The 72,089-nt window shown below is 41.6% G+C and overlaps 3 protein-coding genes and 1 pseudogene across 4 annotated transcripts; 2 read left to right on the forward strand and 2 right to left on the reverse strand.

The window, feature by feature from the left end:
• Window positions 1-8,388: 8,388 nt before the first annotated feature.
• LOC308381098 (cocaine esterase-like) lies at window positions 8,389-16,145 on the forward strand (the record flags this gene model as incomplete). Its single annotated transcript, XM_080858608.1, has 13 exons — window positions 8,389-8,458; window positions 8,782-8,971; window positions 9,532-9,670; window positions 10,246-10,379; window positions 10,613-10,766; window positions 10,980-11,087; window positions 11,174-11,272; window positions 12,753-12,896; window positions 13,740-13,817; window positions 13,943-14,087; window positions 14,639-14,788; window positions 15,710-15,782; window positions 15,965-16,145. 13 exons carry the CDS (start codon window positions 8,389-8,391, stop codon window positions 16,143-16,145), a joined length of 1,665 nt encoding a protein of 554 aa, XP_080714734.1.
• A 3,266-nt stretch (window positions 16,146-19,411) lies between these two features.
• On the forward strand, window positions 19,412-26,069 carry LOC308380916 (fatty acyl-CoA hydrolase precursor, medium chain-like; the record flags this gene model as incomplete). The annotated part of the gene is made up of 13 exons (XM_080858378.1): window positions 19,412-19,502; window positions 19,853-20,042; window positions 20,825-20,963; window positions 21,285-21,418; window positions 21,826-21,979; window positions 22,181-22,285; window positions 22,399-22,497; window positions 22,739-22,882; window positions 23,058-23,135; window positions 23,231-23,378; window positions 24,302-24,451; window positions 24,743-24,815; window positions 25,892-26,069. The coding sequence occupies exons 1-13, from the start codon at window positions 19,433-19,435 to the stop codon at window positions 26,067-26,069; spliced, it is 1,662 nt and encodes a 553-aa protein (XP_080714504.1). The 5' UTR covers window positions 19,412-19,432.
• A 2,592-nt stretch (window positions 26,070-28,661) lies between these two features.
• Window positions 28,662-42,052, reverse strand: LOC308380331 (cocaine esterase-like; annotated as a pseudogene). The gene is made up of 13 exons (XR_013969093.1): window positions 41,977-42,052; window positions 41,467-41,656; window positions 33,188-33,326; window positions 32,385-32,518; window positions 32,006-32,159; window positions 31,711-31,815; window positions 31,039-31,137; window positions 30,674-30,820; window positions 30,360-30,437; window positions 30,075-30,219; window positions 29,199-29,348; window positions 28,980-29,052; window positions 28,662-28,842 (listed from the first exon to the last, which is right to left on the reverse strand). The product of XR_013969093.1 is annotated as a cocaine esterase-like (transcript).
• Window positions 42,053-53,399: 11,347 nt separating this feature from the next.
• ces2b (carboxylesterase 2b) lies at window positions 53,400-71,302 on the reverse strand (the record flags this gene model as incomplete). Its single annotated transcript, XM_080858151.1, has 26 exons — window positions 53,400-53,628; window positions 54,767-54,848; window positions 55,112-55,258; window positions 56,531-56,675; window positions 56,775-56,852; window positions 57,018-57,161; window positions 57,385-57,483; window positions 57,747-57,851; window positions 58,263-58,416; window positions 58,880-59,013; window positions 59,303-59,441; window positions 60,515-60,704; window positions 61,029-61,131; window positions 63,129-63,132; window positions 63,421-63,600; window positions 63,899-63,971; window positions 64,269-64,418; window positions 66,681-66,825; window positions 67,133-67,276; window positions 67,393-67,491; window positions 67,603-67,707; window positions 68,171-68,324; window positions 68,591-68,724; window positions 68,976-69,114; window positions 70,659-70,848; window positions 71,290-71,302. The coding sequence occupies 26 exons, from the start codon at window positions 71,300-71,302 to the stop codon at window positions 53,400-53,402; spliced, it is 3,279 nt and encodes a 1,092-aa protein (XP_080714277.1).
• Window positions 71,303-72,089: the final 787 nt, after the last annotated feature.

Consider the following 72,089-nt stretch of genomic DNA (forward strand, 5'->3'; position numbering starts at 1 on the left):
TGTAGGTTAAAAAAAATAAAGAAAATGGCGGCGATTGTTGTTGTTATCGATTTTCTATCAGTTCTCACCACACAACGACGTCTCATCTTTGCTGCTTGAATGTCGGTATGTAATGGTATGGAGTTATTGAAACTTACTACGTGTAAAAAAGACTAGAAATTGAATGTTTATTTTTAAGCCTCGAAAGTTGCACTGGGTGCCTTTAAGCTACATATAAAAAATGCTGGAGTTGTTGGCTGCTTGCTTCACTGCTTGTGGGTGGTTGCTCATCATCTGAATCTTCCTCCTGGCTATGCGTTAGTCCTTGAACATACACTACTCACAAAAAGTTAGGATATCTGGCTTTCGGGTGAGTAGTGTATTTTAGCATTGACCCTGTGAATATTTTTTAAATAAAAAAAATGTGATTGGAGAAAAGTAACCAACTAACAAATTCTTTCCATTTCCCACCACTTGTTTGTCATGTCATCCATTCATATGGATGTGAATCAATCAATACTAATACAACTTTAACGGTGATGTGTTTTTTGTTTAATTTGGCAATTTATTTACTGCATAATCCACGAAAAATTTGTGAAATTTGCCCCCCCCCCCCGGATCAGAGCCCCCCCACATAGAAAATCCCAATTTAACCCCTGCCCCTCCCCATTATGGTCCAGCTGTCAATGGCCCTGGAATGTCATTGTGGCTATCTCTCCCCAACAACCATCAGTTTTGAAAGTGCATACAAGAAAGTGTAATCAAGCCAGGTGCATTATAGTAGGTGCATTTAATTAGGGTTCATAAAAAAGAATGAGTGCAGAGTATCAAAATGTTGTATGTTGCTATGAAAATGTTGTCTTACTCAAAACGAATATCCTCAGTGTGGTCAAGACGAAGCTCAAAGTGCATGTGTTCATCTTCCGTATCGTCACCACTTTCATCCGAGGACGGGGTTTCCTCCTCGCTGACCAGTTCCTCCTTGATCTGGCACAAAGCTTCCGCAGCAGAGATCGGTTTCTCCATGTTGTATCTCTTCAGGTCGAATGAAATCTATCTCACACGCGGCCTTGTTTATACGGGAAAATGGGGCGTTTTCTCACGTTTTCCTGCTACGTCATTACCCAATAACGATCGGCGATTTACCATGAGCTTCTCATATGAATAGCCCTAATTTGCTAATGGGTGGGCCATCACCGTTTGCCGTCACACTCAGAGAGAGAGAAATGTGCAAGGCATGGCGCTATTCTTTTTCTTACCAAGTGCTCATTTATTTCTTCGTTTCAAACTGCGAATATTTGGAAAGGAGAAGATTCAAGGTTTCTCGTGGTTTTAGTGTTATGTCTTTAGGACCAAAAACTCCCGGAGCTTTTAAATGCAATGACTAATACCACCACTGGTCCTTAATGGAAGTATTAAAGCAGAATGCGGAATGTATCCGCGGAAAAAATTAAGAGGCCACTTCAAAATGATCAGTTTCCCTGGTTTGACTATTTATTGGTATGTGTTAAAGTAAAATGAACATTTTTGTTTGATTTTATAAACTATTGACAACATTCCTACCAAATTTCAAATACAAATATTGTCATTTAGAGCGGTTTTACCCCTGTCAAAATACACTCTTTTACTTAAGGTCACATAACAATGATGCAAGAAGGGTTGTTAACACTTCCAACACTAAGGCATGTTTTTGACCCTGTTGTAGTGAAAAAAGTTTATTATTCAAATTAAATCTGAAGACACTCTTACAAAAACCTAGTTTCAGAGGTGCTCAGACTACAAAAACACATTGTAAATACTTTGGACGTTTTCTTTTTTACTCTGAGCCTTGTAAACATAGGTGTTTGCTCCACATAGGTCAGTTTAGCATTCAGAAAGTGTGTGTGGTTTTTCTTCACCTTAACCACTATGCATATTGATGAGATAGGAGTAAACTGCCCTGTGAGTGCCCCTCCCCATTATGACCACCTGTCAATGGTCCAGCTGTCAATGGCCCTGGAATGTCATTGTGGCTATCTCCACCTCACAACCATCAGTCTTGGAAGTGCATACAAGAAGGTGCAATCAAGCCAGGTGCATAAAAGTAAGTGCATTTAATTAGGGTTCATAAAAAAGATGCATTTAATTAGGTACATAAAAGTAGGTGCATTTAATTAGGTACATTAAAACTAATTAGTGCAGAGTATCAAAATGTTGCCTATGGATGCCAAGCATCATAACAGTTTCTCTCAGGTAGAAGGCAAAGGTGTACATCACATACTTTGCACATCCATGGGGTTTTGACTTGCCTTCCCTGTGTCCTGCAATATGCACAGATCTTGCGATGAGCACGAGACCCACAAAATGGCTTGTGAGTATGGCTGGCATTCTTTACAGGAGCCTTTTCTGTTTTCACTGTCACACCACACAGCTGAGCAGTGAGCTCCTCAAGGAAAGCCTTCTGGGTCATGCTGTCCTTCTGCATGTTCTGCATGAGGTCTTTGTGGCGAAGGTATGCATGTGTTGCAGCAATGTCCAGAAAGTGAATAAAGCGTTTCCTGTACCACTTCAAAGTTCTGTGCTGTGTGGTGTAGTACTGGCTCATAGTATGTCCCTTAGAGGCCACCGTACTCTCGTCCACAGCCCTGTGTGGGTTATAGAGTGCCTTGCATGCATTCTGGATGGTGTACATGAGGGGTTTGAGTCTGAACAGTTTATCATGTGCTGCAGTTCCCCTCTTCGCATCATTCACCCTATCCTCGTTCGGGTCACTCATGTGCACATTCCAGGATATTGTTTGGTATCTGTTTCTTGCCATCACCTCTGCCACGAAAGGGATGGAGAAGATGGTGTTTTTCCTCCAGTAGTCAGATATGTGATCCAGCTTCATCAAGGACATGTATAAAATCAATCCAATGTACTGGTAGAATTCAGTTACTCCAACATCCACCCATCTGTACTTTACACCTCTGGCTATGTTCCTAGCAGCTTGCTTGTTGGTGTTCTGGCAGAGGGTTTCCACAGCATCCTCTGAAAAGAACAACTTGAAGAGGTCCAAAGGAGTGTGGTTGCCTGTATCACTCAGCTGCACACCAGGCTCCCTTGCAGGAAACAAACTCAGTGTTGACGGAGTGGCATCATTGTCATCCTCTGGCTTCCATGCCAACGGATCCGGTTTAGGCTGACACCGCGCTCTTTTCCTTGGAGGTGAAGATGCAATGTTCTCCAAGTTTCTGTAAAATGGTTCATTCAAATAATTAACAGTTGTTCTTTCATTTCATGTTCAGGCATTGGAACACACCATTCTAGCTCTGTAATTACACCAGTTTCAATCACTTACAACTGACTAGTTTTGATTCACACCTACAATAAGTGTCATAATAACACTATTGACTAACCACGATAGTAAGACACGTTTCAGGCGTTTGCATTTTTACATCACTGGCTGCACCAAGTAGTTCTATGTTTTACTAGCCTCATTTTATCACAGACAACTCGCACCGTCGACAACAGTCGTTGATATATGAATATAACGATTTACACTCTGCGAATTATATATGACTTCTACTATGTAATAGTCTTAGCGGCATAAAGTGATTCAATCGCTATGCGAACAGTTGCAGCCTGAAATATTCCATTCAACTCAGAGCATAAAGACATGCGTTTTACTCCCTATAAGTTAATAAACAGCATTCATTACAAGAGCAGGTCAAACGAAAAAACTTACTCAAAACGAATATCCTCAGTGTGGTCAAGACGAAGCTCAAAGTGCATGTGTTCATCTTCCGTATCGTCACCACTTTCATCCGAGGACGGGGTTTCCTCCTCGCTGACCAGTTCCTCCTTGATCTGGCACAAAGCTTCCGCAGCAGAGATCGGTTTCTCCATGTTGTATCTCTTCAGGTCGAATGAAATCTATCTCACATGCGGCCTTGTTTATACGGGAAAATGGGGCGTTTTCTCACGTTTTCCTTCTACGTCATTACCCAATAACGATCGGCGATTTACCATGAATAGCCCTAATTTGCTAATGGGCGGGCCATCACCGTTTGCCGTCACACTCAGAGAGAGAGAAATGTGCAAGGCATGGCGCTATTCTTTTTCTTACCAAGTGCTCATTTATTTCTTCGTTTCAAACTGCGAATATTTGGAAAGGAGAAGATTCAAGGTTTCTCGTGGTTTTAGTGTTATGTCTTTAGGACCAAAAACTCCCGGAGTTTTTAAATGCAATGACTAATACCACCACTGGTCCTTAATGGAAGTATTAAAGCAGAATGCGGAATATATCCGCGGAAAAAATTAAGAGGCCACTTCAAAATGATCAGTTTCCCTGGTTTGACTATTTATTGGTATGTGTTAAAGTAAAATGAACATTTTTGTTTGATTTTATAAACTACTGACAACATTCCTACCAAATTTCAAATACAAATATTGTCATTTAGAGCGGTTTTACCCCTGTCAAAACACACTCTTTTACTTAAGGTCACATAACAATGATGCAAGAAGGGTTGTTAACACTTCCAACACTAAGGCATGTTTTTGACCCTGTTGGGTAGATCATTTTACCTAACTATGAAATACAATGAGGCAAAAGTGGCATTTATGATTATATTCTAGAAGACCTCAGCAATAATACAATGAGTAAACGAATGTAGTGAAAAAAAGTTTATTATTCAAATTAAATCTGAAGACACTCTTACAAAAACCTAGTTTCAGAGGTGCTCAGACGACAAAAACACATTGTAAATACTTTGGACGTTTTGTTTTTTACTCTGAGCCTTGTAAATAGGTGTTTGCTCCACATAGGTCAGTTTAGCATTCAGAAAGTGTGTGTGGTTTTTCTTCACCTAAACCACTATGCATATTGATGAGATAGGAGTAAACTGCCCTGTGAGTGCCCCTCCCCATTATGACCACCTGTCAATGGTCCAGCTGTCAATGGCCCTGGAATGTCATTGTGGCTATCTCCACCTCACAACCATCAGTCTTGGAAGTGCATACAAGAAGGTGCAATCAAGCCAGGTGCATAAAAGTAAGTGCATTTAATTAGGGTTCATAAAAAAGGTGCATTTAATTAGGTACATAAAAGTAGGTGCATTTAATTAGGTACATTAAAAATAATTAGTGCAGAGTATCAAAATGTTACCTATGGATGCCAAGCATCATAGCAGTTTCTCTCAGGTAGAAGGCAAAGGTGTACATCACATACTTTGCACATCCATGGGGTTTTGACTTGCCTTCCCTGTGTCCTGCAATATGCACAGATCTTGCGATAAGCACGAGACCCACAAAATGGCTTGTGAGTATGGCTGGCATTCTTTACAGGAGCCTTTTCTGTTTTCACTGTCACACCACACAGCTGAGCAGTGAGCTCCTCAAGGAAAGCCTTCTGGGTCATGCTGTCCTTCTGCATGTTCTGCATGAGGTCTTTGTGGCGAAGGTATGCATGTGTTGCATTAATGTCCAGAAAGTGAATAAAGCGTTTCCTGTACCACTTCAAAGTTCTGTGCTGTGTTGTGTAGTACTGGCTCATAGTATGTCCCTTAGAGGCCACCGTACTCTCATCCACAGCCCTGTGTGGGTTATAGAGTGCCTTGCATGCATTCTGGATGGTGTACATGAGGGGTTTGAGTCTGAACAGTTTATCATGTTCTGCAGTTCCCCTCTTGGCATCATTCACCCTATCCTCATTCGGGTCACTCATGTGCACATTCCAGGATATTGTTTGGTATCTGTTTCTTGCCATCACCTCTGCCACGAAAGGGATGGAGAAGATGGTGTTTTTCCTCCAGTAGTCAGATATGTGATCCAGCTTCATCAAGGACAAGTATAAAATCAATCCAATGTACTGGTAGAATTCAGTTACTCCAACATCCACCCATCTGTACTTTACACCTCTGGCTATGTTCCTAGCAGCTTGCTTGTTGGTGTTCTGGCAGAGGGTTTCCACAGCATCCTCTGAAAAGAACAACTTGAAGAGGTCCAAAGGAGTTTGGTTGCCTGTATCACTCAGCTGCACACCAGGCTCCCTTGCAGGAAACAAACTCAGTGTTGACGGAGTGGCATCATTGTCATCCTCTAGCTTCCATGCCAACGGATCCGGTTTAGGCTGACACCGAGCTCTTTTCCTTGGCGGTGAAGATGCAATGTTCTCCAAGTTTCTGTAAAATGGTTCATTCAAATAATTAACAGTTGTTCTTTCATTTCATGTTCAGGCATTGGAACACACCATTCTAGCTCTGTAATTACACCAGTTTCGATCACTTACAACTGACTAGTTTTGGTTCACACCTACAATAAGTGTCATAATAACACTATTGACTAACCACGATAGTAAGACACGTTTCAGGCGTTTGCATTTTTACATCACACTGGCTGCACCGAGTAGTTCTATGTTTTACTAGACTAATTTTATCACAGACAACTCGCACCGTCGACAACAGTCGTTGATATATGAATATAACGATTTACACTCTGCGAATTATATATGACTTCTACTATGTAATAGTCTTAGCGGCATAAAGTGATTTAATCGCTATGCAAACAGTTGCAGCCTGAAATATTCCATTCAACTCAGAGCATAAAGACATGCGTTTTACTCCCTATAAGTTAATAAACACCATTCATTACAAGAGCAGGTCAAACGAAAAAACTTACTCAAAACGAATATCCTCAGTGTGGTCAAGACGAAGCTCAAAGTGCATGTGTTCATCTTCCGTATCGTCACCACTTTCATCCGAGGACGGGGTTTCCTCCTCGCTGACCAGTTCCTCCTTGATCTGGCACAAAGCTTCCGCAGCAGAGATCGGTTTCTCCATGTTGTATCTCTTCAGGTCGAATGAACTCTATCTCACATGCGGCCTTGTTTATACGGGAAAATGGGGCGTTTTCTCACGTTTTCCTGCTACGTCATTACCCAATAACCTTCGGCGATTTACCATGAGCTTCTCATATGAATAGCCCTAATTTGCTAATGTGTGGGCCATCACCGTTTGCCGTCACACTCAGAGAGAGAAATGTGCAAGGCATGGCGCTATTCTTTTTCTTACCAAGTGTTCATTTATTTCTTCGTTTCAAACTGCGAATATTTGGAAAGGAGAAGATTCAAGGTTTCTCGTTGTTTTAGTTTTATGTCAGTAGGACAAAAACTCGCGGAGCTTTTAAATCCAATGCCTAAAAATACCTAAAAATACCACCGGTCCTTGATGGAAGTGTTAAAGCAGACTGCGTAATATAGCCACGGGAAAAAATTAGAGACCACTTAAAAATTATCAGTTTCTCTGGTTTTACTATTTATTGGAACATTTAAAGTGTTATTCTATAAACTACTGACAACATTCCTAACAGATTTCAAATCAAAATATTGTCATTTAGAGCATTTATTTGCAGAAAAAGGACAATTGGTCACAATAGCAAAACATATGCAGTGTTTTCAGATCTCGAATAATGCAAAGAAAACAAGACAACACAATACTTATGTTTTAACTTAGGAAGAGTTCAGAAATCAATATTTGTTGGAACTTGGAATACCCTTGATTTACTATCACAGCTTTCATGTGTCTTATCATACTCTCCACCAGCCTTCCTCATTGCCGTTGGGTGACTTTATACTACTCCTGGCGCAAACATTCAAGCAGCTCGTCTTTGCTTGTTGAAGGTGTGGATGAAGGACCACCACATCAGGACCCTGTCCTGGCTAGCCAAATCTCCATACCTGAATCACATTAAAAAAAACCAAGAGGAAGATAGAAGGTCATACGCCACCAAACAAAGTCGAGCTGCTTGAATTTATGCGCCAGGAGTCACAGAACATAGACAACATCGAGCTTCCCGAAGTGTCTGAGCATTGAGAATGAAGTCCCGAATAACAGCCAGAGTCTGATTTCTTTTTCGTGTTGGTTGGGCTCCTAACTAACCCAAACGCTAACCCTAGCCCGGGGTTTGCAATGTAAAGCGTAATTTCTTGCAATTCATTTAGTTTTAATATATTATCTTGAGAGGTACAATATCGAATGTATAAGACAATTTTGCCCAGATTCACTACAAAACTGTGAAAGGTATATTACAATAATAAATATAATATTGAAGTAAAACGATCAAGTATGACCACGAAAAAAATAATAATAATACTAATGATTAAAGTTAATGCTAGCCTACATGCCAAAACTATGATTGGATTTAAAAAGAACCCTCTATGCGGAAAAGGTAAATACATATACTCTTACTAGATATACGGGAGCCCTAATAAGTACACCGTCGCTTTGCCTGGGCTGTGCCCTTTCTCAATCGCAAGAAGCGACCAAGCCACCGACTGCTAAAGGAGGGCGATGCGTTTGGGCGGAGCAGTGTTGCGCAAAGCAAACTGATGTCCTTCAATAAAATGATTAAAACCACTAGGGCATTTCACTCAGACGATTGCTGGTTGCTACGATGGAACGTGTCTTACAGCTTCTTTTCGCAGCAAGTGTGATATATTTGACTTCATCCACCGCGAATGATGGTAGGTGTGTCTTGGCAGGTGGAGAGAAAAAAACGTTAGGATAGTTCTCACCGTCTTGTACGTTTACATGTCAAGCCATGCTCTGTCGAATAGAATAGGACTGCAAGAATAGAAATAATGGTCTTCATTGCAAAGCAGGCCTACTACACTGTACTGATTTATCTTAATCTTATTTAATTTTGCCTGCATAACATGCCAATGATATGCAATAATTCATTTCTGACAATATATTTAACAGAGTTTTTAATCATAATTGAGGTTTGAGTTATTAAAAATACTGTAAGACCTCTGACTGCATGGTGTTGTTGTCTGGATAACTACAGGACCACTGATCCACAGCAAGCTGGGAGCCCTAAGAGGTGAATACTTGCGTGTGAGGGGGAAGACAACAGTGGTCCACTCATACCTGGGCCTGCCCTTCGCTAAACCACCTGTGGGACCCCTCAGGTTGGCCCGTCCCCAACCTGTGCAGGGATGGGAGGGAGTCAGGGATGCCACCAAGCAGCCATATATGTAAGTCAATGAGGTCATACACTCAATATTTATGAGGGGCCAAAGTATCAGAATGATATTTTATGGTGTCACTTATATGCTTTGTGGAGAATAAGTCCCTGAATGATAATTCCAGTATATTTTTTATTGAAGATGTTTTATGATAAGGACACAATCCTGTGTAGATCCCGTAGCCATGGGAACAACTATTGAGATCATTTGGCTTCAATGAGAGTGGAAAGGACGACATACTGAATACAATTTCTAAACCAGTCCAATGACTTGAGAAGATGTGTCAAAATGTGTCCCAGACAGAGAACAATGCTCGTTACTTAACGTTGCAGTTCAGAAGAACAACATGTGCGTACAACATGTGTCTCTGTGTGTTGACTGAGCCCAATTTGATACGGTCTATTCTGACCACTGTGAGGCTATAGAGGCTATAGTACATGAATATGTGCATAAACATGTATATAGAAATACGATACAGTAAAACACTGGGGTCACTGGTGTACTGCTAAACCAATGTCCAAAATGTAACAAACTGAGCAAGTGCAGCCTAATGTCCAGTTTGCTTTTAGGTGTCTACAAGAACAACAGATGCCTCTAGGTTACTGGGCAGTGATTAGCATGGCTGTTGAGATTCCTGAGATGTCCGAGGATTGTCTCTATCTGAATATCTATACTCCTGCCAAACCTGCTGAAGATGCTCAATTACCAGTAAGTTCCGGCACAGAGAGACAGCACTGGCCACAGCTTTAAGTTGTGTTTTTGAGCTTTTGCTTGTATTCTGTTAAACTTCTGTTGTACGTCTGTTCTTTGCCTTAGTTAAATGTAACAGCGGCTTTAACATTCCAAATGCTATGAGTCTGATCATAGTCATCAGAGTGTGCGCTGAGGTCATGTGCTACAGGTTGCTCGGGCTAAAGGTGCCAAGTTACCTGTGAGTTCAACCATAAAATGACGGCACAGGCCATTGCCTTCATCTGCGTTTTAGGAATGATCTCCATTTCCTGTTCCAATTATTTGCTACATTTATGTATGTTTTTAAATTTAATAACAAATGCCATGTGTGTGATCCTGATTGTCAGTGTGTGTCTGAGGTAATGTGATGCTGATTGTCAGTGTCTGTCTGAGGTAATGTGCTGCTGATTGTCAGTGTGTGTCTGAGGTAATGTGCTGCTGATTGTCAGTGTCTGTCTGAGGTAATGTGCTGCTGATTGTCAGTGTGTGTCTGAGGTAATGTGCTGCTGATTGTCAGTGTGTGTCTGAGGTAATGTGCTGCTGTCCTTCAGGTCATGGTGTGGATCCATGGTGGATCATTAGTCAAGGGCTCCGCCTCCTCTCATGATGGATCTGTCCTGGCAGCCTATCAGAACGTGGTTGTGGTCCTGATTCAGTACAGACTTTCACTGCTGGGCTTCTTCAGGTGAGGTTGCAGTTATGAAAATAGACTTTTATATATTTTGAAAAATACAAGTCCTGAATAGCTCCGGTCATTTGGTGCCACAGAGTCTACAAACTGTTCATGTTACTCTACCCAAAATGCAGTGAGCTGTTACAGTTTGCCGTTACTATAGCTACTGTAGTTATTACAATTGGTTTAGTTTAATAGTTTAATTTCACAGCCACAGCATGTTCTCTTCGTCTGTCTCCTACCAGCACTGGGGATGATAACGCCCCGGGAAACATGGGTTTCTTGGACCAGGTGGCTGCACTGCAGTGGGTCCAGGAGAACATCCAGAGCTTTGGAGGGGATCCCTCTTCTGTCACCATATTCGGAGAGTCAGCAGGGGGACAGAGCGTGTCACTGCAGGTGGTTTCCGTGCTTATGTGCTAAGGTGCTTGATGTTTGCCATGAAAACAGGAATCTCATTTTCAGGAGCCTCCAAAAAGAAAGATCAAATGAGAAGACATCTACATAAACTATGTTTAAAATACTGCAACTGGGGCATTAAACAAAACAAAAAAAATTACTTTTATTCAGTTTTTCGTTGAACTTGACATTATTTAGTATCTTCTGATTCAGGTTCTTTCACCACTGAGCACTGGCCTTTTCCACCGCGCCATTGCACAGAGTGGGACTAACTTCAGACTGGAAATCGTCAAACTCCCTAAGCCTATGGACACAGCTATGGTTGGCAGCCTGCACCACCTGCACCTTGTTTGGCATTGTAGTACTGAAGTGTTTGGTGGTTTTCTCATATTCCACTGTTCTCTTAGATTGTGGCAAACGTATCGAACTGTGTTGGCACCAAACCACACCAGATTGTTGACTGTGTGATGCAGATGTCGACTGAGGATATTTTTAAGGTCATCAAGGTGAGTAGGTGTCCGTTTAACAGGGATGTGCACAGGAATTTTGAAGGGAAGTTGCTCTGCCCTGGAAAAAAGGGACAACACATTCATTTTTGCTTCCACACGCCCGTCCCCTGATCAAAAATGTTGCCAATATCATTTTAAAAACTCACTAACCGTTGCTGCCAGGCCCCTGGTCTGGGAATGAAGGGAGTGGGGAAATAATAAGGAGTGAGAGAGAGGTGTGTGGGATCAGGAATCAAGTGCTTGGGCAGGTGGGGCGTCAGTGGTACAGGAGGTAGAGAAGTCGTTGAGTAATCAGAAGGTTGATAGTTCGATTCCCTGTCGAAGCGTCCTTGAGCAAGACACGGACCCCCTAATTGCTCCTGATCTGCAGTGGGCCATTAGCCTGATGATGTCATAGTCATAATTCTAGTCAGGATATGAGTCTGATACTGCTCCACTGGGCTGTGATTATGGGGCGTGTTTCAACGAACCAGGAAAAAAAATGCCTCTTCGCTCAATTGGATACTCAGAGCAACGGAGTATGACCATCTGATACATTCAACTTTTACCGGATCCCGTAGGAAGGAGGGCAAAAATATCTTTTCAATCGACATATGCCTTGATCATGTTTCTCTGTTTCTCTTTCAAAATTAATGCGCTGTCAATATCTGTGAGATATGCATGCTCACGTTATACCTATTAGCAGCGAGGCTAGCTAGCTACTATGTGTTTCAAATTTTTGGTCTAAGCGTTAGCAATAACCTAACAATAATGGTCTAGAGAGCTGCAGTTAAGACCTACAATACTCTGCAACATTCATGTTTCACATACACAACTGAGTCAATGTAGACATAAAAAAGGCTTGTAGATAGCTTAATTCACATTAAATATTTCCCACTAACAGACTCCCGAGACGCTGCCATCTTGGTACGATTTAAAATCTACCGTTAATTCAACTCAAGCGCTGGTTGATTATCTGTCCACCATCGTATAAAGCCCGCCCTGACAATTTGATTGGCTAGATCAGTTTCTGATCTGTGATAATTTCTCCCCAACGGAGCAGTGCCAGACCGAACTTCCAGATCAAAAAATGTTGTGGGTGGGGTTCGGGTCTGGTATCCAGGCTAGTGTGCCATCAGTGTTAATGTAAAATGTGTATACATCCTTGTAAGTCGTTTGGATAAAAGCGTCTGCTAAATGACTAAATGAAAACGTAAAGGTGAGTTCCAGATGTGTGGGATCCGTACTGATTGTGATTGTAGATGAAGTGCAGCAGGGAGTGAGGATCTGCCTGAGCGGGAGCTAGATGTGTCCTCTATTTCTTTGGGTACCTCCAGTCATTTTGAACAAACACGGATGTCCCTATAATCTCCACACACACCTGTAAAACCTTGTCTAAACATTGATCTATTGATTGCTATGACCCAAAACCTCTGCACAGACCAACGCACTTGTGTAATAGGTTGGCTTGTTCCTCACAATGTCCTCTATTTCACAGAGTACGGGCTCAAACTATATGGTTACAGAGGATGGACATTTCATGCCAAAAAATGTAAAGGACATTTTTAAGTCTCGGGAGTTCGACAAAGTACCGTTGATGAATGGTATCAACAATGATGAATGTGGGTGGTTAATGCCTGCGGTGAGTAGGCACATGCACTCTTTGGGCTTCAGGGATTTCAAACACAGGTAACTATGTGCACTACTGGTAGTGAGTTGGTAACTGTGTGCATTACTGGTGAGTTGGTAACTATGTGCATTTCTGGTAGTGAATTGGTAAATGTGTGCATTACTGGTAGTGAGTTGGTAACTATGTGCATTACCGGTAGTGAATTGGTAAATGTGTGCATTACTGGTAGTGAGTTGGTAACTATGTGCATTACTGGTAGTGAGTTGGTAACTATGTGCATTACCGGTAGTGAATTGGTAACTATGTACATTTCTGGTAGTGAGTTGGTAAATGTGTGCATTACTGGTAGTGAGTTGGTAACTGTGTGCATTACTGGTAGTGAGTTGGTAAATGTGTGCATTACTGGTAGTGAGTTGGTAAATGTGTGCATTACTGGTAGTGAGTTGGCAACTTTGTGCATTACTGGTAGTGAGTTGGTAACTATGTGCATTACTGGTAGTGAGTTGGCAACTTTGTGCATTACCGGTAGTGAATTGGTAACTATGTGCATTACCTGTAGTGAGTTGGTAACTATGTGCATTACCTGTAGTGAGTTGGTAACTATGTGCGTTACCTGTAGTGAGTTGGTAACTATGTGCATTACTGTAGTGAGTTGGTAACTATGTGCATTACCTGTAGTGAGTTGGTAACTATGTGCATTACCTGTATTGAGTTGGTAACTATGTGCGTTACCTGTAGTGAGTTGGTAACTATGTGCATTACTGGTAGTGAGTTGGTAACTATGTGCATTACCTGTAGTGAGTTGGTAACTTTGTGCATTACCTGTAGTGAGTTGGTAATCTGGTTGTTTTTCAGTCTACTGTTCCACGTGGTTGGTCAGAGGGAATGGATCGTGAGACAGTAAAAAAAATCATCCTCCCCGTCGTCCAAAACGTAAGCAATGTTACTCATGTTACTCTTTAGCATCTTTTACAACCAGCCTAGTTTGCTGAACGTCATTGTCATGAAGGTTTGTTGCCCCTGATCTGTACTTCATTCATGCACATGTATGTTTAAAGACAGAAGACTGGGCCATTGACTTGATTTTAGATGAGTATTTGGGGAGCGGGGAGGACCGCATCAAAAACAGGGATGGATTCAGAGAGCTCTATGCAGACCTTTTCTTCAATATTCCTGCCATCCAGTTGTCAAATGCTCACAGAGGTAAGAGACAAGTGTTCGGAGGCCAGCAAGTTGTAAACTGTGACAGAGGTCAGTGACGGTAGCATCGATGTCTTGTAGCATCTTTGTTCACACGATCAGCCCGTGCTCAGGGCTACAGATTTGAGTCCAGGGCGATACGGCTGTGTGCGCTTCTTTAGCTCAATGGCTGAAACAAGGTGCTAACATCAAGGTCATGGTTTTGATAGCCCTGTAAATCTGTACCGTACTGTCATTTGCTTCGGATAAAACCTCAGCAATGTATAATTAAATAAATGAATGTGAAACGACACACAGTTAACATATACATTCAGAGTTGATTAAGGAAAACAAGAATGGAAAACTGCATGTTTTCACTGAAACTGAACATATTCTAGTTTGAAGGGAACACATTCTTGATAAATGAAATACTTGGAGCAGAATCGGGGCTTACCAGGCATCGTTCTATCTTACAGACACACAGAAAAATCTTACCTAAATACCTATCTATGAACATTTTTATTTCACCTCCTACATAGAGAGGACTTCCACTTTCACTTTCACTTTCACTACAGGGTCTGGTGCACCAGTTTACCAGTACGAGCTACAGCACCCCCCAAGCATACTCTCGGACAAGCGTCCAAGCTTTGTCAAGGTGGACCATGTTGATGACCTTTTCTATGTCTTTGGAAGCACCTTCATGAGAAGTCATGTCAAGATGAAAGGTAATTTATATTTTGCCAATATCATTTTAAACTCTCACTAACCGCTGCTGCCACACCCCCATCCCCTGGACGCTTATTCAGTGATTATTTCATCTAGGCCCCTCCTGCGCACGTCCCTGCACATCATATTATACAATATTGTCTCTTTACTACACATCATATTATACAATATTGTCTATTTACTATACACATCATATTATACAATAGTGTCTCTTTACTATACACATTATATTATACAATAGTGTCTCTTTGCTACACATTATATTATACAATATTGTCTCTTTACTATACACATCATATTATACAATATTGTCTCTTAACTATACACATTATATTATACAATATTGTCTCTTTACTATACACATTATATTATAGAATAGTGTCTCTTTACTATACACATTATATTATAGAATAGTGTCTCTTTACTACACATCATATTATACAATATTGTCTCTTTACTATACACATTATATTATAGAATAGTGTCTCTTTACTATACACATTATATTATAGAATAGTGTCTCTTTACTACACATCATATTATACAATATTGTCTCTTTACTATACACATTATATTATAGAATAGTGCCTCTTTACTATACACATTATATTATACAATATTGTTTCTTTACTATACACATCATATTATACAATATTGTCTCTTTACTATATACAAATCATATTATACAATATTGTCTATTTACTATACACATTATATTATACAATATTGTCTCTTTACTATACACATTATATTATACAATATTGTCTATTTACTATACACATTATATTAAACAATATTGTCTCTTTACACACCATATAATACAATATTGTGTCTTTACTATATACACATTATATTAAACAATATTGTCTCTTTACTCTAAACATTATATTTAACACTATTGTTTCTTCCCCCTCAAACAGGCATCTTCACAGAGGAGGAAGATGAGCTCTCTAGAACAGTCATGTCCTACTGGGGCAACTTTGCTCGCACCGGGTAATTCAACTCCACCTTTTGAGAAGGACTCACAATTACATCTTTAAAAGCAATAAAGTGCAAGATTTCTTTTTTAAAGACATTTTGGAAATGGAAGCTCATCCTAGTCTGGTGCTGCCACCTTAGCTCAGTTGCAATTTGTAGAATGTGTGTGTGTGTGTGTGTGTGTGTCATTATTTCAGATCTCCCAATGGTGCTGGGTTAACCCACTGGCCTATGTATGGTGCAGGGGAAGAGTACTTGGAGATTGGGCTAAAGCAGCAGGTGGGAAACCATCTAAGGGCCGACCGCTTCACCTTCTTGACAGAGACACTTCCCAAGAAGATCCTGGAGAAGAAGCAGCAGTGCAGTGACAAGCTGTAGACGGCTGATACATAAATTATATAGTGTGATAATGCATCAGCGAAAAAACTGTTATGTTTTGAAGAAGATAAAATGTAACCTCTGTAAAAAGTTAACCAAGTGACACAATTCCAAAAATTGCACTTATTAAAACCCTCAACAATAAGAATAGTAGTATAGATGCATAGTTGTGCAGCTAGTGGGTTCAACTTAGCCCTGCAAAATTGGTGGCATTTATTAATGTATTAAACAAATTGTGAGTATTTCCACGTGTGATATTTTTTTCTGTTTTGAGACGTCACCTCCTCAAGCCAAGTACACAATTTACAAGATGTTGCAGTTTTAAATGGACTAAAAACTAAAGTGAAATAAAAAACCCAACAATAAGAATAGTACTGGCGGCGCATTGGGAACAGAAGGCAGGTGCTTTGGAACAGAGACACTCTATCTGATAGTCCATTTGGAAGACACACACACACACACACACACACACACACACACTCTATCCGATAGTCCATTTGGAAGGCTCTAGTCATTCAGACTCAGTTGCTATCTAGCATTGCAACTCACCATGAGGCCAGCTTGGGGTCAGAGGTCAAGGTAGCTAGCGATATCTGCAATTTGATGGCAACTCTGTAGCAATAAATGACAGGATAAGACACATAAGCACAGTGCACCCTACATTAAAATACAAATGTAATATATCAAAGTACACCAAGTTATTTCCACGAACAGCAAGACATTTATAAGTTACAAACATTTATCAATACATCATTTTGTCCCCAGAAAAACAAAGACATGTGAACATGGTGACCTGTCCTTGCACACACACACGCACACACACACACACACACACACACATACACACTGTCCTTGCAACATCAGAGTGGATGGTTTATTGCATGTGCTGACTGATAGTAATACCCGTCTTAATTATGAAGAAAAATGTTAATAAAGATCTAATTTCATGGATGAAAGAAACCCATTTCCTCACTGTAGGGAAGTTTGTCGGCCCATAAAATCTGTATTTGGGGACCACAAATAACCGATAATCACCCTTAAGACGGCTAACCCTTAATCATTTAATTCAGGTTTTACTGGATAATGGACATAGTTTTGTCCATGCGGTTTTTTGTGTGGATCATTTCATAGCAAAGCTGTTCAAAGAAAGCATTTCATAGACATATGCAGTGTGTGTGAGTGTGCACTCTGATTCCATCTTGGGGTAGATATGAGATATCAATGTAACGACCTGTGTGAAGTTGGCCCCCCGTCTCATTCAAAATATTAAAATAACACTGCTGTTCGTTTGTGCTAGGTTTGTGCTGGTTTGTGCCGTAAAAATTATCGTTTGTGCTGGTAAGGATTTTGAGTAACTCAAAATTGCATTTTCTGGCATGTGACGTCACCCAGCCCCCCGTTCACGCCCAAATCTCATCAAAATAGTCCCAATCGTTAGTGCTACGTTTGTGCTGGTTTGTGCCGTCAAAATAAATTGTTTTGCTATTATGGTTTCATAGACATTCCCGTTTGATTTTAGCACAAACGAACAGCAGTGTTATTTTAATATTTTGAATGAGACGGGGGGCCAACTTCACACAGGTTAACACATGCACTCTGGTTCCATCTGGGGATAGATATGCAATCTGTAAAACTTCACCACTACCCTGTGTCTCAATAAACTCCATTTTCTGCTCGATGTCTGTCTGTCAAACTGCCTGCTTAAACGTCTTGGGATGTTGGCCAGTATTTTGAGAGCATTATTTATTAGTATCAGTAGTTGTAACAATAGCAATGATGAGGATGAAGAGTGTGATGAAGATGATGTTGATGATGACACTTCACCTATCTACAATCTAATTCCCAGTAGATTTGCTGTTGAGTTTTACTGGAAAAAGCCACTGTGCCATTACAGGTCCCCACAAAGTCTCCAGAGATGGTCCATGCAATGCCACAAAGTCAATACCAATGCAATGATGGCACCTAGTGGATATCTAAATTCAGATGTGTTTAAAGGGGCACCTGTGTTTTCTTAATTCAGATGTGTTTAAAGGGGCACCTGTGTTTTCTTAATTCAGATGTGTTTAAAGAGGCTTGATCAAATTCAGGATTAAAGACAGGCACAATGAAGCTCTTTTATTGGCTACCTGAATTAATAAAAAAACACTGATCCACCCCATTTATGAACATCATCATCATATCCACTAGGTGCCCCTTTAAACACATCTGAATTTAGATATCCACTAGGTTCCCCTTTAAACACATCTGAATTTACATATCCATGCTGGATTTAAAGAGCACATTAGTGAAATGGGCTGTCAGTCTAGGAAAGAGGCTTCAATGTTGATGAAGGATTAAGAGGCATATTGTTTATTTGTTATACAACAACTTAACCAGATGAATTATGCTTATACAGGGCCCTTGGTGTTCTTAATCTGGTTTAACCAGATGAATAATCCTTTTACAGGGCCCTTGGTGATCTTAATCCGGTTTAACCAGATGAATCATGTTTATACAGGGCCCTTGGTGATCTTAATCCAGATGAATCATGCTTATACAGGGCCCTTGGTGATCTTAATCCAGTTTAACCAGATGAATAATGTTTATGCAGGGCCCTTGGCGTTCTTAATCCAGTTTAACCAGATGAATAATGTTTATACAGGGCCCTTGGTGTTCTTAATCCAGTTTAACCAGATGAATCATGTTTATACAGGGCCCTTGGTGATCTTAATCCAGATGAATCATGCTTATACAGGGCCCTTGGTGATCTTAATCCAGTTTAACCAGATGAATAATGTTTATGCAGGGCCCTTGGCGTTCTTAATCCAGTTTAACCAGATGAAAAATGTTTATACAGGGCCCTTGGTGTTCTTAATCCAGTTTAACCAGATGAATCATGTTTATACAGGGCCCTTGGTGTTCTTAATCCGGTTTAACCAGATGAATCATGCTTATACAGGGCCCTTGGTGTTCTTAATCCAGTTTAACCAGATGAATCATGTTTATACAGGGCCCTTGGTGTTCTTAATCCAGTTTAACTCACTGGTCATATTTGACTGGCTGGCTGTTGACAACCAATATCCCTTTACGTGGAGTAAGGTGCAGAAACTCCACGAGGCTGTCATGCATGACATTTCACACTGTGCTCGTCCCTCCCCTTTTACAACACGCCTCGGTGTAAATCGCTTTCTAGGGCGAAGGGTATGGGCGTGGAAGGTACCCAGTAATCAACACCACTTCAGAGCAAAGTTTATGAGTTGCAGGTCGTGTTGTATCTCCTTCTCATTTCACAACGGACTCTGGCAACAATGAAACTCTTGATACAGCTCGTTTTCGTAGCAGGTGTTACATATTTAACTTCGTCTACGGCGCATGATGGTAAGTTTAGCTGGACTGTTGTAAAACAACTTTGTTGTAAAACGTCATTGTTCCTTCTTTGCATTAATGGAAAGATTTGTAAATAGTTTAAGAAATACAAGATTTATATTAAAAAGTACGTCCTTATATGGTCTTAACTCCGAAATGTTCAGCAGCATTATTCATAAGCTATTGGCTTACCTAATATGGATGCCGTAAAGATAACAAATTGACGTTATGAAACGTGAAGACCTCTATCAGGCTCAATGAATCAGCATTTTATAGTGAATAACGGATTTTTGTCCATAGTATTACAATTCTGTAGAGTAACCATAATTCACTGCATGGTGTTGTTGTCTGGATAACTATAGGACCACTGATCCACACCAAGTTGGGAGCCCTTAGAGGTGAATACTTGCGTGTGAGGGGAAAGACAACAGTGGTCCACTCATACCTGGGCGTGCCCTTCGCTAAACCACCTGTGGGACCCCTCAGGTTGGCCCGTCCCCAACCTGTGCAGGGATGGGAGGGGGTCAGGGATGCCACCAAGCAGCCATATATGTAAGTCAATGAAGTTATACGCTCAATATTTATGAGAGGCCATTGTTGCCACTACAATCATCTTTTACTACTCCTTTCACACACATCTGTGTCCTTAAATAATCATCTGTGTCCTTTAACACACATCTATGTATTTTCTTTTCAAACCTGAGGAAGAACAGTAAACAGAATCTAGTAGAGATATATGAAGTGCCAAACATTCATTATTTATCTGAAAGGAACCATAGGAGAGCTTTGCTGAAATGTCGGTAGGAACGACTAGAATGAGATGACTGAGATTGACTTTTCCAGTGAAATTATTTGAGACGTCAGAGCTCTCAGTTAGATTCAGTCAGAGATGATTTCAACACCATTTACTGCCAGAATGTTTTGGTGTCGGGTGTTGTCCCTGTGCACATACTATAGGGCCTATATAGGGCAGATATAGGGCAGATATAGGGCACTTATAGGGCACATATAGGGCAGATATAGGGCAGATGTAGGGCACAGATAAAGTCAGCTGAGGCGCCAGTCAAACTAGCACACACGTATCTAAACACCCAAATCAAGTGTTTTAAAGAGAGCACCATTGTTATATCCCTCACATGTATGTATAGTAATTATTGTAGCATGGTGAAGGTCAAATTCTGCAGTTGTGCTTCTAGTAGAAAGCTAAAACATTCAAAACTAAAACATTAGGTATTGTTTGGGTTTCGCACTTCAAACTGAACTGCACAAATTGTATTGTGTGTCCACAATCACCCATTATGAGCAAGGGTGGTCTCTTTTCTGATGTGTTTTAGGTGTGTTCAAAACCGACAGATGTCTTTCAACTTGTCAGAAAGCTTTGGCATGGTGATGGAGATTCCTGAGGTATCTGAGGACTGCCTCTACCTCAATGTCTACACTCCTGCCAGACCGGCTGAAGATGCCAAGTTACCTGTGAGTTCAACCATAACATGACAGCACAGGCCATAGCTCTGATCTGCGTTTTTGAAATGATGCACAGATCCCCTTTCAATGAATTGCTAAATGTATATACAGTAGGTTCTTAAATGTAATAACAAATGCTATGTGTCTGATCCTTATTGTCAGTGTCTGTCTGAGGTAATGCTGCTGATTGTCAGTGTGTGTCTGAGGTAATGTGCTGCTGATTGTCAGTGTGTGTCTGAGGTAATGTGCTGCTGATTGTCAGTGTGTGTCTGAGGTAATGTGCTGCTGATTGTCAGTGTGTGTCTGAGGTAATGTGCTGCTGTCCTTCAGGTCATGGTGTGGATCCATGGTGGAGCGTTTGCTATGGGCTCTGCCTCCTTTTGTGACGGATCTGTCCTGGCAGCCTATCAGAACGTGGTTGTGGTGTTGATTCAGTACAGACTTGGAATGCTGGGCTTTTTCAGGTGAGATTGCAGTCAGTGTCCTGGAAGAGAAATGGTTCTTTACACTCTTAGCCAGTCAGGCAGTGTGTGTCAATTAGACACATGCCCATGGTCGCTAACATCAGTGTGGTCATTATGAACGTGTGTGTGTAGGATACTTCTTTACACCAGTCGTAAAGTGTAATGCTTATTTTCTTCCTGCATTTAATTGATGTCAACCCCTAAGTGAAAGATTTGCTTAAGTAGGTTGCAGCCTTCCTGTATTATGAGCCCAACTTTTCTACATTCTACATCAACCCTGTTTTTTATGTATTTATTTATTACGTTGGCTTCTTTTTTTTATAAACCGCTTCAGTCTGAGCATGTGTCTGTGTGTCCAGATCACACAGGCAGAGTCAAGGCATGCTTTTTATTTTGTCTCCTACCAGCACTGGGGATGATAACGCCCCAGGAAACATGGGCCTGTTGGACCAGGTGGCTGCACTGCAGTGGGTCCAGGAGAACATCCAGAGCTTTGGAGGGGATCCCTCCTCTGTCACCATATTCGGAGAGTCAGCAGGGGGAGTGAGCGTGTCTCTGCAGGTGGGTTCTGTGCTTATGTGCTTGATTCATGAAAACATGAATCCTATATTTTAGGGACTTCAAGTTTTTCTTTTTTTTTAATGAACGCTGAATGCTGTGACATTCATCTCACTTTACACATACAGGTACGCACTGGTCAATGACCTTGGCACTGGTCAATGACCTTGGCATTAATTATGTTTATTGAATCACTCCTTGTAGGTTCTGTCACCCTTGAGCTCTGGTCTGTTCCACCGAGGCATTGCTGAAAGTGGTACCTCAGCCATGGATGCCCTCATCACTGAACAGCCATTGGCCGTAGCTATGGTGATAATAACTTTTCACTAACTATGGCTTGTTTTGCATTGTGAGGCTGAAGTGATGGTAGGTAGCTGAGATCAGAGCCCATTGTCCTTATATGCTTTTCACTATTCCCTTAGATGGTGGCCCATGCATCAGACTGTGCTGGCACAAAGCCACACCAGATTGTTGACTGTGTGATGCAGATGTCGACCGAGGATGTTTTAAAGATTGCAGAGGTGAGACGTTATGGTCCTTAACTTCTAGACTATAGAGAAAAACGGAACTCCTAGTAGAAGGATGTTTGTCTGTTTAATCTAATGAAATGTTTAATTTAATGTTTAATCCGCTGCTTGTGTAAGACCCTGTCTGAAAAGGGTCAAGGGTTGTATAATATGATTGTAATGACCTAAAGCCCTGGCCACTTGTGTAATTGGTTGATGCTTCTCATCTATTTTTACAATGTCCCTGATTTCACAGAATATTGAATTAGAATTTGGGATAACAGCCGACGGACATTTTTTGCCCAATCCTGCGCAAGACCTTATAAAATCCCATGAGTTCAACAAAGTACCATTAATTAATGGCATCAACAATGACGAATGTGGATGGTTACTGCCTGCGGTGAGTAGAGTGTAAAATTGTATGTACAAGCACTAAGTATGCTTCGCAGATTGTGTGGTAAATCAGATTTTATATATACATAAGAAAACATGATTAAACCATAATCACCAGCCAGTGTATTGCTAATGAAGCTGAATTGGTCTGGGGTCTTTGGATGATGTGTGTTTTTTTTTAGTTTCTTGCACCACCTGGCTGGGTAGATGGGATGGATCCTGAGGCCATCAAACAGTCGGTTGCCTACTTCTTCCCAAATGTAAGCCTCTGCATCTAGTCATCTGCATAGTTGACCGAGTGTCATGGCATGGAGGTTATATATCAACAGCAACAAATGCCTATTTCTTCTTTTAGGTAGAAGACAGTAGGATCATTGACCTGATTTTGGAGGAGTATCTGGGGACAGGAGAGGACAGGGTCAAAAACAGGGATGGATTCACAGAGCTCCTTGGGGATATCGTGTTCAACATTCCTGCCATCAAGTTATCAAATGCTCACCGAGGTAAGAGAACAGAGCTGGGTTAACTTCACATACTAAGCTCTGTGCTGGGTTAACTTCACATACTAAGCTGTGTGCTGGGTTAACTTCACATACTAAGCTGTGTGCTGGGTTAACTTCACATACTAAGCTGTGTGCTGGGTTAACTTCACATACTAAGCTGTGTGTTGGGTTAACTTCGCATACTAAGCTGTGTGTTGGGTTAACTTCACATACTAAGCTGTGTGCTGGGTTAACTGGGTTAACTTCACTCCCTGAGGCTTTAGGAGACCGGGCTGCTAACGACTGGCGCTAGCACTACTGGGGTTTTAGTTAGCATGCTAGCCTCCCATGCACAGGGCTAGGTGTGAGTTTAGAGTAGTTAGCATGCTAGCCTCCCATTAACAGGGCTAGGTGTGAGTTTAGAGTAGTTAGCATGCTAGCCTCCCATTAACAGGGCTAGATGTGAGTTTAGAGTCTGCCTCTCTCACAAGAGTTCTCAAACTAAGCGTCTCAATCTACAAACACTGTCATATTTCGGTTTGAGCACCAACTGAGAATGTCTCATCTCATAAGTAAGACTACAAGGGCTGAGCACTGTGAGACAGTCCACCATGTAAAATATTCATTGGAAAGGTAAGGGTTTCCAGGTTAGCTGTTTTAGCTTTAAAAGACCAGACTTTGAGTAGTGACAGCTCACTGGCACCATCTAGTGGCCCCAGGGGTGGCTTGCTTGAGGACATGAGAGGAACGTCTCCATTCAGGATTCTTTCAATGAGTTGACGTGGTAGGAAATGTGGTAGCAAAACACATACACACACCGCCCTCTAAGTGGACGACCCAAGTTCGATCCCTGTCGACTGCAGGATGCCTATCACACAAACACACACACACACACACACACACACACATAAACAAACCCTTTATGTCATCACTATTTTCCACAGATTCTGGTGCGCCTGTTTACATGTATGAGTTCCAGCATCCTCCAAGCATACTCTCGCCCAAGCGCCGAAGCTTTGTGAAGGCAGATCACGGAGACGAAATTCCATTTGTGTTTGGAGTATGCTTCATGAAAGGCCATGTCCAGATAAATGGTAAGGTTTATGCAGAGGTGGGTAGCAACGCTTGTTTACTTGTACATGTATTACATAATAACCAATTGTACTCATAGGAATACATTTAATGCAGAATACTTTTTACTTTTCCTCGAATACATTTAAGATAAAAAATTAAAGTCCATTACATTAGGCTACGTATTCTACACTACTTTTCCATTTAAAAAACTTTATTCACCTAGCTTTGGCGACTGCTTTGGTTACATGGTTGGTGGTTTTCCTCTAAGACTGATATTCTAACACATAGCCTATCTCTTTGGTCTCTACCAGGCACCTTCACAGAGGAGGAAGACGAGCTTTGTAGGACATTGATGTCATACTGGGGCAACTTCGCTCGCACCGGGTAATTTACATTATTGTGAACAGTGCACTTTTATTTTTAACCAAATGTGTATTTAAGCAGCACAACGGTGGAATTGCTAATTGCTAACAAAATGCTAGCCACTTAACCTAGCGAAACCTGTGGAAATTTGATTACTTTGAAATTATGATAGACTAGTGAGTTAACAACTTTCCTAACACAGTCAAACATCAAGCAAGTGCAACCCAAGACAAAGCAAGACGGCAAATAAGTTATTTACTAGTCCGGCAGAGAGTAGAACCTGGGCAGCTCCAAGAAACCTACATAGTGCAGTAATATGCCTACCGACCCTGGTATGGCAATGGCACAGAGGCCATTCTCCATATTAAACGTCATTTTAGCACCCCAATTTTTTGAAGCTGTTATTTTAAGGTAAAATTGCTAATCCTTACCCTAACCCTGAAGTACAATTGCTACATACTGTCACTTTAAGAAGGAATTACACTTGATGACCAAGTGATGAGAACATTTTCAGAAGAAACAGAAATTAAACAGAATATAAGGAAGTCCCTTAAGTACATTAAAGGACAGAACACTAAACATCAGAACATTTAACAATAGCAATAACACAGTTAAGCCCTCTTAGAGATCTGACTGATACTTTACTGACAGCATCCATAACAGAGAAGCTGCCTTCCTTATCCCCGTCTGGTGCTGCCAGGACATTTCCCTGATCTCACTGAGCACACTGTATGATCGCTCCTCAGGCTGAAGGTTACATTATATTTACATTTACATTTAGTCATTTAGCAGACGCCTTTGTCCAAAGAGACGTACAAGGGAGAAAACAGTCAAGCTACGAGCATTAGAACCCTGGCGTAACAATACATACTACTTTGCATAGGAATACAAATAAAATAAACATGAAAATAGAAAAGAAAAAGTGCAGGAATGTAACCGCTGTAAGTGCAGGTTAGGCACTAGTCGAAGCACCAGTTTAGATCCCAGGTGAGTGTGTGTGCAGGTGTATTCTCAGCCTTTGTGTATGCTCATTCTGGTGTGTGTGTGTGTGTGTGTGTTTGTGTGTGTGTGTGTGTGTTTGTGTGTCATTATTTCAGATGTCCCAATGGTGCTGGGTTAACCCACTGGCCTATGTACGGTGCAGGGGAAGAGTACTTGGAGATTGGGCTAAAGCAGCAGGTGGGAAACCATCTAAGGGCCGACCGCTTCACCTTCTGGACAGAGACACTTCCCAAGAAGATCCAGGAGAAGCAGCAGCGCAGTGGGGAGCTGTAGACGGCTGATTCATAAATGATGTAGTGTGATAATTCATCAGTAAAACAGTTTTTAAACTTTGAAGAGGATAAAATGTAACCTCTGTAAAAAGTTAACCAAGTGACACAATTCCACAAATGCCGCTTATTAAAACTTAGCAAGTTTAATGATATAGAAACTGTTTACTGTGTAAAATATTAAATTAAATTACAACACAGTTTTTAAAATATAATGTTTCCTTCTTACCCTTTTAATGAAATGACCTTTGTTCACTCAAAATAATACTTTTCAGAGAAATAAGGCGCCTATTGCACCTTTAAGCACAAAAGCACAAACATAGGGCGCCTTTAAAGTGAGCCAAAAGCACCACCTAGGCTTTAAAGTTAGCTAAAGGCACAAACCTAGAGTATTGTTGTGTAATGGAAGCTTCTAATGATGATCAAACGGGTCCCTTTTATGAACGGAATACTTTTCTCTCCAATATAAAGCAATATTCACAAAGAAGAAGCATTTCTAATTAAATAGGTTCGTTAAACAAGGCAAGTTCATGTGACTAGCGACTTCACTTACTGAATCATACTAAAAACTAACAAGAACATTCACACATCACTTGCTGCACTTCAGAATAAAGGCATCTCCTTTCAAATTAAAACGCCTTCAGATTAATAGTAATTTACCATCAATTACAGATAAGGATTCTTCCAATTTTACTGTAAATAATGTAAATAGATTGTTTAACATTTCTTTAAACTGTTCTTTAACAAAACAACTGTGACGACGTGATCTTCCCTACAGGTGAATATGCTCTCTGGCTGCCACACCATTAAGCCAGGCACCCCGTAGACCCGAGTTCGAGCCCGGGTGGGGTGACCACACTCTCCCTTTGCTACAAAATAAATCAGTTAGTTCACCCTTGACTTCAAATAATAAATGTATCTACCTTTTATAAACTAATCTTTACTTAATAATAATTCACAACAGGTATAGGGCGCCTTTAAAGTAAACCAAAAGCTAGGTAGCCTTACAGCTAGCAACTCAGGCTATACACTTCTAAAGTGAGCCTAGCACCCTAGTGCATAAACTGAATCAAACATATTACCAGGCAAGTGGCAAAGGAAAACATTAAAATGCAATCAGACACACAGTGATGAACTCTAATTGCACCTACTGTTTACAGTTCAAATATATCAGTCAAACAGTGAAATATGACGGAGTCAAATATAAATGCCTATGCTATGCCAGCATTACCTTATATTACCCCCAACGTTACAGGCATGTTTGTTGCCTGGGTACGGTGGGAACATAAACTAAAAAAAAAAGCTAACAGAAAGGTGAACCGTTTCCCTTGAGGCGCTGGAAGTAGGGATGCACGCTTTGAATTTGAGCCGATATCCGATATGCCGATATTTACAAGCTCATTTTGGCCGATCACCGATATATATACATATCTGCTTTTTAATCATTGAAAAGTCCCTCCTGTACTTTAATGAATCTGTTATTATGATAGGGCACTTGCTGTAGATACGGGACATTATAAACTTGATTTGTAGTCCAGGCAAAGTAGCGTTTTACAACTAATTGTAAAATATTTTTTTTCAGCATAGATCATTTCTATCAGGTGTCCAGAAGAACATACTAAATGTCCTAAGAAATCCTAGTTGAGAAAATATGTTTAAATCTCATCAATCTGAGATGTGTGCTAATAATGCCAGGCAACAATACACCCCTTTACACAATGAAAGTACCCATGAAAAGTATAATTATTTGTATTACAATTTATTTGAAATTTTATTGTAACATTGCAAATGAGCTATACACTAATCAGACATGCCCAAAAAACACCCAAACAGGCTCAATTATTTCCTTTACTCCAACCACAATAAAACTTTACAGAGTGAAAGTATATATGAAAAGTAAAGTTTTTTGCATTACAAGTTTCTTTTGAAATTAATTTGAATATGTACATGAGCGACACACTTATTGAATGTGTCATAATTTGCATAGGCAGAAACTCCATTCATATGTATGACAAATACATTGGCTCAATCTTCATCCCATCACTCTACTGCCAATGGGTGATGGCAATGCTGTTTTTAGACTGGCCTCTAACCTCAAAACTGTCTGGCTTGGTAGTACCTGCCAGGGGTATGGTGTTTCTGCATTATCACACTACATCATTAAAGGCACCCAGTGCAACTTTCGAGGCTTAAAAATAAACATTCAATTTCTAGTCTTTTTTACACGTAGTAAGTTTCAATAACTCCATACCATTACATATCGACATTCAAGGAGCAAAGATGATACGTCGTTGTGTGGTGAGAACAATCGCCGCCATTTTTCCCCCAAATCTTTATTTATTGGTGCTACCAATTAATAAAGCAGGATTCCAGTCAATGGAAAAATGGCCTCTACCCACCAGCGATTGTTGTTGTGTATGATTTTCTATCAGTTCTCACCACACAACGACGTCTCATATTTGCTCTTTGAATGTCGATACGTAATGGTATGGAGTTATTGAACTTACTACGCGTAAAAAAGACTAGAAATTGAATGTTTATTTTTCGAATCTCAAGCCTATAAAGTTGCACTGGGTGCCTTTAATGAATAAGCCGTCTACAGCTCATCACTGCGCTGCTGCTGTTTCTCCAGGATCTTCTTGGGAAGTGTCTCTGTCCAGAAGGTGAAGCGGTCGGCCCCTAGATGGTTTCCCACCTGCTGCTTTAGCCCAATCTCCAAGTACTCTTCCCCTGCACCATACATAGGCCAGTGGGTTAACCCAGGACCATTGGGAGATCTGAAATAATGACACACACACACACACACACACAAATACCAGAATAAAGATATACATAGGCAAAGAATATACACAATGTACACAGACATTTTTAGGATGTTATTGTGTGTCCTTCTCAAAAGGTGGAGTTGAATTACCCGGTGCGAGCAAAGTTGCCCCAGTAGGACATGATTGTTCTAGTGAGCTCATCTTCCTCCTCTGTGAAGATGCCTGTTTGAGGGGGAAGAGACAATGTTGCATAATGTAGTGTGGGTTGTAGTATAGGTTGAGGAAACCTTCTGTTCATTAAAGGTACACATTGCTAGGGGAGGGTAGCAGCAATGTGCAGCCAAAAATAATGGACAAAAATAAATTACCTTCCATTTTGACGTGACTTCTCATGAAGGTGCTTCCAAAGACCAATATAAGGTCATCTCCATGGTCCACCCTGACAAAGCTTGGACGCTTGTCCAACAGTACACTAGGAGCGTGCTGTAACTCATACTGGTAAACTGGTACACCAGAATCTGTGGGGGGTGAAATTGAAATGTTCATAGGTGTTTTTCTGTGTGTCCCTTAAGTCAGAGCGATTCCTTGTACACTGCCAAAAATGCCCCTCTAGATTTAAGACAAATAATTACATATTTAAGCAGGATTTTGCTTAAAACAAGCAAATTTGGCTGCCAGTGCGTTAAGCAAATTTGGCTTGTTAAGATTTCTTAAAATAAGTAATATTTGCTTGAAATAGGTAAAAATAACCTTACCAAGAAAGCACTAGGTAAGTACGATTTAGCTAGAAACAAGACCAACTAGATTTTTCATCTCAATATAAGAGTAATAACACTAGGTTAGAAAAGCATTTTTTGCAGTGTAAGTATTTGTTCCCTCAAAGCAGAACATCTTCAATGTCAGTGGACAAGTAGAGCAGTTATCAACTCTTGTTTTCCTTAATCATCTGTGATGTATTAACTCTTTGTTTTTTTTATATTTATGCATTACAGAGGATTCATCTGAAGTAAATGACAGTACGGTACAGGTTTACAGTACTATCAAAACCATGACCTTGATGTTAGCACCTTGTTACCACCATTGAGCTAAAGAAGCACACACAGCTAATACCGCCCTGGACTCTAATCTGTAGCCCTGAGCACGGGCTGACCATGTGAACAAAGATGCTACAACACATCGGTGCTACCGTCACTGACCTCTGTCACAGTGTACAACCTGCTGGCCTCCGAACACTGGTCTCTTACCTCTGTGAGCATTTGACGTATGGATGGCAGGAACAATGAAGGCCATATCTGCCATGACCTCTCTGAATCCATCCCTGTTTTTGATGCGGTCCTCCCCGCTCCCCAAATAGTCATCCAAAATCAGGTCAACGACCCAGTCTTCTGTCTTTAAACATACAGTACAGTGCATGAAAGAAATACATAGCATCAGGAGATCTGGGGCAACACACCTTCATGACATTGACGTTCAGCAAACTAGGCTGCTTGTACTAGCTGATGAAGAGGAGCATGAGAAACTGTGCTTACATTACGGATGAAGCCGGTTATCAATGTTTTGACGGTCGCACGATCCATTCCCTCTGTCCAATCAGGTGGAGTATGAAACTGAAAACCAGCCAGATCATCAACTTTTTTATATATACTTAATTTCTGAGTTACTTAATGTGTTTTGTTTATTTTTTTTGTCTGTTTTGTTTTGTTATGGCTTGTTTATGTATTGTTCTTCTGTATTATGTAGCCTCAGTCAGGGCATTGCTGCAAAAGAGTGTGATGATGATGAATGCAAATAGTTACCTGTGTTTGAAATCTCTGATGCCCAAAGACTGCACATGCTTACTCACCGAAGGCAGTAACGATCCACTTTCATCAGTGGTGACTCCATGAATTAACGGTACTTTGTTGAACTTCAACGACTCATAAGTGTCCTCTATATTTTTTGGCATGAAATAATCATCATTATTTGTAAGACCCCAGATCCAGCTCGTACTCTGTGAAATAGAGGGCATTGTGTGAAAAAGCAAACCTGTTGGTCTGTGCAGAGGTTGGGGTCATTAAAATCAATGGGCCCATGTTTAGACAAGATTTTACAGATGTGTGTGGAGATTATAGGGACATCCTTTTTTGTTCAAAATGACTGGAAGTACCCAATGAAGTCAGAAAAAGGCTTTTGAAGAGTAACTGAATGTTCCAAGGTCCAGTTACTCACCCCGACGACCTTTAAAATATCTTCAGTCGACATCTGCATCACACAGTCAACAATCTGGTGTGGTTTGGTGCCAGCACAGTTCGATATGTTTGCAACAATCTAAGGGAACAGTGAAAAACATCTAATGAACATGGGAAAACCACCAAACACTTCAGTGCTACAATGCTGTTACTCTCACCCCTGTAACAATAACCCTATGAGCACAGTGTATAACCACTAAACTGGTCTTGTTTGTATCATGTATTTACCACCGGATGTCTGTATATATATTATGGGGATATTAACATGGGAAAACCACCAAACACTTCAGTTTTACAATGCTGTAACTCTCACCCCTGTAACAATAACCCTATGAGCACAGTGTATAACCACTAAACTGTTCTTGTTTGTATCATGTATTTACCACCGGATGTCTGTATATATATTATGGGGATATTAACATGGGAAAACCACCAAACACTTCAGTTTTACAATGCTGTAACTCTCACCCCTGTAACAATAACCCTATGAGCACAGTGTATAACCACTAAACTGGTCTTGTTTGTATCAAGTATTTACCGCCGGATGTCTGTATATATATTATGGGGAATATGGGGATAGTAACATGGGAAAACCACCCAACACTTCAGTGCTACAATGCCAAACAAGGTGCAGGAGGTGCAGGATGCCAACCATAGCTGTGTCCATAGGCTTATGTTTGGTCATGACTTCCATGAATGCAGTCCCACTCTGTGCAATGGCGCGGTGGAAAAGTCCAGCGCTCAGTGGCGAAAGAACCTGAATCAGAAGATACTAAATAATGTCAAGTTCAACGAGAAACTGAATAAAATGTTTAAAAAGAAATATGTTTAATGCCACAGTTGCAGTATTAACACAGTTTATCTAGATGTCTACCCTATTTGATCTTTATTTTTGAAGGGTTCTGAAAATTTCATTAATGTTTTCACGGCAAACACCAAGCACCCACCTGCAGTGACACGCTCACTCCCCCTACTGACTCTCCGAATATGGTGACAGAGGAGGGATCCCCTCCAAAGCTCTGGATGTTCTCCTGGACCCACTGCAGTGCAGCCTGCTGGTCCAAGAAACCCATGTTTCCCGGGGCGTTTTCATCCCCAGTGCTGGTAGGAGACAGAAGAAGAGAACATGCTTTGGCTGTGAAATTCAACTAAACCAACTGTAATAACTATAGTAGCTATAGTAACTGCAAACTGTAACAGCTCACAGCATTTTGGGTAGAGTAACGTTAATAGTCTATAGACTCTGTGGCACCAAATTACCGGAGCTATTCAGGAATTGTACTTTTCAAAATAAATTAAAGTCTATTTTCATAACTGCAATCTCACCTGAAAAAGCCCAGCAATGAAAGTCTGTACTGAATCAGCACCACTACCACGTCCTGATAGGCTGCCAGGACAGATCCGTCATAAAAGGAGGCGGAGCCCAGGACAAATGCTCCACCATGGATCCACACCATGACCTGAAGGACAGCAGCACATTACCTCAGACACACACTGACAATCAGCAGCACATTACCTCAGACACACACTGACAATCAGCAGCATATTACCTGAGACACACACTGACAATCAGCAGCATATTACCTCAGACACACACTGACAATCAGCAGCACATTACCTCAGACACACACTGACAACCAGCAGCACATTACCTCAGACACACACTGACAATCAGCAGCACATTACCTCAGACACACACTGACAATCAGCAGCACATTACCTCAGACACACACTGACAATCAGCAGCACATTACCTCAGACACACACTGACAATCAGCAGCACATTACCTCAGACACACACTGACAATCAGCAGCATATTACCTCAGACACACACTGACAATCAGCAGCACATTACCTCAGACACACACTGACAATCAGCAGCACATTACCTCAGACACACACTGACAATCAGCAGCACATTACCTCAGACACACACTGACAATCAGCAGCACATTACCTCAGACACACACTGACAATCAGCAGCATATTACCTCAGACAGACACTCTCATGACTCTGATCAGACTCATAGCATTTGCTCATAACAGAAGTACAACAGAATACAAGCAAAGAGCTCAAAAACACAAGTTAAAGCTGTGGCCAGTGCTGTCACTCTGGGCTGGAACTTACAGGTAATTTAGCATCTTCAGCAGGTTTGGCAGGAGTATAGATATTCAGATAGAGACAGTCCTCGGACACCTCAGGAATCTCAATGACCAGGCTAAGTACTTTCGCAAGTGCTACAGACGCATGTCGATCCTGTAGACACCTAAAGGCAAACTGGAAATTAGGCTGCACTTGCTCAGACTGGTACATTTTGGACATTGGTTGAGCGGCAAGAACTCATTCTTTGTGACACCAGTGTTTTACTGTTTCATATTTCTGTAAACATGTTTATGCACTTATTCATGTACTAGCCTCACAGTGGTCAGTGTAGGAGCCAAATTTACCTTTATGTTGATTCATATATTATCTCCTTATTAGTATGTGCAAGTGTGTGTGTGTGTTTGTATGAGTGACACTATGGCCGTAGGTATTTGCCCCACCTAGAGGACACCTGAACACACCTGAGAGGCTGAAGGTGGAGCCCTAGGGGGAAAGGCCTTAAAAGCCAGGAGCCACAGCATCTGGGCGTGGCTGAGGAAGGCAACAGTTTTTTGACCGTGTGCCAGGACGTTAACGAAGGAGAACTGTGCTTTACGAAAGACCTTTTAGTTTAAAATCTTTATTTTATTTGCAACAACTTGTTATCCACCATTCTACAATAAACGGTCAAAGGGACCAACTGGACTCACCTCTACTTCTCATCTTTTCTACACGCGTCAGAACTAAATCCAACTCAGCCGCCAGTGGTAGTAAAATAGGAATTGCTGCTACAATTTAGTCAAAAAACTGCCTTGGATGGATGTACTTGGAAGAAAACAACATTGGATGGAACTGGATTCTGGAACAAAGGAAGTTCAAGCGTGAATTCAAGTGCATGTGCCACTCTGAAGTGCTGGAGGGCCAAGATTGAATCCAAGTGAATCCACAGCAATCGGTATGTTAATGAAAAAACTTTGAAAGGAATCTTGTTTATTGTCTTAAGAAGAATCATTTTTGTGGAATATTGAGTTATATTTTTGAACAAAAAAGGACTTTTAAGTTTGTCAAGTTGAACAAAGAGCCTCAGTTTCCAAGATGGATGACCATGCTGTTACTTCTGTTGATTCTGAAAAGCAAAAAGAAATGTTTGAGTTAGAAAATAAGAAGAAAGAAGCAAAGCAACTTAGAAAGAATAGATTGGCTGCTTTGACTCGTAAAATGAATAAGATGAGTGAGCTCATGTCTGATCCAGCAAACCTGGAGCAAGTAAAGGAGAGCCTACAGATATATACAGGGGTGTTAGAGGAGTTTAATGAATTGCACAAACAATATCAAGAGCTTTTGTCAAAGGATGAACGTGTTACAGACACAGGACAGTGGTATGAACCGAAGAGGATTAATATTGAGGAGTTTAAGACAAGGGCTGATGAATGGATAAAATCTTGTCCTGTAGTTGCACCTTCAACAGAGAAGGAAGATGAAATTAGTCCTGAGGACAGCATCTCTTCAGTAAGTAGGGTATCTAAAAGTTCAAAATCAAGTTCAGCTTCAGCTCGTCTGGTAGCACAGGCGGAGAGGGCAGCACTTTTAGCCAAGGCTGCTACTATGAAAGAAAGGCATGCTTTAGAGAAAAAGGAACAACTTTTAGCCACAGAAAGAGAAGAAATTAGAAGGCAAAGGGAGACTTTGAATTTTGAGGCTGAACTGTCTGCTACAAATGCCAAGCTTGCAGTGTATGCTGGTGCTGAGGAGCAAGTGACTTCTACCCCAGCTGATGGCATGAACGCGTACTTCGAGGAAAGGAACCTGGAACTCGCCAACATGGACACAGTGCACCAAGTGGCTCTCACAACCAACATGCCTGAAGAAAGGATTGTTCGACCAAAGGATGGGGCGAAACACGTACCTTTGTTTCAAGCAAGCAGCAGACAAGGTGAACTAGGTGACCATATAGGACATTGGTTACTCCAAGAAACCCCAGAGGCCGTAGGTCCAGCTCAAAGGTCACAGTCTGGATTGAATCAGCAGGCAGCTCGTGCAACTCAAGGAGGTAATGTTTCAAAACTTTTAAATGAGAAATCCATTGATCACTCTGACAAAGTTGAGCTCAGTACAGAATACAGACCGCTGGTTGATGATCTAGTAAACTCCCAGGCAGACATGGCAGGTCCTAGACTACCTGAACAAGAGCAGTGCAGGTCATTACAGGACATTGTAGCTCCCAGTAATCTAATTGCCATCTTGAATAGACAAAATGAAATCACGTCTATGCTTCTCAGACAGCAGCAATTATCCACATTGCCACTTAAAAGTGTTACTGTCTTTGATGGAAATATCTTAGAGTTTAGGTCATTTATGAACTCTTTTGAACATAACATTGAGAAGAAAACAGACAATGGACTAGACAGATTGTTTTACCTCGAACAATATACAAAAGGTCAAGCTAGGGAACTAGTAAGAAGCTGTCAGCATATGGATGGAGATCAGGGTTATCTCAGAGCCAAACGCTTGTTGCATGAACATTTCGGCAATGAGTATAACATTTCCACCGCTTACATTGAGAAAGCTCTTAGTTGGCCTAGCCTGAAGCCTGAAGACCCAAAGGCCTTGAAGGAGTATGCTCTGTTTCTGAAAGGATGCTGTAATGCCATGACAAAGCTGGATTACATGGATGAACTGAATGTTGCCTCTACCTTGAAGGCCTTAGTAATGAAATTACCCTTCAAGTTTCGTGATAAGTGGAGGACTAAAGCCCAGGAAAAACTGGATAGCAACAGCAGGATTACATTTTCAGATCTTGTACAGTTCATTGAGAAACAGGCAAAAATATGCTCCAACCCAGTATTTGGAGATATCCAAGAGTCAGTTGCAAGTAGGAGTAAAAGACCCGAGGTAAGCAAGCCCATGTTTAGGCCCAAGGTTAGTTATGCAGCTAATGTGGCAGCGGTAACCACTCCAGTGACTTCAAACATGGACAGTGATGTCAAATCCCCATGCCTCTGCTGTGATGGTGCTCACAGTCTGGAGCACTGCTCTGCATTCAAGAAGAAATCACACAGGGAAAAGTTGAATCTTTTACAGGAAAAGGCACTCTGTTTTGGATGCTTGCGTACAGGACACAGAAGCAAAGACTGCCATGCAGGGCGTCTGTCATGCAACATCTGCAACCGAATGCATCCCAGTGTGCTTCACATCAACTTTCCGGTCAAAGGTGAGACCTCAAAGTCATCAGAGCCACCAAAGAACATCAAAGAGGTGAAGTCCAATGTTTGTAGGCATAATGGTGCCGGGAACTCTAAATGTGCACTTTCAATCTTACCTGTTCAAGTGAAGTCTGTGAAAGGCAACAGGATCATTCAAACTTATGCTTTTCTCGATCCGGGCAGTTCGGCAACATTCTGCACAGAGAGGCTGGCGCAAAAATTGAGCCTTGAAGGGAAACCAACAACTGTGTTGCTAAAAACAATGTCACAAGAACGGCACGTCAAGAGCATGTTGGTGTCAGGTCTAGAAGTGAGCGAACTTACAACTAACAACTTCCTTCCTTTACCAGAAGTCTTCACTCAAAGGTCTATGCCGGTGACTAGGGACGACATCCCAACAGAGGCGGATTTAAGGAAATGGCCTTATATCAGTGAAGTTCAATTACCACAAATAGACTCTGACATTGATTTACTCATTGGCATGAATGCAGCAAATTTGATGGAACCCTGGCAGGTGATCAACTCACAAGAAGATGGGCCCTATGCTGTAAGAACCCTACTAGGTTGGGTAGTCAATGGTCCATTGGGAGGATGCAGTAAAGGTGTGGACAAGGCCACAGCGACTGCTAATAGGATCTCCCTGGTTAACCTGCAAGAACATCTGGTGAGTCAATACAACACTGATTTCAATGAGAGAGTCTATGATGAAAAGAGTGAAATGTCAGTAGATGACAAGAAGTTCTTGAACATTGCCAATGAATCTGTTAAAGTGATAGAGGGTCACTTCTGCATTAACTTACCTTTTAAAGCTGATAAGGTGACAATGCCTAACAACCGTGTGATTGCAGAGCAACGCCTTTTGAATCTGAAAAGGAAGTTCAAAAGAGATCTGAATTATCAGAGGGAGTACAGAGAGTTCCTGAGTGATGTCATCCATAAGGGCTATGCTGAAATGGTTCCCCCAGCACAGGTGAACAGAACTGATGGGAAGGTATGGTATGTCCCTCATCATGGGGTATATCACCCAAAGAAGAAGACCATCAGAGTAGTGTTCGATTGCGGTGCAGCATTTCAGGGAACAGCCCTCAACTGTGAACTACTCCAAGGCCCAAATCTGACAAACACACTGATAGGAGTGCTGACACGTTTCCGAAAAGAGCCAGTAGCACTGATGGCAGATATACAGGCCATGTTCCATCAGGTCAAGGTCACAAAAGGTGATACAGACTTTTTGCGCTTCCTTTGGTGGCCTGAAGGAAATGTGGATGATGCTCCTACAGAATTCAGAATGACTGTTCATTTATTTGGAGCGGTCTCTTCACCCAGCATTGCAAACTTTGCACTGAGAAAGACTGCACAGGACAATGCAGGCAACTTCCCACCTGAGGTAACAAAGACAATAATGGAAAACTTTTATGTGGATGATTGTTTAAAATCTGTGCCCACAGAAAAGGAAGCAGTAGAGCTGATCTCAAATCTCACCACAGTCTGTCACCAAGGAGGATTTCATTTATCAAAGTGGATAAGCAACAGCAGAGCCGTCCTTGCTACTGTTCCACCAGAGGACAGAGCCAAAGAGGTAAAGGAATTGGACTTGAGCAAAGATCAGTTGCCCATGGAGAGAGCCTTAGGACTTCAGTGGTGCGTGCAAAGTGACTCCTTTAAGTTCAACATCACAATCAGTGAACGTGCACTTACCAGAAGGGGTATCCTATCAATGGTAAGCTCAATTTACGACCCCTTAGGTTTTTTGTGTCCACTTACTTTGCCAGCTAAATTGTTGTTGCAGGAACTATGCCGACAGAACTTTGGATGGGACATGACCATTCCCCATACTCTATCTGAGCAATGGACAAATTGGACCAGTAAGCTGTCACTGCTTGAAGGCTTTGAGGTACCACGCTGTTTCAAGCCACATCATTTTGGTGAGTCAGTGCACAGCCAGATCCACCATTTCTCTGATGCCAGTGAGCTAGGCTATGGCACAGCCAGCTATCTCAGAATGACTAACGCAAAAGGAAAGGTCCATGTAGCATTCTTGATGGGCAAAGCGAGGGTAGCTCCATTAAAAAGGCAGACCATCCCTAGGCTGGAGCTAGCCGCAGCAGCTTTGTCAGTCAAAGTGGACAGAATGCTCAAAGCAGAACTACCATCAACAAGAGATAAGTCAGTGTTTTGGTCTGACAGTACAGCTGTGTTAAAGTACATCTCAAATGACCACACTCGCTTTCACACCTATGTGGCGAATAGGACATCTAGGATTAGGGAAGCCACACAAGTGTCTCAGTGGAGATATATTAACACAAAACGAAACCCTGCCGACGACTGCTCTAGAGGTGTGAGCGCAGAGAGCTTCATGCAGAAGCAAAGATGGATTTGTGGACCGGAGTTCCTCTGGTCATCAGAAGAGGATTGGCCAAATGACACAGTAGACAGGAGACAGCTTTGTACGGATGACCCAGAGGTCAGAAAATCTGTAACCGTTAATTCCATAATGCAGACATGTGAGGAAAGGCCCACAGACAAGTTACTCAATTACTTTTCAGATTGGCTGAAGTTAAGAGTAGCTGTTGCATGGATAATGAAAGTGAAGGATGCATTGAGGCACTTGGTGCAGAAAAGAAAGGACTCAAAGGACGACGGTCAGTATCAAAGGGCAACCCGAATAAACACAAGGTCTGTTAAGTTCAACATGAAAGAATCAATAACAGTTGAAGATCTAAAAGGAGCAGAAAATGCAATACTTACCTATGTGCAGAGACAAAGTTTCCCACAGGAAATCAGCATGCTGCAAGAGGGAGCATCCTGTGTGAGAAAAGGCAGCGGCATCTACAGACTGGATCCGACGCTGGATGGTGGCATTCTCAGAGTGGGTGGCCGTCTGAGGAGATCAGCGATGCCAGAGGAAAGGAAACACCCTGCCATTCTGGCCAAAGACCACCATGTGTCCACTCTCATCCTGCGCCACATTCATGCTCAAACTGGACATGGTGGACGGAACCATATGCTATCCCAGGTACGAAAAACATACTGGATTGTAAATGCAAACACTGCTGCACGAAAGATTCTCTCTCACTGTGTGACTTGCAGAAAGAACAGAGGAAAACCTGGTGAACAAAAGATGGCTGATCTGCCAGGTGAAAGACTTGTCACAGACTTGCCACCATTCACAAACGTTGGTCTTGACTACTTTGGCCCATTTGAGGTGAAAAGGGGCAGAAGTATGCAGAAAAGGTATGGTGTCATCTTTACCTGCATGACCAGCCGAGCAGTACATCTGGAGGTGGCCTGTTCTTTAACCACAGACTCTTGCATCAATGCTATCAGACGTTTTTTGTGTCGAAGAGGCCCGGCGCAACACATGAGATCCGATCATGGCACTAACCTTGTAGGTGCAGAGAGAGAGCTGAGAGAAGCACTTCAAGCCATAGATAACAGAAAGATCCAACAAACTCTAAGGAAGGAGGGAGTTCAGTGGAGCTTCAATCCCCCCACTGCCTCTCACCATGGTGGGTTCTGGGAACGCCTCATCCGAATGGTAAGGCATGTCTTATGTTCAGTACTGAAGCAGCAAACTTTAGATGATGAAGGCCTAACCACTGTTTTCTGTGAAGTTGAGGCAATTCTCAACAGCCGGCCTATAACAAGAGTATCTGATGACCCTCAAGATTTAGAAGCCTTAACTCCCAATCACATACTTCTGTACAGAACTAACCCACTTCTGCCCCCTGGAGTCTTTTCAAGTTCTGACCTTTACCACAGAAGACGCTGGAGACAGGTCCAGTATATTGCTGAGCTCTTCTGGAAGAGATGGCTGCTAGAATACCTCCCTCTCCTCCAGGAAAGACAAAAGTGGTCAAGAACCAGAAGAAACTTTGTCCCAGGCGACATTGCACTAATAGCAGATAACAACGCTCCTCGCAGCTGTTGGCTACTGGGAAGAGTCTTAGAGGCCAAGCCTGATGCCAGAGGCCATGTCCGTGTGGTGAAGCTGCAAACAACGACAAGTGTACTGGAGAGGCCAGTGTCCAAAATCTGCTTACTGCTCGAGGGTGATGACATTTCCTGTAAGGTAAAATCCTGAGTTCAAGATAAGTGTATTTATTCACTTTGAGTTCATATTTTGAGATTATTTTGTGATTGCCAAATGATTGAAAATATGTAAACTGCAAATAGAAATGGCTCCTTTGTAATTTAAATAATTGTCTTTGCCTCTACAAACCCAATTAGGGGCCGGTATGTAGGAGCCAAATTTACCTTTATGTTGATTCATATATTATCTCCTTATTAGTATGTGCAAGTGTGTGTGTGTGTGTTTGTATGAGTGACACTATGGCCGTAGGTATTTGCCCCACCTAGAGGACACCTGAACACACCTGAGAGGCTGAAGGTGGAGCCCTAGGGGGAAAGGCCTTAAAAGCCAGGAGCCACAGCATCTGGGCGTGGCTGAGGAAGGCAACAGTTTTTTGACCGTGTGCCAGGACGTTAACGAAGGAGAACTGTGCTTTACGAAAGACCTTTTAGTTTAAAATCTTTATTTTATTTGCAACAACTTGTTATCCACCATTCTACAATAAACGGTCAAAGGGACCAACTGGACTCACCTCTACTTCTCATCTTTTCTACACGCGTCAGAACTAAATCCAACTCAGCCGCCAGTGGTAGTAAAATAGGAATTGCTGCTACAGTCAGAATGGACAGTATCTAATTAGGCTCAGACAACACACAGGAGACACATGTTGTACGCACAAGATGTTCTTCTTAACTGCAACATTAAGTAGTGAGCATTGTTCTCTCTGGATCACATTTCTCTCTGACACATCTTCTCAAGTCATTGGACTTGTTTAGATATTTAATTCAGCATGTACTCCTTTCCACTCTCATTGAAACCAAATCATCTCAATAGTTGTTCCCATGGCTACTGGATCTACTTAAGATTGTGTCCTTAAAACATCTTTAATAAAAATATACTGGAATGATCTTTCAGGGACTTATTCTACACAAAGCATATGAGTGATACCATAAAGGATCATTCCGATACTTTGGCTAAGTAGTAAATGATGATTGTAGTGTCAGCAATGGCCCCTCATAAATATTGAGGGTATGACTTCATTGACTTACATATATGGCTGCTTGGTGGCATCCCTGACCCCCTCCCATCCCTGCACAGGTTGGGGACGGGCCAACCTGAGGGGTCCCACTGGTGGTTTAGCGAAGGGCAAACCCAGGTATGAGTGGACTGCTGTTGGCTTCCCCCTCACGCGCGTGTATTGGCCTCTAAGGGCTCCTAGCTTGGTGTGGATCAGTGGTCCTGTAGTTATACAGAAAACAAGACACTGCAGTGATCAGCATTACAGTTTTTATTAGAAAAAAATACAAATTAAAAATTAAAAAGCTAAATAATGATAAAAAAAAACTATGTTAAATATATTTTCAGAAATGAATTATTGAATATACAGGCAAAATAGATTACATTTATATTTTTATGTTTCTTGTTTTCCGTTGAAGTTTCTGACAGATATATCGGTAAAGTATAGTAGCCCTGCTTTGCAATGAAGAAGATGCAACAGAGCATGGTTTGAACGTACAGGAAAACTATGCTGCCTTTTTTCTTTCCACCTGCCAAGACACACCTGCCATCATGCGCGATGGATGAACTCAAATATATAACATTTGCTGCGAAAAGTAACTTTAAAAGACGTTCCATATTAGCGATAAGCAATCGTCCGAGGGAAATGCACTAGCCTACAGGTTATCAACATTTCATCGAAGGACTTCGCTTTTCAACTGTACATTACGCAACACTGCTCCGCCCATATTCTTTGCTCTACATAGGAAAATACTAAGTGTATAGCATCAATCATAGTGATGTCGGTAAGCCACCTTTCATACAGAGAGAGGTGTGTTCGCATAAAGAACATGTAGACACCAGGAACACCTTATGACAACAAACAACAGCATATGATTCAAAACACTGTTATTACTGTAACAATTGCAGATGTAGGCTAATCTTACATAAATATAAATAATACAGTGAAAAAAAATGTAAAGGGAAAAGTCTGTCACTGTTTCGACCAGGCTCATTAGCTGCAACCTTAATTGGAAGCAGACCACAAAGTAAACAAACAAATGTATTCCAACAACACAAAAATAGAGAATAAAATAGTGACTGCAAAGCACCAAAAATTCCGTAGTGCACACCTGCATCAAACACATGGTGAGGATGCCATGCCTCCTCTGAGGGCGAACAGGCAGAACTCTGGTAAATATATTATTTTTAGTAACTAAAGTATGATACAACTCTGTTAAATATATTGTCAGACATGAATTATTGCATATCAATGGCATGTTATGCAGGCAAAATTAAATAATATTAAGATAAATCAGTACAGTGTAGTAGGCCTACTTTGCAATGAAGACGATTATTTCTATTCTTGCAGTCCTATTCTGTTCGACAGAGCATGGCTTGAAATGTAAACGTACAACTAGAACTATCCTAACGTTTTTTTCTCTCCACCTGCCAAGACACACCTACCATCATTCGCGGTGGATGAACTCAAATATATAACACTTGCTGCAAAAAGTAGCTGTAAGACACGTTCCATCGTAGCAAAAAGCAATCGTTTCGTTTGAGTGAAATGCAATGCACTGCTGCTGGTTTTAAGCATTGTATTGAAGGACTTCGGTTTGAACAGTGGATTGCGCAACACCGCTCCGCCCATTCCCTTTGCTCTAGAGGGCAGTTTGTCGCTTATTGTAAAGTAAGAAAGAGCGATGACAGAGCGACGCTGTACTTATTTATTAGTCAGGGCATGCCCTAGCACATTTGGTGGTCTGGGCAAGCTTCACTCCATGTGTGTGTTATGCAACGAGTAGGATATTTGTGTTGTTGCACTAGCTATTGGCTCTATCTGTTCGCCCCTGGCGTGATTTATGACTGGCTTGCCCTCAATATTTTAAACATATCTTTTTGTATAATGTATAATAAATGGACATATCATGTTTGATTTATCCGTCTTTGTGACCGGGAGTAGGAAGGCTTTCAATGATAATGTACAGTACATCTAACTAAAGTACCCCATGGCATTTCTCTCAATCATGAAAGTTTTCTAATCTGGGATTCATTCTTGGCTAAGAACAGGATTTAAGGATTTGCCTTTCTCCTTGGCACGTTTATGTTGTTCTTCCTTTCTTTTCTTCTTAAATTAGAAATGTATTGTGCAAAAGGATGGCCTTTGCCTCTTCATTATTTCTTTCGTCGAAGTTGCTAAGACACACACTATCTTACCATACGCGCCTCAATGTCCTACCATGTTCTGGCAAAAAGGAGGTACCCGTTCCTTTTTCGATTTTGGACTCATTTTACCCTCAAGTTAGATTAGGAGCCTATGTGTTTATGTTGTGATGCCAGACATAATAAAGGCTATAAAATAAAACAAATGTGGCCAGATAACTAAGGCCATTTGAGCACCTGACTAATAGTGGACAATGCAAGGCTACCTTTCCATTCGGGATGTCAGTGGGCCGCACACGGCCAAACTTCACAAGATACTGTTGAAGTGGCACAATTAAGGCCAAAATTGGAAGATAGGTAAATGTCAGACTCAAAGTTCAATGCAGTGAGACTCCTTCTCGTAAATTGGAGGCGGCAGGCTACTAATTCAATGCGCACGCACACACAAGAGAAAGTGGAGGCGCCTGGAGAGGAGAATCACAATCACGCAATCTGCCGGAATACTGGGCAGCAGTCCAGTTCTTGGTCCACAACTTTGTCTTTTGACGAAAGCCTATTATTATTAATATTAATTATAAATAATACTAATAACTATAATAATAACCAAGGCGTTTTAGAATGATGCATGTTTTTTGCTCTGAAAGTTGGCTATATAAACGTTTTTTTTATCATCGCGATGCACATACCATGGGTGTAATATTCTGAATTAAAGTTCATAGTTATGAAATAAATGCATTTATATGTTTATGATTGTGTAATCAATTCATTGGGATGGGCTATAGGAGTTGTTAACTTTATTGTGCTCACAATGTCGAAACAGCAGGCTGTTGGACTAATGAGTTTTGTGTTGTCGGGGTATAGGGCTACCATAACTTTGTTATCTGGACAAATTTGCATATTTTCAGAATACCGAGTTTTCGGAATTATAGGCTTTCGGAACATTGCCATGGAACAGCCTCGAGAGATGGTCACGGTTGTGTTGTGTGACATAATCGATGCGTAACCGCTTTGACGTAGTAAGAAAAGGTGAGTTCGAAGTGGTAGAAATGAATAACAGTACCAAGTTATATGAAATGAATTAAAATCTACATTAATCCAAGCTCAGTTTGCCACGTTTTGCCTCAAGAATCAGGCAGCTAGCTTGCCTATCAGACAACCAGCCCGATACCACATGCACATTTTTTGGTAGGAAAACTTAGTTAAGTGTCTGCTGATGGTGAGTTTCTAACATTTCGTTTTAACAAGAAGATGGAATGCATCACATGAATCATTCCATTCAAAATGGTTAAATGCCTAAATCCTATCACTGTTTTGGTTCTTGTTAAGTGTAGAGTGCGGTAGAAGCTAGAATGCCTACGGAAAAGAGAAGGATTCCGGAGAGAGAGAGAAGCAGCTAAAGGAGGTAGCAAAGGGGAGCACATCTTGGCAGAGTTGGTTAGTAGGAAGCAAACCAGCAGGTGAGACAGAAACATTGCATTGTGATAAAGATGGCAATGTATAGGCTAATAAATTAATGTGAAACAGGCTCATATTTTCAGACTCATATTTGTATCCTACTAATGGAAATGTTTTATAAATACATTACATTTAAAATTAGGAGAAACCACAAGCCTCCAGACCAGGGGGAAACGTGGTCCAGGAAACACATAGAACAGGTAGTGCTTATCACCCAAAATGAGATGAAAGGACCATTCTAGAAAGAACAGGGATAAAGAGCCACATACTTAATCATTGTGATAAAAACAGATACCATTGCTTCTATTTGCTCTTATAATAGTAATAATAATGGTAATGAAAATAATATATAATTGGGCAGATGATGAGCCAAGTACATCAACTGCAGACAAATACAAAGACAAAGAGCCAGGGCCTAGTTTCCCGAACGCTAAAAAGGACTTGAAATCGGTCGTAAGAGGGATATTGCAGAGCGGTTTCCCGACGCCTGAGTCCATGAGGTCGCCAAAATCCACGTAGGCCGTTAAGATACGTCGTTATCGGGAAACTAGGCCCTGGAAAACAGGGAAAGGAATGAAGACACAGAAAGTCAGGACAGGATGCCAACCAGGGAGAATATTGAGATGGAGAGTGAGGCATAATCCATGAACACAGAATTTTAGTACAATCAGGCCTTTATCAAATTCAAGTCGAGCAGTGCTGTCCTATTGTGATGTTCCCAAAAAATGAAGAAAGGCGCTCTTTTCAAGCCCACTGGTATGATTCTGGAATGTTCTCCACATAATGATGCCATGGACAAATGAATTGCTGTTTTCGAGTCTTTTTTCAGTTCAGAGCACTGGCCCTTCTACATTCCTTTGCACCGCCCTGCACTTCAGGAAACTTGTTGTTGTCTGTTTTTGTTTCATTTCACAATGTATTTACTGTATAATCAACGGTTTTGTTTCATTTCACAACGTATTTACTGTATAATCAACGGTAGCAGATGTAAACATTCCGCATTTGATTTGAACTGATCTAGTTTTGTCACTTCCATGTGCTTTGAGATAGAGCAGTTAACCCCCCATGGAGACCCCATGGAGAGAATCGGATAGGATCGGAGTGCTGCCATCATGTGCCCGCACTGTATGTTCTACTTCATCAAATACTGGGAGAGGTTGGCTGGAGACAATTGTAACATACAGTACATTACAACAGTGTAGCAAGGGAGTGAAATGACTGCAGAAACAATAATTGTCTACAGTTTATTTACAGTTACTGAGGTAAACAAGCGCAGGTCTATCTCTGTAGGGAACCTTTCCGTGTTCCGTGTCGAACACTTATAATAACATTAGGCTATAAGGGGGGAGCTGTGGCTCAAGCAGCAGCAGTCCTGTGTCATGAATGGGTCGGAATACCCATGGGGACCCGGTTCGGGTTCGACTCGCGGTCATTTCCCAATCCCTCTACCGATCTTTCTCCAGCTCACTTCCTGTCTCTCTCTATTGTCATATCTGATTAAAGGCATAAAAGCCCCCCAAAAAATTAATAATAATAACATTATAAGCCTGCCAGTGGTGAAAACAAGCCCTTCACTTTGATACGGATTCCACACAGGATTACACGGAGTAAACATTTTCCGGTTGCCGGTTATAGCGTGCCTGGTGGGCCCCCTGGAATGACACTTAAGATCAATTAATCACGGTAATGGCTGCATAAAGTGTCCCAGCTGTTCAGCCTGCTCACACTGATGAGTTAATCCATGTTCTTCTAGTCATAGAATAATATCCTTTACATACAACTTACAACGTAATTAAAAATGATCCAGCAGAAGGAAAACTAAAGGGTAATGTAGTTTTAAAACTTAACATTTCCATTGTGGTGCCTGGTGGGCCCCCTGGAATGTTACTGGAGATCAATTAATCAGTGTAATGGCGGCATAAAGTGTTCCATCTGTTCTCACGTGTTTAGAGAAGGCCTTTCATACTTAACTCCACTGTAACCTTTGTAACTATGTAACTTATGCTGCTATATGTTTATCTGTATGTTCTACCTGTATTATGTAATGTCTTGTCTGTATGTTTGTATGTCCTCTCTGTTGTGCCTGTGCACTTATATGTTTCACCGTAGGAAAGTGGGAAACGTTTTTTTTCGAATACTTTGTATGCCTTGACATTTGAAGTAATTGACAAATAAAAGCTACTTTGACTTTGACTTTGACTTTGATAACCTGCGTTGTGTTTTTTGCTGCTTTGGAAGAACCTAGGTCCTCAGGATGGATGGAGACGTTCTTTATTCTGTACAATGGGTCACCAAAAATATATAAAATTAATTCTTCGGCATTGTTTTGGTATACTTGCCACAAACTGGAGACTTGAAAGAAGTAGGCCCTAATAGGATGCAAATGTTTAAGGCGTGTTTTACTGAGAGAAATCAAAGTGCCACAGTGGGCAAGCAAGTTTTATAAATGAGGCCCTTGGACTTTCCCTTTGTCTTTGTGTGTAATTATTTGTGATCAGCAGGACGTACTGTGCACTCCAGCCCTGTGACCTCTGCCTTGTTTGCCCACTGTGGCACTTTGATTTCTCTCAGTAAAACACGCCTTAAACATTAATAATTACACACAAAGACAAAGGGAAAGTCCAAGGGCCTCATTTATAAAACGTACTTACGCACAGAACTGATCTTAGACTGTGCGTGCGATCAAATCCACGTCTAAGTACAGATTTATAAAAAAACGTCTTAGACGTAGAAAAGGACGTATCTCTACGTCTGGTTTCAGTTCGTGTAAGTACATTTCCTTGCGGCAATACTGGAGTACTGCAGGAATTCAGGACTCTCCGAGAGCCGACAGCCGACACGCAGTTTCATTTGGGCTAATGGTGAAAGGCCAAATTAATGTTTCGCTCAATAAAATCAAATAAACGATTAGAATAATTTACACATGAATGAGATTCACATCTCTAGGTATTCCGTTTTAATTTCACAAGTGTAAAACATTTCGCTCAAACTTATAGCCTATAAGAAGACTAATAGTGGCTTAGTTTTCAGTAGGAGATATGGCTGCATTGGCGTTGTTAGAGCATATTGCCAACTGCGCAATAAGGAGAGAGAGGGTTTTTTTAGTGATCGCGCAGACTTTTTGACACAGGATGATGTATGTCTGATAAGCAGGTACCGCTTGCCGAGAGTGTTGTGCCCAAATGGCCTCTCGTCTAGAGAGGCGCACCAGAGTCAACCAGGCCATACACGTTCAGGTATTGTCCGTTCTTGGATTCCTGGCTACAGGAATGTTCCGATGAGAAATTGGAGACCAGTCGAGCAATCCCCGTCATCATTAAGCAGAATTTTGCCCGATGTTCTTCGCAGTATACTATCCCATATGCCCGCAATTTATTAGATTTCCATACAGTGCCCAGCAAAATGTGAAAGAGGATTTACTGCGTTAAACAGGGTTACCAATGTATTCTCATCCAGATTTCGCACACTCAGAAAGCCTAGAAAGCCCACTTCAATACAGCACAGGTCGGTAGTGGAGCGCACCAAAGCCTTGGTGCTGCTGCCGCAGATGCGGCTTCTGCTGCTCGTGCCGCAGGTGCTGGTGTTTCGGAGACGTGTCTACTACATGTCAAATACTTTGCTTTTGCCATTACGCCACCAGACAGGCTTTCTAACGATGTTTTGCCCCGCATCTGCTGTTCCATCAGCAGAATGTCGATGTCAGCTTCACTTTAATTCTTCTGTTAAAATGTTTCTTTCTTGCTTGCCACTGTCACAGAGAGTTTGTGCATTGAGGATGCGCTCTGTTTGTGCATTAAAAATATGCTGATTAGATTAAATAGGGGCATTTTGAGGGCGGAGATTCAGTTGCGCACAATTTCACGACCATTTGTGATTTATAACCGAAGGATTGGCGTACACAAGTTTTTTGTGTGTACGTCTGTTTTCTGTGGATCTCACGTACGCTCATTTCAGGAAATGTCTTAGACAAAATGTAGGTTGGTTTCTACGCAACGTTTTATAAATGAGGCCCCAAGGCTTACATAGGAGCTCAGTGAATACATTGGCTACAGGTGAGAACTAAATTGAATTAACACACTGGCTACAGGTGAGTACTAAACTCAAATAACACAATTTTTACAGGTGAGAGCCAAACAAAACTAAGGTGTGAATACTAAACACAAGGGAGGATGAATGGACTGGAGTAGCTGTTTATCTGTTGTTTATATGTACGTCACCATTTTGTGTTTAAGTGTTTAGTGTATGAGTCCTTTCTGACTGCTGGCTGTCTATATGTTTGTCCTATGTCACCTGCCTAGGGACTGCAGATGGAAAGTAGTTATTTTTACTAACTCTGGCATATTTACATGGTGTTTTATTTACAATGTTCATGAATATGCATGGTCCCTATCAAATAAACCAATAAAGAAATAAATAAAATATGGGGCAAGAGCAGGAACCTGGACTGGAGTAGCATATGGGGCAAGAGCAGGAACCTGGACTGGAGTAGCATATGGGGCAAGAGCAGGAACCCGGACTGGAGTAGCATATGGGGCAAGAGCAGGAACCTGGACTGGAGTAGCATATGGGGCAAGAGCAGGAACCCGGACTGGAGTTAGGACAGGAACAGAGGAGCGTGCAGCAGAGGTTGTGACAACACTGACGAGTTAATCCATGTTATTCTAGTCATAGAAAAACTGACAGCACATTTAATATTTAAAAATTACCTTAACATTTTAAGGAACCTGTCTTAGCTAAATGTTAGCATTGCACGGGCAACATCAAAGTCCAGCAGAAGGGAAACTAAAGGGTAATGTAGTTTTAAAACTTAACATTTCCCTTGTGGTGCCTCATGGGCCCCCTGGAATGTGACTGGAGATCAATTAATCAGATCAACCCTAACCCAGATCAATTAATCAGTGAAATGGCGGCATACAGTGTTCCAGCTGTTCCGCCTGCTCACTTGTTTAAATACGGCCTTTCACACTGAGGAGTTAATCCATGTTCATCTAGTCATAGAAAAATATCCTTTACATACAATTTACAATTCAATTCAATAGAATTTTATTTGTATAGCACCATAACAATACAATTGCCTCTCGGCGCTTAACAGAGCCCAGAGCCTAAACCCCCTTAGTGCATGCACGATGGCAACAGGGGCAAGGAAAAACTCCCTGTAAGGCAGGAAGAAACCTTAGGCCGAACCACGGCACATAAGGGGGGACCCATACAACACATTTAATATTTAAAAATGACCTCTGAAATGTTTTAATCTGTCAGCTTTTATAAGCTAAATGTTGTACGGACAACATCAATGTCCAGCAGAGGGAAAACCAAAGGGTAATGTAGTTTTTAAACTTAATTTCTAATATATTACCAACAGTGTTTTACCCCTGTCAATACACACTCTTTTACTCAAGGTCACATTAAAATGATGCAAGAAGGGTTGTTAAAGCAGACTGGGTAATATAAAGATCTTATCATTAAATGATGTTGTGCCAGGAACAACATAAAGCCAAGTGGATCAGACAGTGTAATGAGCAGCACTGATACACCCATAACCCTCACTGATTCTCATGTAGTCAATGAGAGAGGGCAAAGGCAAACAAATAACAATATAAGGTTTGGCACATTTAACTTCTCATGTTGTCAATGAGAGAGGGCAAAGGCAAACAAATAACAATATAAGGTTTGGCACATTTAACTTCTCATGTTGTCAATGAGAGAGGGCAAAGGCAAACAAATAACAATATAAGGTTTGGCACATTTAACTTCTCATGTTGTCAATGAGAGAGGGCAAAGGCAAACAAATAACAATATAAGGTTTGGCACATTTAACTTCTCATGTTGTCAATGAGAGAGGGCAAAGGCAAACAAATAACAATATAAGGTTTGGCACATTTAACTTCTCATGTTGTCAATGAGAGAGGGCAAAGGCAAACAAATAACAATATAAGGTTTGGCACATTTAACTTCTCATGTAGTCAATGAGAGAGGGCAAAGGCAAACAAATAACAATATAAGGTTTGGCACATTTAACTTCTCATGTAGTCAATGAGAGAGGGCAAAGGCAAACAAATAACAATATAAGGTTTGGCACATTTAACTTCTCATGTTGTCAATGAGAGAGGGCAAAGGCAAACAAATAACAATATAAGGTTTGGCACATTTAACTTCTCATGTAGTCAATGAGAGAGGGCAAAGGCAAACAAATAACAATATAAGGTTTGGCACATTTAACTTCTCATGTAGTCAATGAGAGAGGGCAAAGGCAAACAAATAACAATATAAGGTTTGGCACATTTAACTTCTCAAAACAGAGTGCAAAGTGAAAAGCATTGAGTCATGATGAGTCACAGGTAGGCCTATTCTCTCTTTTTTAATAATAATAATTAAAAAAAGTAGGTTACATCCACATGAACACATTTTTGACAGAAATAATTGTGAATCACTGTTATTATCATCAAAGAATGTATTAATCAATGACTCTATATTAATTAATACCTTTGTACGAATCATATGCCTCTGTGTATTGGAACGTGGCTGTTCTGTGTTCCTAGGTGTAACCTCGATTCTTGAGTGCTGGCGCCTCCTAGTCTGCTCAAGTGTGTAAACAACTCAAGTGTGTAAACAACTTGTACAAAGAAAGGGAGCTTCTGTGCATAGGGCCGGAGGTGATAACAAAGGGTGAAGGGTCAAACTGTCCCTCTCTTGCCATGCCTGGCTCACGTGTGCCTACGACAGAAAGCCCCGCTGGGACGTGTGTGTGGGTGTTTGTGTGTGTGTGTGTGTGTGTGTGTGTGTGAGTATGTGTGTGTGTGTGTGTGAGTGTGTGTGTGTGTGTGTGTGTGTGTGTGTGTGAGTGTGTGTATGTGTGTGTGTGTCTCTGTGTGTGTGTGTGTGTGCTTGCCATACCTGCCTCACGTGTGCGCACGACAGAAAGCCCCGCTGGGACGACACAGAGACTAACCCCTGACCCCTGACCTCTGGGTTCATGTGGTGCAGGTGTGGCGTCAGTGATTATGTGTGTGTGTGTGTGTGTGTGTGTGTGTGTGTGTGTGTGTGTGTGTCTGTGTGTGTGTGTGTGTGTGTGTGTCTGTGTGTGTGTGTGTGTGTGTGTGTGAGTGTGTGTGTGTGGCTGTGTGTGTGTGTGTGTGTGTGTGTGTGTGTGTGTGTGTGTGTGTGTCTGTGTGTGTGTGTGTGTGTGTGTGTGAGTGTGTGTGTGTGTGTGTGTGTGTGTCTGTGTGTGTGTGTGTGTGTGTGTGAGTGTGTGTGTGTGTGTGTGTGTGTGTGTGTGTCTGTGACCCCTGACCTCAGGGTTCATGTGGTGCAGGTGTGGCGTCAGGGTTCGATAAAACGTAACCCTGGGCGATGTTTGTGGAATTGCTTCACTCTCATCGTGGAGTATGAGTCAGCAACTGTTGTTGAATACATACAGTATACTTATCTACAACTCCGGAGTCCTGAGGGAACAATTATGACAACAAACAGAAGCACATGATACAAATACATGATACGGGGCAGCCGTGGCTCATTTATATTCATGTTACGGGGCAGCCGTGGCCTACTGGTTAGGGTTTCAGGCCGGAAACCGTAGGGTGGCCGGCTCGATCCCTGACCAGTAGGAAAAATGTGGGTGGGGGATATGGTAGACTGCTCTTCCATGCCCACATCCAAGGCTGAAGTGCCCTTGAGCAAGGCACCTAACCCCGATCACTGCTACCCGGGCGCCGCCAATGGCAGCTCACTGCTCCGGGTTAGTGTGTCAACCTCAACCTTCACTGTGTGTGTGTGTCACTTCCCTACATAAAATAATACAGTGAAAAAAAAGAAGTGTAAGGTGAAAAGGTCTGTCACATTTTGAGTGACAGAAATGATGGTCAACGTATTTATAATTTTTTAATTTTCAGTCCATTTAAAACTTTTGTGACGTACAGTCTTTTAAAAAACAACACAAGTGGGCGTGCAGTTGAAAAATCGTTTGTAATGTATACAACTTTTACCACATGAAATTAAATTAAAAAAGAGATGTATCCCACACACTGACAAGTAGCCTTTTGTTATGAAAACAAATAACAATTAAAGGTTTGGAACATTTTACTTGGCTTGTTGAGGTGACATCTCAAAACAGAAAAAAATATCACACATTCACAGTTTGTTTAATACCTTAATAACTACCACTGGTTTTGCAGGGCTAAGTTAAACCTAATCACTGCCCAACTATGCATCTACAGTACTATTCCTATTGTTGAGGGTTTTGATAAGTGCAATTTGTGGAATTGTGTCACTTTGTTAACTTTTTACAGAGGTTAAACTTTATCCTCTTCAAACTATACAAATTGTTTCACTGAATTATCACACACTACATAATTTATGAATCAGCCGTCTACAGCTCATCACTTCGCTGCTGCTGATGCTGCTGCTGCTGCTGCTGATGCGGATGCTGCTGCTCCTGCTGCTTCTTCTCCTGGATCTTCTTGGGAAGTGTCTCTGTCCATAAGGTGAAGCGGTCGGCCTTTAGATGGTTTCCCACCTGCTGCTTTAGCCCAATCTCCAAGTACTCTTCCCTTGCACCGTACGTAGGCCAGTGGGTTAACCCAGCACCATTGGGAGATCTGAAATAATGACAAACACACACACACACACACACAGACACACACACACACCAGAAAGAATATACACACACACACACACACACACACACACACACACACACACACACACACACACACACACACACACACACCAGAATGAGCATACACAAAGGCTGAGAATACACCTGCACACACACTCACCTGGGATCTAAACTGGCGCTTCGACTAGTGCCTAACCTGCACTTACAGCGGTTACATTCCTGCACTTTTCCTTTTATATTTTCATGTTTATTTTATTTGTATTCCTATGCAAAGTAGTATGTATTGTTACACCAGGGTTCTAATGCTCGTAGCTTGACTGTTGTACGTCTCTTTGGACAAACGCGTCTGCTAAATGACTAAATGTAAATGTAGATATAATGTAACCTTCAGCCTGAGGAGCGATCATACAGTGTGCTCAGTGATATCAGGGAAATGTCCTAGCAGCACCAGACGGGGATAAGGAAGGCAGCTTCTCTGTTATGGATGCTGTCAGTAAAATATCAGTCAAATCTCTAAGCGGGCTTAACTATGTTATTGCTATTGTTAAATGTTGTTTGTTTATTGTTCTGTCCTTTAATGTACTTAAGAGACTTCCTTATTTTCTGTTTTATTTCTGTTTCTTTGTGTTCTGATGTACACAAAAATTTTCTCATCACTTGGTCATCAAGTGTAATTCCTTCTTTAAGTGACAGTATGTAGCAATTGTACTTCAGGGTTAGGCTAAGGATTACCAATTTTACCTTAACATAACAGCTTAAACAAATTGGCGCGCTACAATGACGTTTTATATGGAGAATGGCCTCTGTGCCATTGCCATTCCAGGGTCACCAGGCATATTATTGCACTATGTAGGTTTCTTGGAGCTGCCCAGGTTCTACTCTCTGCCGGACTAGTAAATTACTTTTTGTATTTTCCGTCTTGCTTTGTCTTGTGTTGCACTTGCTTGATGTTTGACTGTGTTAGGAAAGTTGTTGACTCACTAGTCTGTCATAGTTTCAAAGAAATCAAATTTCAACAGGTTTTGCTAGGTTTAGCAATTAGCCATTCTACAGTTGTGCTGCTTTAATATACATTTGATTCAAAATAAAAGTGCACTGTTCACAATGATGTAAATTACCCGGTGCGAGCAAAGTTGCCCCAGTATGACATCAATGTCCTAGAAAGCTCGTTTTCCTCCTCTGTGAAGGTGCTTGAGGTGCCTGAGACCAAAGACATGCTATGTGTTAGAATATCAGTCTTAGAGTAAAACGACCACACTAGAATGTGAAAACTGTTTTTTAATTGGAAAAGTAGTGTAGAATACGTAGCCTAATGTAAGGGACTATCATTTTCAATCTTAAATGTATTCGAGGAAGAGTGAAAAGTAGTCTGCATTAAATGTATTCGTATAAGTACATTTGGTTATTATTTACTACACGTACACATCAACAAGTGTTGCTTCCCACCTCCTCATAAACCTTACCATTTATCTTGTAATCTTTCATTAAGAATCCTCCAAACACAAATAGAATTTCGTCTCCGTGATCTGCCCCCACAAAGCTTGGGCGCATGGGCAAGAGAAAGCTTGGAGGATGCTGGAACTCATACATGTAAACAGGCGCACCAGAATCTGTGGAAATTAGTGAAGACATAAACGGTTTGTTTTTGTGTGTGTGTGTGATAGATTGAAAAAAGAAAAGAAAAAAACTGCTGTTGTCAGGATGTGAGAGTTACTCCTGTCTTGGACTTAACTGCCTAATTCAGTGGTTCTTAACCATTTTGGAGGTACTGAACCCTGCAAGCTTCATCATGCATTCGCCGAACCCTTCGTAATTTGAAAAATAAAATATTATTTCTTCAAAGCGTAGGTATGTATAAAAACAGCCAGACATTGCTAGTGTGAACCGGCTATACTGTGTGTGTCTTGACCCCTGCCGAACCCCTGGGAGTGACTCAACAAACCCCTGGGGTTCGATTGAACCCAGGTTAAGAACCACTGGCCTAATTGAAATTCCTTCTTTGAACGGCCCTGCCCTTTGTAGTCTTATTCATGAGAGGAGACAGTGTGCTCAGTGTGGCATTCTCAGTAAGTGCTCAAACCGCAATATGACAGTGCTTGTAGTTTATGACGCTTAGTTTGAAAACCTTTTTTGAGAGAAGCACTGACTCTGGACTCACACCTAGCCCTGTGCATGGGAGGCTAGCATGCTAACTACTCTAAACTCACACCTAGCCCTGTGCATGGGAGGCTAGCATGCTAACTACTCTGGACTCAAACCTAGCCCTGTGCATGGGAGGCTAGCATGCTAACTACTCTAAACTCACACCTAGCCCTGTGCATGGGAGGCTAGCATGCTAACTACTCTAAGCTCACACCTAGCCCTATGCATGGGAGGCTAGCATGCTAACTACTCTAAACTCACACCTAGCCCTGTGCATGGGAGGTTAGCATGCTAACTACTCCAAGCTCACACCTAGCCCTGTGCATGGGAGGCTAGCATGCTAACTACTCTGGACTCACACCTAGCCCTGTGCATGGGAGGCTAGCATGCTAACTACTGTGGACTCACACCTAGCCCTGTGCATGGGAGGCTAGCATGCTAACTACTCTGGACTCACACCTAGCCCTGTGCATGGGAGGCTAGCATGCTAACTAAAACCCCAGTAGTGCTAGCGCTGGTCATTAGCAGCTCGACTCTCAAAGCTTCAGGGAGTAAAGTGTACTCAATTAACCCAGAACACAGCTTAGTATGTGAAGTTATCCCAACACACAGCTTAGTATGTGAAGTTAACCCAGCACACAGCTTAGTATGTGAAGTTAACCCAGCACACAGCTTAGCATGTGAGGTTATCCCAGCACAGAGCTTAGTATGGGCTGGACTCTCTTACGCTGTTTTCTTACCTCGGTGAGCATTTGATAACTTGATGGCAGGAATGTTGAACATGATATCCCCAAGGAGCTCTGTGAATCCATCTCTGTTTTTGACCCTGTCCTCTCCTGTCCCCAGATACTCCTCCAAAGTCAGGTCGATGATACTGTCTTCTACCTAAAAGCAGAAATTTGCATTGGTTGCTGTTGATTTAAAAAAAACCTTCATGCCATGACACTTGGTCAACTATGCAGATGACTTAATTCAGAGGCTTACATTTGGGAAGACGGGGGCAACAGACTGTTTGATGGTCTCAGGATCCATCCCATCTGCCCAGCCAGGTGGTGCAAGAACCTAAGAAACACACATCATCCCAAGACCCAGACCAATTCAGCTTCATTAGCAATACACTGGCTGGTGATTATGGTTTAATCATGTTTTCTTATGTAAATGGTTAATCTGATTTACCACACAATCTCCTAAACACACTTAATATTTACAATTTTACACTCTACTCACCGAAGGCAGTAACCATCCACATTCATCATTGTTGATGCCATTTATTAATGGTACTTTGTTGAACTCATAGGATTTTATAAGGTCTTGCGCAGGTTTGGGCAAAAAAGATTTGTCGACTGTTACCCCAAACATCAAGGCAGGATTCTGTGAAATCAGGGACATTGTAAAAATAGATGAGAAACATCAATCCATTACACAAGTGGCCAGGGCTTTAGGTCATTACAATTAAACTATATAACCCTTGACCCATTTTTAGGCATGGTTATACACAAGCAGCAGATTAAACATCTTTAAACAGACAAACATCTTTCTTCTAGGACCTCCATTTTCTCCTCTCGTCTAGAAGTTAAAGACCATAACGTCTCACCTCTGCAATCTTTATAACATCCTCGGTCGACATCTGCATCACACAGTCCACCATCTCATGTGGCTTTGTGCCAGCACAGTTTGATGCATTGGCCATCATCTAAGGGAACAGTGAAAAGCATCTAAGGACAATGGACTATGCTCTGAGGTACCCATCCAACACTTCAGCATCACAATGCAAAAAAAAAGGCACAGATAGTGAAAGGTCATCACCATAGCTACGGCCAATGGAAAACAAGGCACAGATAGTGAAAGGTGATCACCATAGCTACGGCCAATGGAAAACAAGGCACAGATAGTGAAAGGTGATCACCATAGCTACGGCCAATGGAAAACAAGGCACAGATAGTGAAAGGTGGTCACCATAGCTACGGCCAATGGGTCTGCAGTGATGAGGAAATCCATGGCTGAGGTACCACTTTCAGCAATGCCTCGGTGGAACAGACCCGAGCTCAAGGGTGACAGAACCTACAAGGAGTGATTCAATAAACATAATTAATGCCAAGGTCATGGTCCATTGCAAAGGTCATTGTCCAGTGCCAAGGTCATTGACCAGTGCCAAGGTCATTGACCAGTGCATACCTGTATGTTTAACTTGAGTTTTATGTGTAAATTGAGATGAATATCACGGCATCACAAGTCCTATTTTGTAAATAAGCAGTATACTACACACAAATACATTGGCAAAATACTGTAGGTGTGGTGCACTGCCAAACAAACATAAATATTGCACTACTTTGACCTAAATGACAAAACAAAAACGCTGAACTCCAATTTCAATACGTAGCCTAGAATGTATGATCTTTCTTTTTAAAGCTTCTTAAAAAACGAGATTCATGTTTCAATGGTTAACATCAAGCACCAAAGACCAGAACCCACATGCAGAGACACGCTGACGCCCCCTGCTGACTCTCCGAATATGGTGACAGAGGAGGGATCCCCTCCAAAGCTCTGGATGTTCTCCTGGACCCACTGCAGTGCAGCCACCTGGTCCAAGAAACCCATGTTTCCCGGGGCGTTATCATCCCCAGTGCTGGTAGGAGACAAAATAGAAAGCATGCCTTGACTCTGCCTGTGTCATCTGGACACACAGACACATGCTCAGACTGAAGCGGTTTATCAAAAAAAGAAGCCAACATAATGAATATATAAATAAATAAAAAACAGGGTTGTAGAATGTAGAAAAGTGTATGTTCATAATACAGAAAGGCTGCAACCTAATTAAGCACATCTTTCATTTTGGGATTGATATCAATTAAATGCAAGAAAACAAAATAAGCATGACACTTTATACACTAAATAAGTATCCTACCCACACGTTCATAATGACACTGATATAAGTGGCCATGGACATAGTATCCAGTATCTTCACAAACTAAATGATAATTACCACACTGATATTAGTGGCCATTATGTCTAATTGGCACATTCTGTCTACTGACTGACTAAGAGTGTAAAGGACCAGGTGTCTTCCAGAACACTGACTGCAATCTCACCTGAAAAAGCCCAGCATTCCAAGTCTGTACTGAATCATCACCACAACCACATTCTGATAGGCTGCCAGGACAGATCCGTCATAATAGGAGGCGTAGCCAATAGCAAACCCTCCTCCATGGATCCACACCATGACCTGAAGGACACCAGCACATTACCTCAGACACACACTGACAATCAGCAGCACATTACCTCAGACACACACTGACAATCAGCAGCATATTACCTCAGACACACACTGACAATCAGCAGCACATTACCTCAGACACACACTGACAATAAGGATCAGACACATAGCACTTGTTATTACATTTAAGAACCTACTGTATATACATTAAGCAATTCATTGGAAGGGGATCTGTACATCATTTCAAAGAAGCAGATCAGAGCTATGGCCTGTGCCGTCATGTTATGGTTGAACTCACAGGTAACTTGGCATCTTCAGCCGGTCTGGCAGGAGTGTAGACATTTAGGTAGAGACAGTCCTCAGATACCTCAGGAATCTCCATCTCCACGCCGAACATTTCTGACAAGTTCACAGAAAACTGTCGGTTTTGAACACACCTAAAACAGAAAAGAGACCACCCTTGCTCATAATGGGTGATTGTGGACACACAATACGATTTGTGTAGTTCAGTTATATGTGCGGAACCCAAACAATACCTTATGTTTTAATTTTGAATGTTTAAGCTTTCTACCAGGAGCACAACTGCAGAATTTGACCTTCACCATGCTACAATAATTACTGTAAATACATTTCAGTGATATAACAATGGCGCTCTCTTTAAAACATTTGATTTGGGTGTTTAGATACGTGTGTGCTAGTCTGACTGGAGCCTGAGCTGACTTCATCTGTGCCCTATATGTGCCCTATATGTGCCCTATATGTGCCCTATATCTGCTCTATATCTGCCCCATCTGTGCCCTATATTCAGCTAACTTTGAACAGAATTTAGAAGGCAAAAATCGGCCAGATTGAGAGTGCAAGTTCTTTAGGGCTGAATTTGTGAGAAATTGTTGGTGATCGTGTTCACATCAATTCTACAGACATCCTCGGATTAAAATAATTCTAATAATAATAAGTACGAGAATATTTGTATCATAAACAATTACATTTCACATTTATAGTCATGATTCTACGAGGCATTGTGATGTCCTAACAAAAATAAAAGCACTACACGAACACTGCACATGGCATTGAATAAATAAATAAGCACTGAACTCAATTGCCTGGATATAGCCACTGTGGAATAGAATGGACACATCTATATTCTGCAACCGTACCTCCACCTCTGCACCGGTGAAGTTAGGGTACATGTTGAAAGTCACTCCAGTAAAGTTCGAGCAAAACCCACGATGACCGTGTGAGAGTAGTATTTTAAAATGCACTACACGGCATATCAGACCGGTGTTCGCTTTCCGCTTTGACACGATGTGAGGCAAGTTGCAAAGGAGCGTAAGGAAGAGAGTGAGGGAGACTGCAGATGTGTGTATAAGGACACAGATGTGTGTATAAGGACACGTTGTATGGTAAACCACCACAGTTTTAACATAACAATCAATCAAGTTGTAAAGGATGATTGTTTTGACAAAAATTGTCCCTGATAAATATTGAGAGTATGACCTCATTAACTTACATATATGGATGCTTGGTGGCATCCCTGACCCCCTCCCATCGCTGCAGAGGTTGGGGACGGGCCAACCTGAGGGGTCCCACAGGTGGTTTAGCGAAGGGCACGCCCAGGTATGAGTGGACCACTGTTGTCTTTCCCCCCACGCGCGTGTATTGGCCCCTGAGGGCTCCCAGCTTGGTGTGGATCAGTGGTCCTGTAGTTATCCAGACAACAACACCATGGGGTGAATTATGGTTACTCTACAGAATACAAGTAAATTCACTATTACATGCTGTTTCATTGAGGTCTTCATGTTTCATTACGCCAATTTGTTATCTTTACGGCATCCATATTAGGTAAGTATATAGCTTATGAATTTTGCTGCTGAACATTCAGAGTTTAAGGCCATATAAAGACGTGCTTTGTAATACAAATCTTGCATTTCTTTCACAATATTTACAAATCTTTCCACTTATGCAAAGAAGGGACAATGAAGTTTTTAAACAGTTATGTTTTACAACAGTTCAGCTAAACTTACCATCATGCGCCGTAGACGAAGTCAAATATGTAACAGCTGCTAAGAAAATGAGCTGAATCAAGAGATTCATTGTTGCCAGAGTCCGTTGTGAATTGAGAAGGAGCTACAACGCGACCTGCAGCTCATAAACTTTGCTCTGAAGTGGTGTTGATTACCGTGTACCTTACACGCCCATACCCTTCGCCCTAGAAAGCAATTGACACCGAGGCAAGTTGTAAAAGGGGAGGGACGAGCACAGTGCAAATGTCATGCATGACAGCCTCGTGGAGTTTCTTCACCTAATCCACGTGAAGGGATATTGGTTGTCAACAGCCAGCCAGTCAAAATGACCAGTGAGCAAAACTGGATTAAGATCACCAAGGACCCTGTATAAGCATTATTCATCTGGTTAAACTGGATTAAGAACACCAAGGGCCCTGTATAAACATTATTCATCTGGTTAAACTGGATTAAGAACACCAAGGGCCCTGTATAAACATAATTCATCTGGATTAAGAACACCAAGGGCCCTTTATAAACATAATTCATCTGGATTAAGAACACCAAGGGCCCTGTAAAAGCATAATTCATCTGGTTAAATTTATTTTTCTACTTGCTACAGTAAACCAGATAATATAAGACACATTGAGACCTGTTTCCTGAAAATGTATGGTTGCACAAATCTGTTATAATAAATATTTTTTATAACAAATAAACAATATGCCTCTTAACCCTTCATCAGCAATGAAGCCTCTTTCCTAGACTGACACACCATTTCACTTATGTGCTCTTTAAAACCAGCAGGCTTCTTGATGATGTTGGGGTGGATCAGTTTTTTCTTTTTTATTAATTCAGCTAGCCAATAAAAGAGCTTCATTGTGCCTGTCATTAATCCTGAATTTGACCAAGCCCCTTTAAACACATTTGAATTGAGAATTCACTAGTGGATATCTAAATTCAGATGTGCTTAAAGGGGCACCTAGTGGATATCTAAATTCAGATGTGTTTCAAGGGGCACCTAGTAGATATCTAAATTCAGATGTGTTTAAAGGGGAACCTAGTAGAAATCTAAATTAAGATGTGTTTAAAGTGGCACCTAGTCCAGGTTGGTAGCCTAGGACAGACAGACATAGTAGGTAGTTTATTGAGACACTGCGTAGTGGGGAAGTTTTACACATTGCATATCTATCCCAAGATGGAACCAGAGTGCATATTTAACGTTGTACTTAAGGCCTCTCTGACTATTCAGGCATCTCTAAGACACCCACGACTGTGTGTCTAGTGGGTTCTCACACATGCATCTTTCTTTTTTTCTTAAGGCACACACACACACACACACACACTCACACACTCACACACACACACACACACACACACTGTGTGTCTGTGAAATGCTCTCCATGAACATCTTTATTATGAAATGATCCACACAAAAAACACCATGGACAAAACTATTTCCATTATCCAGTAAAACCTGAATTAAATGATTAAAGGGTGATTATAGGTCATTTGTGGTCCCCAAATAAAATACATTTGGGCCGACAAACTTTCCTACAGTGAGGAAATGGGTTTCTTTCATCGATGAAATGAGATCTTTATTAACATTATTCTTCACAATTATAACGGGTATTACTATCAGTCAGCGCATGATTTAAACCATCCCCTCTGATGCTGCAAGGACAGTGTGTATGTGTGTGTGTGTGTGTGTGTGTGTGTGTGTGCGTGTGTGTGTGCAAGGACAGGTCACCATGTTCGCATGTCTTTGCTGAAACATGAGAGTTTTAGTTTTTGTGTGGACAAAATTCTGCAAAGTGGTATTTGGCTTTATCATTAAATGTAGGCATTCATCCTGACCATGGGAAATGTAGTTTTTAAAGGTTCCCCATGGTCCACCGTGTGTGTGTGTGTGTGTGTGTGTGTGTGTGTGTGTGTGTGTGTATGTGTGTGTGTGTGTCTGTGTGTGTGTGTGTGTGTGTGTGTGTCTTCCAAATGGAATATTGGATAGAGTGTCTCTGTTCCAAAGCACCTGCCTTCTGTTCCAAATGCGCCGCCAGATCTATTCTTATTGTTGGGTTTTTATTTCACTTTAGTTTTTAGTGCAACATCTTGCAAAGTGTGTACTTGGCTTGAGGAGGTGTCATCTCAAAACAGAAAAAAATATCACACATGGAAGTGTTCATAGTTTGTTCAATACCTTAATAAACGCCACCAGTTTTGCAGGTCTAAGTTGAACCCACTAGCTGCACAGCTCTATACTACTATTCTCATTGTTGGGGGTTTTAATGAGTGCAATTTTTGGAATTGTGTCACTTGGTTAACTTATTACAGAGGTTACATTTTATCATCTTCAAACCATAAAAATTGTTTCACTGATGCATTATCACACTACATCATTATTGAATAAGCCGTCTACAGCTCGGCACTGCGCTGCTGCTGCTGCTTCTCCTGGATCTTCTTGGGAAATGTCTCTGTCCAGAAGGTGAAGCGGTCGGCCCTTAGATGGTTTCCCACCTGCTGCTTTAGCCCAATCTCCAAGTACTCTTCCCTTGCACCGTACATAGGCCAGTGGGTTAACCCAGCACCATTGGGACATCTGAAATAATGACACACACACACACTTGCCAAAAACGACTTATTGCTGCTTTAAATTCCTTCATTATTTTCTGTCTCATTTCTGTGTCTTGTGATGTACACCAAAATCTTCTCATCACTTGGTCATCAAGTTTCAGTCCTTCTTAATACACATTTGATTAAAAATAAAAGTCCACTGTTCACAATTTAGCTAAATTACCCAGTGCGGTTTAGCAATTAGCAATTCCTCCGTTGTGCTGCTTAAATTTAACACATTTGCTTAAAAATAAAAGTGCACTGTTCACAATGATGTAAATTACCCGGTGCGAGCGAAGTTGCCCCAGTATGACATCAATGTCCTACAAAGCTCGTCTTCCTCCTCTGTGAAGGTGCCTGGTAGAGACCAAAGAGATAGGCTACGTGTTAGAATATCAGTCTTACAGTTAAACCACCAACCATGTAACTAAAGCAGTCGACAAAGCTAGAATGTGAATACAGTTTTTTAAATGTAAAAGTAGTGTAGAATACGTGGCCTAATGTAATGGACTATAATTTTTTTTTATCTCAAATGTATTCAAGGAAGAGTGAAAGGTATTCTGCATTAAATGTATTCCTATGAGTACAATTTATTATTATTTACTACATGTACATGTAAACAAGCGTTGCTACCCACATCTGCATAAACCTTACCATTTCTCTTGACATGGCCTTTCATGAAGCATTCTCCAAACACAAATGGAAGATCGTCTCCGTGATCTGCCTTCACAAAGCTTGGGCGCTTATGCAAGAGTACGCTGGGAGGATGCTGGAACTCATACGTGTAAACAGGTGCACCAGAATCTGTGGAAATTAGTGATGACAAAGGGTTGGTGTTTATGTGTGTGTGTGTGTGAGTGTCCGTGTGTGAGTGTGCGTGTGTATGTGTGTGTGTGTGTGTGTGTGATAGGCATCCTGCAGTGGACAGGGATCGAACTTGGGTCGTCCACTTAGAGGGCGGTGTGTGTAGGTGTTTTGCTACCACATAAATTTATATATCAATGCATAGGATGGCCATCAAAAGCATAACAGTAACTTTTACCAGTGGTCCTATGGGTGTCGTTCGCATTCGGTCCTTCAAAAACGTCCCACTGACGTTCGCATTCAGTCTTTCGTTTACTAACCAGCCTGCAACTTTAGTTGTCATGGACACGCACACACTTTAGTAGCCTATTGGTTTCTGTTGACGGACCTTTTTGTTCAAATGCTCTTCTCGTGGGATAGGCAACAGCTGTGACAGTTAGAAACATATGCTTTTCCTCACACCCTCGAAAACAATGACTGGAAGTTTGTTGGCTGTCTCGCACTGTGATAAACATGTTTAGGTGACCTACGTTTAATTCCTATGAACTGTGTAAGTGTTAATTATTAGTCATTTACGTTACATTCTAATATAGCGATATGACAGTTAGCTAGCACATTATTCAGTCCTAATTCCCTTACCTACAGTCCCTGCTACGTTCACGGTGCGTCCTTTGAACGTCCTTGAATAACGTCCCCAGGACATCTTGGAACATCCTGCAGAACATCTCTAGGCTGTCAAGGGAACCATACACTAACGTTTAGGGAACGTTCGGAGAGGACAATGAGAGGACGTCAAGGGGACGTAATTTTGTTTTCTGGGTAAACACGCCCATGATCAAAGATGAATTATATGAAGTTTGGAAAAGTACCTTATGCTTTATATGCCCTCGAAATGGCAAACCTGTCCTTGTCATGGTTGTCATTATTTTTAGGGGGAAATCGCCAGTAACAATCTTTAACACAATGATATGCTTATCGTACATACACTATAGACACTATTAAAAAGCCGATTCAATTAAATGAATAATTTCTTATTTAATTTGTTATTTGTCATAAACAGATATGCAATGAGGATTGCTGCGTAATATGTATCTTCTTCTTCGCCAATGTCAAGTCTATATGTGATCAGGTGACGAGACTATACGATATAGCTATTTTAGGCGCAGAATCTGAACGTCAAGACCTACAAACTGACTGAGCACAGCCAGAGGCACAGTACACATGTCCAGGCCCAGGGGCCCGTGGTTTCTTAAACCGTCCATGCCTCTATTAAACAGGTTGTTATAATTTCAGAGTCAGGTCGCGCCAAGCGCCTGTTTGATTGTGTATGTTTTTTTCAGATGAGGGTAAAGCTGCTGTGCGTCCTATTTTTCCCAAACTCAAATCTGGTCACCCTAGTTAACCCAGCACACAGCTAAGAGTGTGAAGTTAACCCAGCACACAGCTTAGTATGTGAAGTTAACCCAGCACACAGCTTAGTATGTGAAGTTAACCCAGCACACATCTTAGTATGTGAAGTAAACCCAGCACACATCTTAGTATGTGAAGTTAACCCAGCACACATCTTAGTATGTGAAGTTAACCCAGCACACAGCTTAGTATGTGAAGTTAACCCAGCACACAGCTTAGTATGTGAAGTAAACCCAGCAAACAGCTTAGTATGTGAAGTTAACCCAGCACACAGCTTAGTATGTGAAGTTAACCCAGCACACAGCTTAGTATGTGAAGTAAACCCAGCAAACAGCTTAGTATGTGAAGTTAACCCAGCACACAGCTTAGTATGTGAAGTTAACCCAGCACACATCTTAGTATGTGAAGTTAACCCAGCACGCAGCTTAGTATGTGAAGTTAACCCAGCCCACAGCTTAGTATGTGAAGTTAACCCAGCCCACAGTTTAGTATGTGAAGTTTACCCAGTACACAGCTTAGTATGTGAAGTTATCCCAGCACAGAGCTTAGTATGTGAAGTTAACCAAGCACACAGCTTAGTATGTGAAGTTAACCCAGCCCACAGCTTAGTATGTGAAGTTTACCCAGTACACAGCTTAGTATGTGAAGTTATCCCAGCACAGAGCTTAGTATGTGAAGTTAACCCAGCACACAGCTTAGTATGTGAAGTTAACCCAGCACACAGTTTATAGTGTGAAGTAAACCCAGTACACAGCTTAGTATGTGAAGTTAACCCAGCACACAGCTTAGTATTCAGAGTTAACCCAGCACACAGCTTAGTATGTGCTGGCCTATCTCGCACTCTTTTCGTACCTCTGTGAGCATTTGATAACTTGATGGCAGGAATGTTGAACATGATATCCCCAATAAGCTCTGTGAATCCATCCCTGTTTTTGACCACGTCCTCTCCTGTCCCCAGGTACTGCTCCGAAATCAGGTCGATGATACTGTCTTCTACCTAAAAGCAGACATTTTCGTTGGTTGCTGTTGATATAAAAAAACTTCATGCCATGACACTGACTCGGTCAACTATGCAGATTACTTGATGCGGAGGCTTACATTAGGGAAGAAGGCAGCGACAGTCTGTTTGATGGTCTCAGGATCCATCCCATCTACCCAGCCAGGTATTGCAAAAGACTAAAAAAAAAACCACATCAACCCAAGCCATCCTTGCATCACAAGACCAATTCAGCTTCATCAGCAATACACTGAATGATGATTATGGTTTAGTCATGTTTTCTTATGTGTATGTTATGTATACTTACCGCAGGCAGTAACCATCCACATTCATCATTGGTGATGCCATTAATTAATGGTACTTTGTTGAACTCATGGGATTTTATAAGGTCTTGCGCATGTTTTGGTAAAAAATGTTTGTCGACCGTTATCAAAAACTGGAAGGCAGGATTCTGTGAAATCAGGGACATTGTAAAAAAATAGATGAGAAACATCAACCCATTACACAAGTTTAAAGTTAAACCATTTTTCTCCTCTCGTCTAGAAGTTAAGGACCATAACGTCTCACCTCTGCAATCTTTAAAACATCCTCGGTCGACATCTGCATCACACAGTCCACCATCTCATGTGGCTTTGTGCCAGCACAGTTTGATGCATTGGCCACCATCTAAGGGAACAGTGAAAAGCATCTAAGGAAAATGGGCTCTGATCTCAGCTACCCACCCAACACTTCAGCATCACAATGCAAAACAAGGTACAGGTAGTGAAAGGTCATCACCATAGCTAAGGCCAATGGCTGTTCGCTGATGATTTCATCTATGGCTGCGGTGCCACTTTCAGCAATGCCTCGGTGGAACAGACCAGAGCTCAAGGGTGAAAGGACCTACAAGAAGTAATTCAATAAACATAATAAATGCCAAGGTCATTGACCAGTGCCAAGGTCATTGACCAGTGCCAAGGTCATTGACCAGTGCCAAGGTTATTGACCAGTGCGTACCTGTATGTGTACATACAGATGAATGTCACGGCATTCAGCATTCATAAAAAAAAGTACTCCTACAACTCCTTCAAATTATTTTGTAAATAAGCAAATATACTACACACAGATACATTGGCAAAAAACTCTAGGTGTGGTCCACTGACAAACAAACACTGACAAACTGACAAACAAACATAACACTGAAGTGGTGTTGATTACTTTTAACTAAATGACAAAACCAAACAAAAAAGCTGAACTCCAATTTCAATGAATAGCCTAGAACGTAAGATCTTTTTTTTATGAAGGCTTCTGAAAATGAGATTCATGTTTTCATGGCAAACATCAAGCACCTAAGCACAGAACCCACCTGCAGTGACACGCTCATTCCCCCTGCTGACTCTCCGAATATGGTGACAGAGGAGGGATCCCCTCCAAAGCTCTGGATGTTCTCCTGGACCCACTGCAGTGCAGCCACCTGGTCCAAGAGGCCCATGTTTCCCGGGGCGTTATCATCCCCAGTGCTGGTAGGAGACAAAATAAAAAGCATGCCTTGACTCTGCCTGTGTGATCTGGACACACAGACACATGCTCAGACTGAAGCGGTATTTAAAAAAAGTAGTAGTATAAGTAGAAGTATAGAAGGATAAAAGCATCTTCACAAACTAAATGATAATGACCACACTGATGTTAATGGCCATGGGCCATGTCTAATTGGCACATTCTGTCTACTGACTGACTAAGAGTGTAAGGGACCATGTCTCTTCCAGAACACTGACTGCAATCTCACCTAAATAAGCCCAGCATTCCAACTCTGTACTGAATCAGGACCACAACCACGTTCTGATAGGCTGCCAGGACAGATCCGTCATAAAAGGAGGCAGAGCCCATAGTAAACGCTCCACCATGGATCCACACCATGACCTGAAGGACAGCAGCACATTACCTCAGACACACACTGACAATCAGCAGCACATTACCTCAGACACACACTGTCAATCAGCAGCACATTACCTCAGACACACACTAAAAATCAGGATCAGACACATAGCATCTGTTATTACATTTAATAACCTATATACATTTAGCAATTCATTGGAAGGGGATCTGGACATCATTTCAAAAAACGCAGATCAGAGCTATGGCCTGTGCCGTCATGTTATGGTTGAACTCACAGGTAACTTGGCATCTTCAGCCGGTCTGGCAGGAGTGTAGACATTGAGGTAGAGGCAGTCCTCAGATACCTCAGGAATCTCCACATCCATGCCAAGGCTGTCTGAGATGTCGAGAGACATCTGTCGGTTTTGTAAACACCTAAAACACATCAGAAATGAGACAACATAATGGGTGATTGTGGACACACAATACGATTTTTGTAGTTCAGTTTTAAAGTGCGAAACCCAAACAATGCCTAATGTTTTAGTTTTGAATGTTTAAGTTTTCTACTAGGAGCACAACTGCAAAAATTGTACCTTCACCTTGTTACAATAATTACTATATACATGTGAGGGATGTCACAATGGCACTCTCTTTAAAACATTTGATTTGGGTGTTTAGAAATGTGTGTGCTTGTCACGATCGTGTCAGCCATTGCCACGATTTGGCTGCCTCTGGTGGCAAAAGGACCTTTTCACAGACTTAGTGTTTTTTGTGTTGAGATGTGTCTTTGTTTTCTTTGTGAGCCCCACCTGTTTCCTGTTATGTTCCCTCACCTGATCCCCATTACCTGTTCTCATCTGTTTCCCGTTATGTGCCCTCACCTGTTTCCCGTTGTGTGCCCTCACCTGTTTCCCGTTGTGTGCCCTCACCTGTAACCAATTGTGTGCCCTCACCTGTAACTAATTGTGTGCCCTCACCTGTTTCCCGTTATGTGCCCTCACCTGTTTCCCGTTATGTGCCCTCACCTGTAACTAAATGTGTGCCCTCACCTGTAACTAAATGTGTGCCCTCACCTGTAACTTATTGTGTGCCCTCACCTGTAACTAAATGTGTGCCCTCACCTGTGTCACATTGTATGTTTGCATCCTGACTCACAATAAGCCAGGAGTTAAACACCTGGCTAGTTTCACTGCCCTTTATCGGGTCGTAAGATTGTTTTTGTCCCTATGTTATTTGGTCGTGCTCTCAAGCACATAGTCTTTGTGAATCTTTGTACGAGACAAGCAGCCCTTGCATGCACTGAGGTGCCTCTAGGTTTAGCTGGTTCCGGGTTGGTGTCTTGCTGCGTCTCTCAAGGTAGCTATCGTTCAGGCTCGTCTGAAGGCTACATTTTGTATATTATTCAGTTTATCAGCCTTTTGCCCTGGTTTTGAGCTTCTGTGTTTTGGAGCTACCACTGATCTCCTGTGTGTGGATTACTACGTTTTTTCATCATCCCTGAACTGGGTCCTCTTACTAGCTCACTTGCCTAAAGCGCTGGTTCCCCACATACATTATTTCGGGTTCAATCCCTGAGTACAGCCTGACAGTGCTAGTGTGACTGGAGCTTGAGCTGCCTTTATCTGTGCCCTATATCTGCCCTATATCTGCCCTATATCTGCCCTATATCTGCCCTATATCTGCCCCATATCTGCCCTATATCTGCCCTTTCTGTGCCCTGTATCGGATGTGTGTGAAAGGACACAGATGTGTGTGAAAGGACACAGATGTGTGTTAAATGACACAGATGTGTGTTTAAGGACACAGATGTGTGTTAAAGGACACAGATGATTGTTTAAGGAGACAGATGTGTGTATAAGGACAAGTTGTATGGTAAACCACCACAGTCTTAACATTACAATCAATCAAGTAGTAAAGGATGATTGTAGTGTCAGCAGTGGCCCCTCATAAATATTGAGAGTATGACCTCATTGACTTACATATATGGCTGCTTGGTGGCATCCCTGACCCCCTCCCATCCCTGCACAGGTTGGGGACGGGCCAGCCTGAGGGGTCCCACAGGTGGTTTAGCGAAGGGCACGCCCAGGTATGAGTGGACCACTGTTGTCTTTCCTCTCACACGCAAGTATTCACCTCTTAGGGCTCCTAGCTTGGTGTGGATCAGTGGTCCTGTAGTTATCCAGACACAAGACCATGCAGTGAATTATGTTTACTCTACAGAATCGTAATAATATTGACAAAAATCAATCAATCATTAATTACGTCAATATATTAGATTTACGGCATCCATATTAGGTAAGCCTATAGCTTATGCAGTATCCTGCTGTACATCCAGAGTTAAAGGCCATATAAAGACGTGCTTTGTTATATAAATAATGTATTTCTTTAAATATTTACAAATCTTTACTTCAAACAGTTATGTTTTACAACAGTTCAGCTAAACTTACCATCATGCGCCGTAGACGAAGTTAAATTTGTAAAAGCTGCTAAGAAAATGAGCTGAATCAAGAGATTCATTGTTGCCAGAGTCCGTTGTGAAATGAGAATGAGATACATCGCGACTTGCGAATAAATACACTTTGCTCTGAAGTGGTGTTGATTACTGTGTACCTTCCACGCCCATACCCTCATACCCTTCGCCCTAGAAGGCAATTGAGCATGAGGCGGGTTGTAAAAGGGGAGGGAGGAGTACAGTGTGAAATGTCATGCATGACAGCTTCAGGGAGTGTCCTCACCTTACTCCATGTGAAGGGCAATTCGTGGTCAACAGCCAACAAGTCAAATAAGACCAGTGAGCAAAACCAGATTAAGAACACCAAGGGCCCTGGTTATTAAAAATAAATAATACTCTCAAATTAATGGCAAACATCACAACACGTTTAAGCAAGGAGTTTGATAGCAAGGCTTTGAATCGGTTCACGGAACGAAAACGAAAACCAGAAACTTTTGATGTTTTGCTAGGAACAGAAACGAAACCAGAAACGTTTTGAAAAATTATGTTCCGGATCAGAATCGTTAACCTAAAATAATGGTAACCGGTTAATAACGTTATTTTTTCGCTCTTTCACAACTTCCTAAATGCAAAATGATTGGTGATGTTCTCTTCCGGTCGTTCACTTAGATAGAGAACCTTGCCGCGCGCCGCCAGCGAGTCTATGCACAAGCTGTAGCCACCAGTCTCTCAAACTCAATCTTAAGAAGAGGTAAATATTGTACCAAGTATCTCACACATGTTTGTTTTTAAATAGGAATTCTATAAGATAGGCTACGAATTTCCAATGCATTGTTGTAAAAATCTGCATGGTCAAGTTAATGAAATTGTAGCTAAGTTGGACAGTTAGCATTGGCAGTAGACTACCTGGCTATTGCCCAGCTTAACCTACCCTAGTTTGTTAAGTCTTTATTTAAAA

This window comes from Sprattus sprattus (genome assembly GCF_963457725.1).
Source record: "Sprattus sprattus genome assembly, chromosome: 19".
Taxonomy (NCBI): domain Eukaryota; kingdom Metazoa; phylum Chordata; class Actinopteri; order Clupeiformes; family Clupeidae; genus Sprattus; species Sprattus sprattus.